General features: G+C 44.4%; 1 protein-coding gene across 1 annotated transcript; it reads right to left on the bottom strand.

Annotated features, from left to right (window-relative positions):
- Window positions 1-49,267: 49,267 nt before the first annotated feature.
- mafba (MAF bZIP transcription factor Ba) lies at window positions 49,268-51,480 on the bottom strand. Its single transcript, XM_058051194.1, has 2 exons — window positions 51,282-51,480; window positions 49,268-51,068 (listed from the first exon to the last, which is right to left on the bottom strand). The coding sequence occupies exon 2, from the start codon at window positions 51,059-51,061 to the stop codon at window positions 49,829-49,831; it is 1,233 nt and encodes a 410-aa protein (XP_057907177.1). The 5' UTR covers window positions 51,062-51,068; window positions 51,282-51,480; the 3' UTR covers window positions 49,268-49,828.
- Between the last annotated feature and the right edge of the window lie 20,609 nt (window positions 51,481-72,089).

Raw genomic sequence — 72,089 nt, 5'->3', positions numbered from 1 at the left:
CCACACAATAAGTTAGATTTGGTAGTGTGGAGGGATTTCTGATTGAGAACAAAATTTGCTTTGTTCAATATTAAAATATTTCTCTCCACCTTGTGTTGTATATTTTTAATATGAGGTTTCCAACTATTTTTTGGGTCTTTTATGATCCCCAGAAATGTATTTTCCCTCCCCCTTTCAATGTCTCCACCGTCTCTTTGTATCTGCTGGTACGTGTCCTTTTTACTGCCACCTAACAGCATGATTTTAGTTTTACTTAGGTCCAAGGACAATCTATTATCAAACCATCTTTTTAATATGACCATTTCTTTTCTGACCTTTTAATGATTTCTTCTGTGCTCCCTCCGGAACAAAAAAGCAGTTGTATCATCCACAAATAATACCAGCTTTAAGTCTTTCGTGACGTCATCGATGTACAAGTTGAACAGTTTTGGTCCCCGTATCAACCCTTAAATAAATACACAAATAAACAAGACAGAACAAGAATAGAGAGCATGTCCTGGAGAAACGGGACATTTGGTCACGATTGCATAAGCAATACAGTAGCACAGTAAAGGTGCATGTTGCCAAATGTTCAGCCTTTTATGTGGAGTACTTCAAGAGTACAAGAGATACACAATGGTGACCTCAATTTTTCCACATAACTGTATGTATTTTAAACTCACATATGCGTAAGCACATTAAGGATGTTAAAAATAATCTGTTGCAAATGACTCGGAAAACCAAGTGTTTAGGTGTTATGTGTTTGTGTACAAAGTGTATTTGCGATCTACTTGCTTGGCTATGCAATTTTTGCAGGACATGTGAATCATCTTGGCAGCATTGTTGACTTTACGCTGACCTTTCTCATTTTATTCAAAATACATATGTGTATGATATTTAAATGAACAAATATTGGTAATTTACCGTGATGTGTGAGCTCTCTTATTCTGTAGAGGTCATGAGGATTTCCCTTTACCGCAGGTGTAATGGAACAAAAACGTGTCCTGCATGTTTGTACATCTTACGTTTCAAGTCAAGGCACTCCACGGTATGAGTCTGGTAAAGTCCCAGTAATTACTCTGTGCTGGAGCCCGAAAATAAGCTGCCTGGCCTAATTACAGTCTGGTCTTCATTATACTGTACAACTTGCAGGACAGACGCTGAAATAGTATCAAAACAATCAGAGAGAGAAGATTTAAAGGGGACCTATTATGCTTTTTCTACTTTTCTGACCTCTAAATGTTTTAGAATGTTGTGTTATTGTGTTAGCGAGACCTATCATGCTCATTTTTGTATTGAGTGGTGGTCTCCTATACAGCAGCTACACAACATAACCAGCACGGAAAGCGTTCTAGTTCTTCCAGTATCTGCACCTATTCAGCTATGTATATTTCCTTGGATTTTGTGGTTCCCGAATAAAAATGGTCTGTTTTAATGTATTCCACCCACAGCCCGCCTCCAGGCACGCCCACTCAGCTGTGGTTGGTGACACTGCCGAGTGCGTAGAAAACCTCTGTTGTGTGCCGCTAACTGCTTAGAAGTTAATAAATGGTATGAGAGTTCATAATGTTTCTTTTCAAAATGTCCGCTTTTAACATACAGCCATATGTGTTGGATCCCGAATCCAATCCTGAAGTGGAGACTGTACAGTCCAAAGTTTCTCAAGATAAGTAGCTTTAGCATTTTAGTGTTTTGCAACTGCACGGGTAATGTCTAATGTGTTTTGTGGGACTACCAGTTGTAAAAAAAAAAAAAACTCAGGTAGAGCCACTAATTGTGGCTCTACCAGGCTATTAGCAACCTGGCTTCCTCTATGCTATAATGCTACACAGACAAGTGCTCTTGCTCTATGACTTCCACGAAATAAAGATAGTTAGGACACTGATAAACTGTTACTTACTGCTGGCCCTTCTGACTCTTCCACACCACCAAGTAACGTTGGAAAAGCGTAGGGCTTCAGCAAGTTTGTGGGCTAGTCCAGCTGCATAGTGGCCCATGTTCACTAAACAGTCCAGTGGGAAATGCCCTTGACAGATGAAAATGTATTTCTTTTGCTGGCAGGGAATAAGGAACTCCAACCACTTGTGTCTGATGGTGGAATTGGAATTCTTTAGGAATTGGAAACAAATGTGGCTTTCCCTTACGGGCAAGTCAACAGAGGAGCAGTGCTTGGGGGAGGGCAGAGAGTTTATATATAAGGAAGTCCTCCCCTCTGTGACATCACAAAGGAACAGTTTTACCACACCTTTTCAAACTAAGCTTTTGAGCCGTCCCAAACTTCTTTCAGGGCTCACTTCCAAATGTGCAAACCTCATGATGTGAAACTTTGGCATGGTTTAACCAGAATACAACATTCTAACTACATTTAAAGGTCATAAAAGTGGAAAAAGCATCCTAGGTCCCCTTTAAACTATGTCAAAGGTTTGCGCATTTGGAAGTGAGCCCTCAAAAAAGTTTGGGATGGTTCAGAATGTTCGGTTTCACTGTGATGCATATTGCTAACACTAGTAGCTTCCAGGAAATATTTGTTCAGGATCGAACTTGCCGATAGAAGCAAATATCAGGCAGAAGTAGTTGAAGTTGCAGATTCCTGACCAGCAAGAGAAAAATATGGGACTGTTTTTTGAACACGGGCAAAGCTGAACTATCCGCCAAACTATTGCTGAAGCCTGATGCCTTTCCAATGTTACTTGTTGAAGAGTCAGAAGGACAAGCTCAATCTTATCAGACATCAAATATTCACATACATCCTATCATCATTAGTGACCACGCCCCAGTCTCTCTCTTTTTCACTAACCAAACCACAAGTACACCTACTAAATGCTGGAGATTTAATACATCATTGCTTAAAGACCCAGACTTTCTAAAAGACTTTGAGAGAGCGTGGACAATGTTTTTAGATCTAAATGACCAACCAGAAACCTCAGCTTGTGTTCCCTGGGAGACAGTAAAAGTAATAATGTGCAGGACCATAATTTCCGATTCATCATATAAAAAAAAGAAAAATGATTATTGGAATTACAATATAAAAAAATCAATCTCCTTGAAACTATTTATGCGGATTCACAAGATGAGAATAACCTGAATAACCTAAGAAGATTGAAATTAGATTTTAAAGAAATTACCGAAGAAAATTCCGTTCCAATTGCAAAGACGACGTTTGGACGTTTGGAAGTTCGAACATGGCAATAAATCTGGAAAATACTTAGCTAACCAATTAAAACGTAATGAAGAAGATGCCCTTCGGCCCTAATGGGGTACGGTCTCTCGCCAGTCTCGGGGGTGTGGCTCTCCTCCGGCCTGCTGGCGCCCTGTTTCTGGTCGTGATTGCCTCTCCATGGCCCTCTTTGGAGGGGTGCTTCGGGGGCAGGATTTGTTGTGGTCGGCCTTGGCTTTGCCTGCACCCGTGGGGCCGGTGGTGCTCTGGCGGTGGGAGCTTGGCATTGCTGCACGGGGCGGGGTTTACTGGGTGGTAGGAGGCAGTCCCTCTCCTTTTGTACATTCTCAGTGACAATTACACATTCACACACACACATTCACACATATGTATATGCACACCAACAGAAATACACATATCCATATGCCCGGGTGGAATAAATTAATACACACCGTTTTGGAAACCCAAGGAAATACAGCTGGAATAGGTGCAGATTCTGGAAGATCTGGTAAACTTTCTGTATGGGTTATCGTATGTAGCTGCTCTATAGAAGTCCACATCCCAATGCAAGGGGCCAGAAATGAGCATAATAGCATAATAATTCCCTTAAGGAATATATTTTTGGGTGACAGAAGTTGATTTAATATTTCATAAGGGGAGTTTCCACGTATCACAGTATCATTTCATCCTCCTCTGCTTCTGTGCCAAACATGTAATCTCTTGTAGTTCATCATGTAGACAAGCAGAAACGTTGCTGTCTTGTGCTCATATTTGAGTAATCACACTTTCCCTCTCAACCCACGGCCCTCTGGTGTGGTCAGGGAGGAGGTTAAGTTGGGTCCATGCCACCGAGGCTTGTTTAGGTAAGCCTCTTCAAAGCCAGGCAGTGAAAGAGTGTACTGTACAGGGAGGGGATGTGTAAATACCAGGCGGGTGTTAACATAACACATGCTCACGCCATACACCTCGTACATGCCAGCTGCACAAAATCTATACATATAAAGGGGAACTACACTTTTGGGGGATTTTGCCCACCATTCCCAATCCTTGTGTGAAAGATGAACACATATTTCTTTCCCTTTTCTGTGTATTATAACATGAAAAAACAAGTTAGTATGACTTAGCTTACAATGTTGTCATTGGGATACACCTATTTCGACTATGAAGCCCTGTAAAAAAACAAAAAAACTGTAATCTCTAACAACATTGCATGGTTTGATATCCATAGTTGCAGTATCTGGACATATTTTGATTATTCATAATATAATACTCCGTGTGGAGTTTGCAGTTTGTTCTCCAGGGACTCTGGTTTCCTTCCCCATTCCAAAAACATGCTAGGTTAATTGGTATGGTAATAGGTATGAATGTGGGTGGGAATGGTTGTTTGTCTATATGTGCCCTGTGATTGGCTGGCCACCAGTCCGGGGTGTACCCCGCCTCTCGCCCCAAGACAGCTGGGATAGGCTCCAGCATCCCCGCACCTCTTGTGAGGATAAGCAGTAGAAAATGAATGAATGAAGAATAATTGTGAACGATGATTCCAATAAAGTGCCATTCCCCTTTAAGATACAACCTGACAAAACAAAGATTTGTGTCGTTTGTGTCGCTAGATGCTAAATGCTGCCATGAGGCTTCATATTCAAGTGTTCTGGTATAGACCTGATACTGTTTGACTTGCTCTCACGATATCCAAAATTAGATTTACCCACTTTTTTCTTGCCTACTGACCACGGCTTGACAGGAAAAGCTCACCAAAAGATTTGGAACTTATTTATTTTTGCATAGCAGATGCATGGGTACATTCTGGTTTCTATGTGTATATGTGGCTTTACAGACATGGTGACAATTCTGATATTATTGCTTGACATGGCTTAAATCATTTTAAAACAAGACAGAACAGGACTGTAACACATCTGACTGGAAATGGACAAAGGAAATAATTGTGAAGGATCAGTGATAAGAGCTATGTCGAGGAGATAAGGAGTGAAAGGTGTCATCGAAGAAAACAGTAGAAAGGGCGGAGAGGCTGAGGTCACTGTGTGCCTGGCACAGCTCAGCCTGCTTGTCCGAGCTACGGCTAAGTCTTCCATCCAGACGCCTGCCGACTCCCTGTGGTGATGCAGTACATGTTCACTTGTCTGTCTTTTCTTTTTCTCCTGCTTCGATGTGTGTCAGTAATTATGGCTCATTAGCTTTATACCTCTGCACATCTCGCTTGTTCTTGAAAATGGCCACCAACACACTTCTCCTCCATTCCTGAGGCATCTTCTCACCACCAAAGATCCTATTGAACAACCCGGTCAGGAAGTCTACTGCTACCTCTCCTAGACACTTCTGTACCTCCACAGGTATACCATCAGGACCAAGGCCCTTCCCACTCTTCATCCTTTTCAATGCTCTTCTCGCTTCCTCTTTACCAATCTTTGCAATGTTCTACTCTTCCTTCTCTCTCCTTTTCCCCATTCATCAACTCTTTAAAGTACTCTTTCCATCTTCCCATCCCACTACTGGCATCTGTCAGTACACTTCCATTCCTATCCTTGACCACCCTAACCTGCTGCACGTCCTTCCCATCGCTGTCTCTCTGCCTTGCCAACCTGTAGAGATTCATCTCTCCCTCCTTACTGTTCAACCTAGCGTACAAGTCATCATAGACCTCTTGTTTGGCCTTTGCCACCTCTACTTTCACCTTACCATTCATCTCTCTGTACTCCAGTCTACTCTCTTCAGTCCTCTCCACGTCCCACTTCTTCTTAGCTAGCCTTTTTGGCTGTATACACTCCTGCACCTCCTCATTCCACCACCAAGTCTCTTTGTCTGCTTTCTTTCCAGATGACACACCAAGTACTCTCCTACCCGTCTTCCTGATCACATTTGCTGTAGTTGTCCAGTCATCTGGAAGCACCTCCTGACCATCCAGAGCCTGTCTCAACTCCTGCCTAAAAGTCCTACAACACTCTTTTTGTTTCAGCTTCCACCATTTGGTCCTGTTCATCTGCAATTCTCTTCATCTTCATCTTCCTGCACCAACATGTCCATTCAAGTCTGCCCCAGTGACAACTCTTTCCCTTCTAGGGATGCTCTGCATCAATTCATCGAGGTCCAGACACAATTTTCCATCCTACTTGTGGGGCATACCCACTAACAACATTGAACAACCCACCTTCAATTTCTAGCTTCAGACTCATCACCCTATCGGACACTCTTTTTACCTCCAGGACATTCTTAACCAAGTCCTCCTCCTCCATTTCTCTTCCATCTACACCATGATAGAAGAAGTTGAACCCTGCTCCTAAACTTCTAGCCTTGCAACCATTCCGCCTGGTCTCCTGGACACACAGTATGTCTACCTTCCTCCTCTGCATCATGTCAACCAACTCTCTACCTTTTCCTACCTTTTCCTCTCTACCTGGTTCCAACATTCAAAGGCCCTACTGTCAGTTCTAGGTTCTTGGCGCTCCTCTTCTCTTTCTTCTTACTGACACATCTTCCTCCTCTCATTCTTTGAATAACAGTAACCCAATTTCTACTCACACCTTGTAGTTGAACAGCACCGATGGTCGTCGTTATTAACCTGGGCCTTGACCGATCGGTATAGAAGTTGTGTTGTTGATTTACATATTTGGTTTGGCAACATTTTTACCTTGGATGCCCTTCCTGACACAACCCTTTGTATTTATCCATGCTTGGGACTGGCACAGCAAGGCACTGGCTTCTACCCCATTGGGGCTACATTGTAGGCCACTGTCTCGAACAAATTAAAAGAGCTGTTTCTGTGTCACTAAATGCATGACGGTCAGACAAGAAAAGTGAGTTCAATTCCAAAATCTGACTTCTCTAAAATACACACCACGTCTTGCAGGTCACACTTTCAGTTGCACACACAACTTTTCATTTAACTGGGATCTGTTCCTGTGTGTGTGTGTGTGTGTGCGTGCGTACTTTCTTATGGGTCTTGTGTGTTGCATGTGTCTGCCTACATTCGTCCCTGGAGGTTACCCTTAACAGGAGGGCGGGCAATTATCGCTGCCAATAAAACAACAAACAATGGTTGTTCTGAGCCTCACCTTGTTGTTCCACACCCGTCCATAAACCCCATGATCACCAGCCACACTGACATAGAAAATGTGCTGTGCTGTGCTTCATAAGCACTCTCTGCAAGTAGTAGTTTTTAAAGTTGACGTCCAACGTGCACGGTCGTACCAGTAAATTATGAATGTACACGCAGGAATATGTATGCGGTACATGCAGTATACAAGCACATATACACCATCATTGTCATTGCAGAATTTTAGACAGGAAGGGGAGATTTGAGATCAGTTGGAAGTCGCTCATGGCGTCAGGGTTGAGACCAGGTTTTTTAAGGATGGGGGTGAAAGCAGACAGTTTGAGGGCATTAGGGACTGAGCAGAACAGAACAGACTGAACAGAAGGAAGAGTTGATGATGTCAAAGATGAGTGGGGAAATGGCTGGGAGGCAGTCCTTAACAAGTATAGAAGGGATGGGGTCCACGGCACAGGTGGAGTATTTCATGTCCACATAAAGAGTTTAGCTAACTGAACTGTGAGAGGGGCTGAGTGGTGATGAAACAGGGGTAGAAGAGGAGGACAGGTGGGGGTAGATAGTGTCAATCTTGCTTTGAATGAATGACAGAAAGACATTTGTCAACTGTGAAGGAGCTGGAGATGTTGTCACTGGGTTTGAGGAGCTTATTTATTGCTGAGAAGAGAGTCTTGGGGGTTGAAGAGCCAGAGTGTATGAGGTTGGAGGAGTAGGAGGACCGAGCTGAGTTGATGGCATCTTTGTATTGGTGAGCGTAGTCACAATATGCTTGGTGGTGGACAGTCAAAGCAGTTTCACGCCATCTCTCCTCCCTCTTTGCCACTTGTGCCACTAGGAAGGATGGAAGCAGTGGGGGCATCACGATCTACTGGACTGAAATTGCCTGCTCTGCGATCATAGAGTACAAAATGTTACACGTAAATAATTTGCAGTTGCTTATGTTGAATTTTCGGTCTAAATCAGCTTCTTAATGAGAGTAAAGGATCTTTATAGCCTAATGTACTCGGCTATAATCCTAATCCTAATAATACTATTATTAATACTATTATTCCTATACACCAAAATTAGCACTTTTTTAACCATAGCGCTATCTGGAGAAAAAAAACAAACTTACGGTGTCACTCGGACACTGTGAACAGTTTGATGAAAGTTGATTTTTTAAATTAATTTAATGTTTGTGTTCAAAAACAATGTACATGAACATAATTCCCATCAACATAGAACATATTTAACCAAATTTGAAAAGTCATATCAGTGAGCCTTTAATCTTTATTACATTATGAAATAAAGAAGGCAATTCTATGAAAGTGACGTTCTTACATTATTTTCAAATGTGTAAAAGAGCCCAAGCTGTAAGGCATGGGTCACCAACCACCAGGTCGAGGGAAACAATGGTTAAAAAGAAAACATTTATAGAAAAAAACTAAAATAATTTGTAAATTCTACATCAACTTTTATGTAAAGGGTTATCAATTTTGGAAATATGGGCCATCAATGTATTCCCACTTTGTTTGACAGTTCCATTGACACACCATTGCTGCACAGATCAGACTACTTTACAGTATTTTTCCACTTTTTCTTTCACTCAATATTTGGCCCCAAATTCTGATAATATGTGGGTATGCATAAACGTAAGATTTGACAGTGACAGCTCGCCTCTAAAACGCTCGCTAGTATGCCAGGTACCAGTGTACAAATGACAATAAAAAAGAACTACCTGCAGCGCACCAGTAACGCTCCCTGGCATTTGAGAGGCGGCATGGTCTGTGACAACTCCACTCACAGTGACAGTAGATACAAATGTCTTTTATTGTAGAGACAGCCATCTGCCAGGGTTTTGAAGCTAAACTTACCATTTCTGCTGAATATTCGTTCCCACTTGTGGGTCCACATGGACTGCCATACCGCTGTGTTTCAAACAGAATGTGTGCACATTAATTGCGAGTTAAAAAGAATAGTTCCGTTAAAATAAATTTCCGTCGATGTAATCGTGCTTGTTTTCGTTGTTTTGTTAAAGTCGTTGCAATTGTTGTTGCTGTTGCTCTTTCCTTTCTCTGTAGTGTCCCCCTCTTGTCCACACACCCCCCCTGTCATGTTTCACTGCCAGGCCCTTTCTGTCATCTGCTTTTCCCTGCCTCCTTGGTGTGTTTGTTTTACTGTGCAGGAGCTCCCTCTCCAGCGTGGGCGGGACCACTTGTGATATATTAATTATTACCATAATTGCAAAATAAATTATGCAATTCACAATTCAACCCAATATGGCAATACAGATCATTACACACAATTCCTCAGCAATTCTGTACATAACCTCAGTAGTATTTAGTGGTAGTAGTTTGCTGTAGTTTGCCTCCTGCCCTCAGCCTCCTCTCAAATTCCCCTTTTTCGGTCACCAGCCATACCGTATATAGAGTTGAAGAAAGCACTCAGTTTGTTTTTTTCTTGCATCTTTCAAAACCAAAATATTCATTTTAAACAATCATTGAAAAAAACTATTCTTGTGCACTTTTCTCATGCAAACGTGTAATAATTACAATATTTTATATGTCGCAGAGACCTCATCTCAATAATTAACGCCAACCTAGAAAAAATGGAATTAAATAAGAAACTACTGATGAATGAACCTGAAGGACGTGTGCCATTCATGCAGATGCTTTGTCTCAACCAACCCTTTACTAAGACTGTGATGTGTGATGAGAACGAGGAGGGTTCAGTGTGAGAGGAGTGTACAGTATATGTATATTCACACACAGTGACTGACACGTAAAAGCTTCTGGCCAATTAAGACAAACACAGCTGCTTTCTTCCAGTTAATCTACAGGTTGACTCTCTGCCCTTCTCATCCCACAGGACATACAAGCACACGCACACTTGAAACTGAAACCAAGTGCCACTGAGCTATAACACTTGGCTCTCCAAAAAGCTGTCAGTATCCTACTTACCCTAAAACCAGCAGGGCTTTGCTTATGGGCTGTGTGTAGGCAGGTCTATACTCTATTTTTCTCTACTGGAACTGAAACACATATCAATACACTGGAACTGCAATTGGTGGTAATCACAAACATCACATGAATAAAAACACCAGTTTTCTTGTGGAGACGTGTTTTTCTATTGTCTGTGCAATTTCCCTGCATTTACTCATACGTACATATTGTCACTTTCCAAAAACATGTTCATTCATTCATTCATTATCTACCGCTTATCCTCACGAGGGTCGCGGGGGTGCTGGAGCCTATCCTAGCTGTCTTCGGACTAAAGGCGGGGTACACCCTGGACTGGTGACCAGCCAATCCCAGGGCACATATAGACAAACAACCATTCCCATCCACATTCATACCTATGGACAATTTGGAGTGGCCAATTAACCTAGCATGTTTTTTGAATGGGGGAGGAAACTGGAGAACCCAGAGAAACCCATGCATGCACGGGGAGAACATGCAAACTCCACACAGAGATGGCCGAGGGCGGTATTGAACTAGGGTCTCCTAGCTCTGAGGCCTGAGTGCTAACCACTCGATCGTCGTGCAGCCCCAAAAACATGTATGTTTGGTTAATTGAAGACTCTACATTAAAAAGTGAAAACTGAAGTGAATGTGAATGGACGTCTGTGTCTGTGTTGGTCTTGGGTTTACACACCCCGCCACTTCTTACTCCAAGTCTGCAGGGATAGAGATCTATAATCTGAGGATGAATATTTCATGGCGCTACATAAACACAAGGGCATATTACAATCAATCAGTCTTAGTGTGATAACTTTGATTTGCTCATTTGTATTCAAAAGAAAGAATATACTTTACTTTAAGCAACCCTCAAATTGTTCCAGTTTGATTATATTTACCAAGGAATCTTCCATCTTCATCACTGCTTCATCACTGAACATAGAACTTCTCTTACTTCCCCCATGCAACTTGAATATTCTCTTCTTGCTTTTTATGTTGCATATGATTTAATATCCCAACATTCAATCCTCGCCAACCCCCCCCCTGTGTTTTCTTTCTCTGCCATCCTCCGTCTGACCACAGGCAGTCCCAGATGAAAATATGAACTCAGAGAGAAAAGTTAATCTCCCATTCAAAGGCGGAGCAGAGGCTGTAACTCAATACAGCCGACTTTGTGGGAGGCTACCTATTCCTCAACACCGAAAATGAAAGGGAATTATCCACTGGTGAGCAATGGAATTAAGAACTATTTAGTTCCTAAAGTGAACACTGGATTGAGCACCGAGGCGAGAGAAAGTGCAACTGTGTTTGTTTGAGTCTTCAAGGATGGTGGGCTTGAGCTTCCCGAGCAGACCTTATTGAAGATGATTGCACTCATAAAACCTCTGCTCTCTAAATTACCACCCCCACCTTTTTGCCTCCTCTGCTGCCTTCCATCTGCAGTCTAAACACACTTAATCAAGCGCAGGTGTGCCTTGATGAATTTACAGATGCCTCGCTGGCGTTCAGCAAAATGCAAGGAGAGGAGGCTATGAAGACATTCAGTGTTTGTCTTCTTGAATGACAGCGCTTTCACGGGGCCGCATCGGCCCATCAAATGAACACCTCTCATGGCCTTTCAATGTGTAGGGCCCACTGGACTCCGCATCAGAGACCACAATGCACATCATCCACTACATAGATCACCATCTGTTCCTGACCGTTACATTAAACACAGCAGCAGGCTAATCCATGCATGGTGCTTGAGGTCCACCTGCATTCCTTCTCTGTTCTCGCCAAATAGGAGAACCTTTGATGGTATATTCTCAGGATCTCCTCCTCATCCTCCTTGAGGAAAAATTGTGATTAAAATATAGCTAAATGTGAACATCCATCTATCTGTTTTCTATTCAGCTTATCCTCTCCGGGTCTCCAGGGTCCTCTCTTCGGGCAAGATGCGGGGTCCACCCTGGACTGGTGGCCAGCCAATCACAGGGCACATATAGACAAACAACTATTCCCACCCACATTCATACCTATGGACAATTTGGAGATGGCAATTTTTGGAATGGGGGAGGAAAGCCATGCATGCACGGGGAGAACATGCAAAGTCCACACAGAGAACTTGTCTTCCCAATCTCCTACATGCGTGGCCAAAATGCTAACCACTTGTCCACCATGCGGCCCCAGATGTTTACAACCAAGGTCATATTAATCTTGGTTTTTATTTGTAATTAATTGTTAGTTGTCTAATTGGTCACTTTCTCTGTTTTCATAAAGTCTTCGCTATCTTGAAACCTACTACCCCAGTGCTGCGTCTTGGTTCCTTTCCATACTAACATGATTGGATGTTTACGGAGGGGAGGGCAGGGAGGGACAATCTGGGCAGTGAAGGAACATGCAGCACGGCCATAGAGATGAGCGAGGAGTGCAGCTGTCCCATGCTTTTTCTGGCAGAGTTTTCACTGCCATTTATTTAAGGGGGCATTGCCCCTGGTTGGCACACTTTCAGCTACCGTCAGGTTGAGTTTTCATTATGTGTGACATCTTTGATCTGACATCTGATGTGATGGGTCATTTCATATAAAAATGTACATGCTGGTTCGAACGGTTACATTAAATAGTGGTTGTTGTGATTGTTTATTGCATTGAAATGTGCTGGCACAGCATGAGCGCATGCGCCATGTTCCGACACCATCGCCACCTTGTGCTGCACCGCGAAAATAGAGCCCATGTTTGTTTTTGTTGGACTGCACAAGTCTTTCCTTCACTGACAATGCAGTCAGTTCAATAGTCTTTTCTCCTCTTCCTGTTTTCTCTCCTGTAAGTCACCTTTCTGATTGTCCTGTGTTGGGCGAGCACTTTTACAGAAATAACAATCTCCTCCTTTGTGGGCAGTGTGTGTGTGTACAATTAGAGTCAGCGGTGACTGCATAAGCCCGTGTGTGTAAACCGTCCACAAGTGAGAGTGTAACAGGGGCTGTGTAATCTGTCAGAGGAGAACAATAGCTTTTAAATGAATCTTGGAGCTCGTAAATCACACAAAGAGAGCAGCCAAACGCGGCACTGATTGCTCGGATGTCAGAGTCTTCGGACGACAGGAAGATGCGAATGAACAAGAGTCCCAGCGAGACACCTTGTTAACGTCAGAACAAAACGCCTCCATTAGGAACCAATGGCCTACTTATGCAAATGAGTCCACATGCGCACACTTTCCCTGTGAAAGTTGTGTCCTTGAGAGGCTACAGCAGTCAGTCAATAAATAAATCAAAAAGAGTTAGCATGTTTGTGGTGAAGCAGCAAGGTTACACATGGCCTTACGACTTGTGCTGGCATTATGTTTCCTAATACAAGATATTCTAAAAGAAGACATGGGGAACTGTTGGATTGGGGGTGCGTTCACTTCAATGCAGATCTACCAACATTTGCAAATTTACAGTACTACACATGCAATTCCACTTTTGTATGTTCTCCATTTTGTTGCACTTTCCTGCTTTCAGTTTCAACGTCAGTCTCTACAGTCCCGATAAATGAATAAATATTAGAATATTGGGAGTTTCGCTAGCATTTCAAATCGGAGGGCTGAAAAATGTTTGTCCCTCAGGGGGACCATGAAATGACTGCGTTAATCCTTTCCATAGAAAAAATGTTAACACAAAACGCTTTGTCACAGTTTTACATTTATAGTTTTACATGGAGAAAACAATTCAATCCATATCAATATACGTATATCAGTTATGAGGGATGAGCAAAGATCAACACGACCTTCATGTTTTGCTGTGAGCCGTGTGTCTCAACTTCTTTATCAAAGTGCTGGCACTTTCTTTGGCTTCATTGTGAGCTACTTTGAGGCCATGATCGATAAGAAAAGCAGATGTTAGCATGCTAACATGCTGCTAGTTATTTTTTGTAATACAAATACAGTATGGACACGGTTTGACTTACGCAGTGCATTCATAACACGACAGGATATGAGCCAAATTGAAACACAACCGAAATAATGTACGTAAACCAAGGCAATTGGTCAATCATAACATACGCTAACTGAGGCGTACGCGAACCGAAGTTCCACTGTACAAGCATAACGTCTTCACTGATGTTTAATTGGCTTAATGCAAATGTCCAAAATGGAAGTATCACTGATAATGTCGGTATAAGTGTTGCAGTATGTCCTCATGCCAAGCAGTTGTCAATCATTAAAGCCAGGCCTCATTATGGTTAGCAAGATTAGTGTTGCTTCAGAGGGAGAAACAAGCGGAAGGCAGTGTGTAATTGCAGGTATGTGCTGTAAAAACATATCATTAGAAATGTAGAAGGGGTGTTTTGCATGCTCCCCTTGCCTCTGAGTTGCAGTGAGGGGCCATCGCAGCACTCCTTTCCCCTGCATGTTGTTTTCCCGGGCTTGTTGTCTATTGCGACTTAACAGCAGCAACTGGCAGTGACCTCAGGGTCAGTGATAGGGTCGACTCATAGGGCCACCCAAAAGAGTGCAGCAGATGATGCAAGGTCACGAATGTGAGGACAAAGGTCATGACCTTTTCTCTCTCACCTGTCTGTCTGCAAAGCAACAACACAAGGAGAGGATAAAAAGAGGGGTGAGAAAGTGAAGACACAGGAGTAAACGTCTCATTTCTCACGCCCCATCTTGAACTTAATGCTCTGCGTTGGGACCACAAAGTTGTATAACGCTCTGGTTGAATGGGCGGAGAGATGTAGAGCTGCCACCCAGACATTGAGGTTAGTCGGTTTGGTTTTTGTGGCCAGAGGGGCTAGAGATGCCCTTCTGTTAGTTAAACCTGGACCACAAGTCACATTCTCACACACGCTTTGTGTTTGGATACCACCTGCTTCAAATAAGAGGCAACACAGAGCGTACCGAAACATGCACTTCTGTCATTTTCAACCTCTTTTTTGGGATGATGGGAAAATGAGGTACATGTTGAGGTGGGACATCCCAGGGATAGCTGGAAAAGGACGTGACAGAGCGTAGTTCAGATGTCCAGTCAACTGACACAGGAATGTGACAGCTGGTCCTTCCTCTCTGACTGTGGAAAACGACGACTGGGTGAGACAGTGTGCCAAGCGATAGTGACCACAACGAGTGCAGAAAAAACGGTGGGCTTTGGCACTTAGGTTTCATGTCACCAGCACATCAACACAGTATGGACAATGCTGCGTCTCTTGTTCAGTTCCTTTGGTTGTGCTAATGTGTTTATTAAAGAGTAGGAGTGATGTTGACTTTGTGGAAGTTTTTTTCCGTTAATGTCTGAAAAACGTTTTGCAGTTGAATGCAAAACTTGTCATGCTCAAATTTGCCGTGGTGGGACAGAACCAGGGAAGTTCAATACTACCAGCCTCATCGACTTAAAAAATAAATGGGTTAGTTTTTCCCATAGTTACTCTTGTTGACTTCAAAAATCTGTTTCAGAAATGTCACTTGATAAAGCCTTTTCTAACATGCCACACTACAATATAAGTCATAAAAGTATGTATGCTTTGTGCTAATGCCTTGATATTAGCGCTATTGGTATGTTATTGATATTTTAAAAGGTTTCATCCTGTTAAACGCCGTACAAGTACGGGTCCCCATGGGGTCTGAGGAAGTTGTGACTGACCCAGAAGAGTCTCAAGAGACGCTTCCTCAGACAGACATCTTTGTAGTTCATAAAAACATACCGCCCATCGCTCATGCTCAACGTCTCTCACTATCACTCTGACTCTCCCTAATTATTTTGAGCATGTGTGTCACGTCAGGAAGAATTTAGGAACATGCTTCCTCACATCTGGTTCCATTATGGTCACCCTCCCAAAGATGTGACCTTTCAAGGAGGAATGGAGTCTTAACGTATCAAGCCTTTCTTATCTTGAGTCTGTGTTTGTAACCTATTATGCTCCTTTTCAGCCCTTTGCATTGAGTTGTGGACTCCTATAGAGCAGCTACACACAACAACCAGCACAGAATGCATTCTGGTTCTTCCAGTATCTGCACCTATTCAGTTGTATTTCGCCGCGAAAACGGCCTGTTTTAATGTATTCCACCCACGCCCTGCCTCTGAGCGTGACCACTCTGCTGTGGTTGTTCACGCTGCCGAGTGCATAGAAAGAGTTCCGGTTTGTGCCGCAAACTGTTGAGGAGTTGAAAACACTATAAGAGTTGATAATAAAGAGCAATGTATCTTTTTAAAATTTTAACATAATTTTAACATACAGCCATTTGTGTTGGATCCGGAATTAGAGACTGGACAGTTTCTCAAAAAAAGATGTTACTGGAAGACGTCTCTCAAAGTACCTTTAGCATTTTAGCGTTAGCGTGTAATGTCTTTTGTGGGACTACCAGTGTGTAAAAATATCAGGTAGAGCCACTAATTGTGGTGGGAAAAGGCTATTAGCAACCTCGCTTCTTCTATGCTAAAATGCAACACAGACGCTTTTGCTCCATGACTTCCACTAATTCCACTAATTAAAGACAGTTAGGACACTGATAAACTGTTACTTTCACCTTTAAGTGTAATTATTACAATTACAATTATTAGGGCCCGAGCACCAAGCGGTGCAAAGGCCCTATTGAAATTGCTATGTTTATTATTATGGGCATAATAATAGTGACAGCTACAAAGCAGCAGTCAATGGGGGATCTGCAATGCAGAGCAGCCCATATTCGTATTCCTTGCAGAAATGTTCAGTTATTATATCTTAATCTGCCCTTTTTCCTCCTGCTCCTAGCCCCTCCATGCACATGACTGTGTGTAGTGATGTGCAATTCCCTTCCTTTCCCTTATATCTGGTACATTTTAAAAGGTGTATCTTTCAAATTAAGCACAGTGACTCCCATCACGTCAAATTACTGCAGTATCGAAATATAAATTTCATAGAATCCGTGATACAGCATGTTGCACCTTGTTATAGTAGCTGTCTGCCTGTCATTACTGCATGGCTAATTGTAAAACCACACATTGACAGACGCGACAGTGCCTTGGCACTTTCACTACTTGATGCTATGTTGCTAGGTGCTAGCATGCTAATTACTAGCATATTAGAATTTTAACCAATTTATTTTGTCTACATGCAAATACGCACACGCCAGGATGTTATAGGGTGCCTTTGGAACTTTTGCTATACCTTTCTAGTTGCTAGCCTACTACTTTTTAACATTTTGACTATTTTACTCATGTCTAAATGCATATAAAACAGCATTGGTACTTCCTGTACTTACTGCTTAGTACTACATGGCACAATGTAGGAATGGTTTAGGACAGTCTTTTGGTGGTAGCGTGCTAAATGTTAGCATATTAAAATTTAGGCTGTTTCACTTTTTTTATAAACACCTATACATACATGGCAGGATTTACGAACGCTTTAGGACAATCTTGGTGGTTTGGCACTTGATGCCGGCATGCTAATTGCTAGCAACTTGGCATTTTAGCTAATTTATTAATGTCAAAAAGCAAATATACACGACGACATGATGTATGGACACTATAGAACTGCCTTGGCACTTTCGGTACTTGAGGCTCTCTTGCTAGGTGCTACCATGATAACTGTTAGCATGCTAGCATTTTAGTTAATTTGCTAATGTCACAAGGCAAATACACACATGGCATGATATATAGACACTATCAAACTGCCTTGGCACTTTTGGTACTTTAGGCTCCCTTGCTAGGTGCTAGCATGATAGTGCTAGCATGATAACTGTTAGGATGCTAGCATTTTAGCTAATTTACTCATGTCTAAAGGCAAATGCACTCATGGCATAATGTAGGGACACTATAGAAGTGTCTTGGCACTTTCAGTACTTGAGGCTCTTTCGATAGGTGCTAGCAGGATAACTGTTAGCATGTTAACATTTAAGCTTATTTACTCATGTCTAAAGGCAAATGCACACATGGCATGATGTGGGGAACCTATAGAACTGCCTTGGCAGTTACTTGGTGCTTTCTTGTTAGGTGCTACCATGCTAACTGTTAACATGTTAGCATTCAGATTTTTTATTTTTATTTTTTTAAAGTCTTTGCTAGCATGCAAACTTTAGCATGTTAAATTTGAGCTAATTTCCTCAGGTCTACAGGCCAATACAAACATGGCATTGATGCAGGGACTTTGTAGGACAGCCTCGGCACTTTTGCTATTTGGTGCCATGTCGCTAGGCACTAGCGTGCTAACTGTTAGTGTGGTAGCATTTTTGCTCAGTTCCTCATGTCTACATGGCATCGCTCTGCGACATGGCACAGCAGACACCTGGCCCGGTTTCTCAAAATTGCCATGGGAATTTTGTAGTTATTATTATCATTTGTTTTCATTCTGTGACTTTCCCCCCAATTTTGAGCGCCATAACATACATGAAAGATTAGCCCTTGCGACCAGTTTCATGGATCATCACAAAACTTAGTGGAGACTACAATCATAACAGGACGCACAAAAAAGTCTCAAAAACCCATATTACAAAACTCACAGGAGGTCGGCCATTTTGGCTGCCGCGGCGATTTGGGCGTGAAAACCAGGGGTTGTATTTCGACAAATTTGTCCGAGGGAATTTGACCAAATGAGCCCAATGGACAATCAATTCACAAGATATTCATCATAATTGGTACATATGATCAAGGCAACAGCCTGAAGCTCTCCATAGGTCACTTCCTAAATTTGTCTCAGCGCCACCTACTGGCAACAGGATAAAATTTGTAATCTACATTAGGGTATTTTTCAGATGGACATTAAGTTCAATACAAAGTATGACCGACAGACTTGAATTTATGGACCACGTGGTCTATAGCACCAAGCACACGCGGTGGGCGTGGCATGGCAGCAGTCTGCACCATTTATTTGACTGCAGATGGTCACATGTGGTTGAAAACTTTCATTCATTCATTCATTTTCTACCGCTTAATCTCACGAGGGTCGCGGGGGGTGCTGGAGCCTTGAAAAAGAAAAAATTCATGCCTGACCAATATGTGCAATATATTATTATCCCAATTCTTTTGACAGTAGGTTTGGGCATCAGACAGGACATGACTACATGGCCACCATGGCACCATAGGTCGCCCCCTCATGGTTGAAAATTATTAATGTCATAACTCCCTTTCACATGATCAGATCACCTTGAAATTTTACGTGGTGGGTAAGGTGACCCTGCAGTCTGTGACTGTATACATTGACCCAATAGCGCCACCAACTGGTAGTTGTGTATAATATAATAATTTTACATATTCCGATTCCGAAATTTGTTATCGTGGTTTGGTGCATCAGACAGGACATTACCACATGGCTATCTTGATATCGGTGTCACCTCCTCCTGTTCAAAAGTATAAGTATCATAACTCCCTTCCATATAGTCAAATAGTTTTATGCTGGGTTAGGTCACCCTCCAGTTGGTGACTGTGCATATACATCGACTAAGATGGCACCCCCTGCTGGATAAATATCATGCATTGTTAAATCTGCTCCATACACCCCCATTTTTTCAAACCAGAGATGCTTGCGCCAAGTACTTCGGCCACGTGCCTGCTGACTAGCGTGGACCCGATTTGCGTAAGGGCCTTAACGTGCACAAAATCTCACCAAATCTTGCAAGCGCATCAGGTCTGGTCCCAAAGATAAGCGCCCAAAATGTGCTCAGTAGCTCCCTCTTAATTTAAAACATTCATTCATTCATTTTCTACTGCTTATCCTCACGAGGGTCACGGGGGTGCTGGAGCCTATCCCAGCTGTCTTCGGGCGAGAGACGGGGTAAACCCTGGACTGGTGGCCAGCCAATTGCCGGGCACATATAGACAAACAACCATTCCCACCCACATTCATACCTATGGACAATTTGCAGTCGCCAATTAACCTAGCATGTTTTTGGAATGGGGGAGGAAACCGGAGTACATGGAGATTTTTTCATTTTTTCCACATTTGTTTATGTCACAGCCTTATTCCAAAATGGATTAAAATCATATTTTTCATAACACCCCATAGTGACAATGTGAAATATTTTTTTTAATTGTTGCAAATTTATTACAAATAAAAATATCAATAATCACATTTACATAAGTATTCACAGCCTTTGCCTTGAAGCTCAAAATGCAATGCAAATGAATGTGAAGCTCAAGTGCATTCTGTTTCCACTGATCACCCTTCAGATGTTTCAGTAGCTTCATTGGAGTCCACCTGTGCCATATTTGGATTCAGCTCCACCCCTTTCCTCCCCCATTCCAAAAGCATGCATGTTAGCTTCATTGGTTGTTTGTCCACATGTTCCCTGCCATTGGCTGGCCACCAGTCCAGGGTGTACCCCGCCTCTCACCCGAAGACACCAGGGATAGGCTCCAGCATACCTGCAACCCTAGTGAGGATAAGTGGCATAGAAAATAGATAGATGGACTCAATATTGTGTAATTGCTCATTCCAAGCAGAAAGGCCAGACAGTTCCAACCAGGTCCGTGACAAGCGGGCGCACTGTTCACCACAGACTTACCCTACATTACCACATAAGTAGCAAAATACCTTCATGACAGGGGACACAGACACACATATGATATACTACTGGTGAAGAAACAGTCGAGAGACCACAATTAATGCTTAGTTTTTGCAACAGTCAAATAATATTTTGATAACTGTTGTGATTTTTTGTGAACTTATCGTGGAAGGATGGAAGGGAGTTTCCCGACGTATCAGCTCATGTGAACAAACGGGACAGATGTCTTCACTGTCTGTCTCGTCTTGTTGTCAATCACTTTTGACAAAGTTTTTGGTTGTCTCATTTTGATCCGCCTTTTCCCCCATTTTTAAAAACATTTCCTGTGAGTCCAGAAAGGTCCCTCAAACGGGCCTGGTCGATGCATGTAATATTCTCTATTCATCTCAGTTCAGCAGGCTATATAAACACACTGTGTGGACTACAGCTGGTGTAGAGGGAGAGTGGAAGGACACAATGTGTGTCTGTGTATGCGTAGGTGTGTGCATATTTATGTGAGTGCATGCAGCCACATGCACAGAAGAATCAGGGGAGACGAGGTGCATTTCAAGCTAGGGAAAAGTGTGATGTGCAGTAGGGGTCAAGGGACATTGGAGGCCGTGGTTGTATTGAATAACTCATTGAGTTTGGCCATATTTGTGAATGTGTGCGCACACTTATGTACAGTAGCCACAGTCAAGACTGCACAGGGATAAGGGAGTCAACCTCAGACCTACCCAATCAAAGTATGCGTTAAATCAAACTTGCAGCTGTTGTGTGTTTGAGGCTCTATGTGTGTCAGGGCTGGCACGCTTCCCTCCGAAGCCCCACAAATTTAGTGTTTGCAGAAGGAAATACCTTGACAGGTTTCTGGAACACTGACCATACTACCCTTTCTCCATCTCCCACTTTTGTCCTGCTCTTTGCTCCATCTCCCCTCTTCCTTTGGGTGTAGTTTTTGGTGTTATTCGACACTCTCACACCCTTCTTTTATGCTAAAGCAACAGTTGCTTTCCAATATGAGTGTTGTGTAACTGCCATTTGGCCATCACTAAACCTTTGGAAGAAATTGCTTTTATTTCTGACTGCTATCATTAATTCAGGGATGTATTATGCTCATTTTCTGCCCTTTGTATCGCGATGTGGACTCCTATAGGGCAGCTACACACGATAACCCGCATAGAAAGCTTTCTAGATATTCCAGAATCTGCACCTATTCCAGCTGTATTTCCTTGGATTTCCGATCCACCCACAGCCTGCCTCCGGGCTGTGATTGGTCACACTACCAAGCGCTACGGGCTACTTCCAGATTAGTGCCGAAACTCGGTAACAGAGTTGATAATGAATGAATGAAAACTTTGGAGAGCAACTTGAAAAGAGTGGTAATGTAGGCACCGCTGGTGCAGTGGAGCTCAGGAAGGCGATTCATCCACCTCGTCTGCCCGAGGAGGAGCATTCATTGTCGGACACACTTTTCCTGAAGCACCGCTGGTGCGGTGGAGCTCAGGAAAACCGGGACATGAGGACACCACAATATCGGTAGTGGAAATGTGGTCATTACACATTTTTTGTGGGACTACCTGTTTTTAAAAACACTAATGTAGATGTTTCACATTCTAACCAATAATTATTTGCCTCCATATGACAATATTTCAAAAACATTTCCTCCCTGGTTCATTCTTCTGCCCCAAGGTGTATTTAAGCACGACAAATCTTTGCCTTGAGACCTTTATTTTTCACAAAGTATCCACATGAGATGAGGCAAGGCACTCTATTCGTTCAAATGTCAAATGCGCCTGTGTCCCTTGTCATTCATTCTTTCATTTTCTACCACTTATCATCACGAGGGTCGCGGGGGTGCTGGAGCCTATCCCAGCTGTCATTATTAGTGAAATTTCACAAGGCTTGTAAAGACAGGAAGTGCCTCTCAAAGAACACAAAAAAGAGGAAGTCAGCTTTTTACATCCCCTTATCTTGACACACTTAGAATTGTACAAGGCATCACGCATTTTGAATTATTCTTCATGTCCATTCCCATTCTTCCATATTTGTTTTTATTATAGGGAATGAAACAGACAATAATGTGAATGTGACGCAAACCACAATATGACCACTCGTCCACTGGAGGACTTCAGACCCTTGCTGGATGAGACCCATGAATCTATAGCAACAAAATAAAAATGTCTGTTTGAAACAGACCTAATGTGTTTGGTCAAATTGACCAAGTAATGATAGCAAAGTAATTATATTGAATACATTGTAGGGGCTGCACGGAGGTCTGGTTAGCGTGCAGACCTCACAGCTCGGAGACAAGGGTTCAACAGATGGAGAGAGAAACTGACTCAATATTAGTGTTGAATGGCAAAGTCATCCAGTGGATTTGAAATGGAAATGAAGTGTTGATTTAACACGGCCCCCATTTGTCTCATAACTCCATTGTGTATGTGTTTTTATTATACAGTAGTGTGAAAAGGCTTGGGCACACCAGGTAATGTTTCAGATGTTCCTTTGTAAATGACTGGTTGTTGGGATCATCCATTCCCGATAAATATATCATATAGCTGTCACACTCTACCTGAACAGTGATTCGGTAGCTCGGGTGGTATTGTCAGGTTCCTTTGGTTGTATTGCTTCTTATTCTGTTGTCCCTTTTAGATTTCACCACGCCCACCTTGGGAGGAGCCACAGGACGTGCCACAGCTGTTTCGCATTCCATTTCCCCCCATTTATACCCACCTGTGGCGACTGGATGGCACTCGGCTATTGTTCTGGTCTACATGCCTTATGCCCTCACGTCCGGACCTTCCTGTTCCATCGACAATCCCGGGTGCCCTCCAGTCGACGTGGATTACTCCTGCTGCACGCCCTGTGGCTCCGCAGGTCACTGTTGGTATTTTGATTTCCTGTTTTTTACCCGCGGCATCTTTCCTTTGATATACCGTTGTCCTTGGTTACCCCCCTCGTTGTCACGAAAGCTTATTAAAGGACTTTAACTGCATCTACCACGGTGTCCTCTGCATCCTGGCAAGCTGGGCGATGTCGGTGTGTGAGGTGAAACCCGAACTGTGCTCCAGCCTACCTCTGTTCATCGCGGAACTCCGGAGCGTGTTTGACCATCCGGTGAGAGAGCGAGAGGCAGGCAGCCGCCTCCTCGTGATTCGGCAGGACGTCGTATCAGTGGCCGACCACTCTATCTCCTTCCGTATCCTGGCGGCAGAGAGCGGCTGGAATGACAAGGTGCTGCAAAGCGCGTATCGGGGGAGCCTCAGCCAACGAGTGCAGGATGATCTGGCCGCTCGGGATGAGACGCAGACGCTGGAGGAGCTAATCTCGCTATCCATTCGCCTTGACAACCGGCTGCGGGAGCGCAGCGCGCAGCGGAGGGCTGAGCCACTCCTACCAACACGTCGACTCCAACCTCCACCTCCCGGGGCTCTCCCGGCTCCGCTCCACCCCCCCTCCTCTAGTGGAGGAGCGCCGTCTGACGACGTCGGGAGTGTCGTCCGCATGCACCTGGGAGCCAGCCGCCTTCCGTCAGCGGAGAGGAGTCGCCGGCTACGCCTGCGGCTGTGCCTGTACTGTGGGAGCCCCACACATATGATTTCCCGCTGCCCAGTGCGCCCAGCGCGCCAGCGCTCTTCCGCCACCGGGGAGATTCCCCAGCTGCTGGCACTCCCCTCGCCTTCCACACCGGCCGCGTCATCCTCCTTGGTGGGTCGACTTCAGGTGGAGGGTATGATACCCTGGGCGGGGGGACCTTCTCCTATCACTGCATTAATTGACTCCGGGGCAGACGAGAACTTTATCGATAGCGGACTGGTCTGTTCTCTCAAAATTCCCACCATCGAGCTTGTCCACCACAAGAATGTCCGCTCGCTTGATGGGCGCCACCTGGCTTGTATTACGCGTCAGACATGCACCTTATCCTTGCTGCTGTGAGGTAACCACCAAAAGGTGACAACATTTTTTCTTATGCCCTCTCGCTCAGCGCCGTTAGTACTTGGGCTCCCCTGGCTTTGCCAGCACGGTCCTAACTTTGATTGGAAGACTTTAACTATTTCCAACTGGAGCGCATATTGTCACAGCCGTTGTCTTCGTGCCGCCTTACCCCCCGCGCTCCCTGTCGACTCAACCACCATTGACCGCCCTGACTTGTCCTTGGTTCCGGGGGAATATCATTCAATTAGTGACGTGTTCCGCAAAGATCGGGCCATGACCCTCCCACCTCACCGTCCCTATGACTGCGCCATTGATTTGCTTCCCGGGTCACCACTCCCCGCGTCACGCTTGTACAATATCTCCCAACCCGAACACCGTGCTCTCGAGGATTACATCTCCACCTCCATCGCTGCCGGCCACATCCGACCATCATCTTCCCCCCTCGCGGCAGGGTTCTTCTTTGTCAAAAAAAAAGACGGCTCCCTACGCCCCTGCATCGACTTTCGTGCTCTTAATAAAATTACGATCAGGAACAAATATCCCCTTCCCCTTCTCAATTCTGCCTTTACTTCCCTGCACGATGCCGCCATTTTTACCAAACTCGCTCTACGTAGCGCCTATCACCTGGTGCGTGTCCGGGAGGGCGACGAGTGGAAAACAGCCTTTAATACGCCACTCGGGCATTTCGAATACCTTGTGATGCCATTTGGCCTTACTAACTCCCCTGCCGTCTTCCAATGCCTGATAAATGATATCTTGCGGGACATGATTGGCCGCTTCGTGTTCGTTTACCTGGACGATATTTTAATTTTTTCCCCCTCCGTTTCGGTACACCGCCAGCATGTCCGACTAGTCCTCCAGAGACTCCTGGAGAACAGACTATTTGTCAAACCCCAGAAGTGTACGTTTCATGCTTCCTCGGTGTCTTTCTTGGGGTTTATAGTGGAGAAAGGCCAACTCAGACCCGACCCTGCCAAGGTCCAGGCAGTGGTTGACTGGCCTACTCCTACATCAAGGAAGCTGTTGCAGAGGTTCTTGGGGTTCGCCAACTTTTACCGTCGTTTTATTCGTAACTTCAGTAAGGTGGCGGAACCCCTGAACAAGCTTACATCGTCCAAGGTACCCTTTTTGTGGTCTCCTGAGGCTACAAAGGCCTTCCAGCGCCTCAAATCCCTGTTTACGTCCGCTCCCATACTGGTACATCCTAACTCCTCTCTCCCTTTTTTTGTCGAGGTTGACGCTTCCGACTCTGGGGTCGGGGCCGTGCTCTCCCAGCGCTCCACCACCGATCAGAAACTGCACCCCTGTGCCTTCCTCTCCCGTCGTCTATCTCTGGCCGAGAGTAATTATGACATTGGGAATCGGGAGCTCCTGGTGGTGGTACTGGCCTTACAAGAATGGAGGCATTGGCTGGAGGGCGCCACTCACCCCTTTACCATCTACACAGACCATCGGAATCTGGCCTACATCCGCTCTGCCCACCGCCTGAACCCCCGGCAAGCAAGGTGGGCCCTCTTCCTTACCAGGTTTGACTTCTGCATCACCTTTCGTCCGGGGTCACTCAACGGGAAGCCTGATGCCCTGTTCAGGATGTTTGTGCCCGCAGTTGAGGACTCCCTCCCAGAGACCATCCTGCCACAGTCCCGAATCATAGGAGCCCTGCGATGGGAGGTAGAGAGGCGCGTAGCAGAGGCGGCCAAGGACTCACCCACCCCAGCCGGATGCCCCCCCAACTGCTTGTTCGTCCCGGCGGCACTCCGTCCCGAAGTGCTGGTGTGGGCTCACGCCTCTAAAATCGCCTGCCACCCCGGGGCTCGACGGACAGCCTTCCTCCTGGGCCATGCGGTTCTGGTGGCCTACCCTTCATGCAGACACCAGGAGCTTTGTCGCAGCCTGTTCCGTCTGCGCTAGGAATAAATCTTCTCATCAGCCCCCTGCTGGATTGCTACGACCCCTTCCTGTCCCTTCCCGGCCCTGGACCCATATCGCTTTGGACTTTGTTACCGGATTACTTGGTTACCGGATTAATTGACACACTTCATCCCCCTCCGCAAGCTCCCCTCCTCAATGGAGACGGCCAAACTCTTGGTCCTGCATGTGGTGCGCCTGCACGGGATCCCACAGGACATAGTGTCTGACAGAGGCCCTCAATTTTCTTCAGCCACTTGGAGGGCTTTCTGTAAGTCCCTGGGGGCCCGACCCAGCCTGTCATCCGGCTACCACCCCCAGTCCAATGGACAATCTGAGCGTGCCAACCAGGACTTGGGGGCAGCCTTGAGATGCGTTTGTCACCAGCGTCCGTCTTCCTGGTCCACCTACCTCCCTTGGGTAGAGTACGCCCACAAAACCCTGGTCTGCTCCGCGACAGGCCTCTCCCCTTTCCATGTTGTTCATGGCTTTTAACCCCCCATCTTTCCCTCCCAGGAATCCGAATGCACAGTACCCTCCTTGGCTGCCTTCCTCCGTCGGGCTCACCGGGTTTGGCGCAACACCAGGGCCGCCCTCTTGCGTACCGCCAGGCATAACCAGAGGCTGGCCAACCGCCACCGCAAACCAGCCCCGGACTACAAACCCGGCCAGAAGGTATGGCTGGCATCCCGCAACATCTCCCTGGCAGGAGAATCTAGGAAACTGTCCCCTAGATTCATTGGGCCATACGAGGTTAAACATATGATCAATCCAGTGGCCGCACACTTATACTTCCAGCATCTATCAAACGCCACCCTGTATTCCACGTGTCCCAACTCAAACCGGTGGCTTCATCTGCCCTGAACCCCCCCCCCCTGCATCACCACCTCCCGCACGGCAGGTTGACGGCCACCCTGCTTTCACAGTAAGATCAATCCTGGACGCAAGACGACGAGGCAAAGGAACGCAGTTTCTGATCGACTGGGAGGGCTACGGTCCCGAGGACCGATCGTGGATCCCGAGATCACTTATTATTGACAAAACCCTCATATCCGATTTCTATCGTAGGTTCCCCAACAAGCCTGGAGGTCCGCCAGGTGGCGTCCATTGATGGAGGGGGGGAATACTGTCACACTCTACCTGAACAGTGATTCGGTAGCTCGGGTGGTATTGTCAGGTTCCTTTGGTTGTATTGCTTCTTATTCTGTTGTCCCTTTTAGATTTCACCACGCCCACCTTGGGAGGAGCCACAGGACGTGCCACAGCTGTTTCGCATTCCATTTCCCCCCATTTATACCCACCTGTGGCGACTGGATGGCACTCGGCTATTGTTCTGGTCTACATGCCTTATGCCCTCACGTCCGGACCTTCCTGTTCCATCGACAATCCCGGGTGCCCTCCAGTCGACGTGGATTACTCCTGCTGCACGCCCTGTGGCTCCGCAGGTCACTGTTGGTATTTTGATTTCCTGTTTTTTACCCGCGGCATCTTTCCTTTGATATACCGTTGTCCTTGGTTACCCCCCTCGTTGTCACGAAAGCTTATTAAAGGACTTTAACTGCATCTACCACGGTGTCCTCTGCATCCTGGGATCCGAACCCGGTTCCTACCGCAACCGCATCACAATAGCAGACCAACACAGGGATAGATGAGAAGTCAAATGAACTTTATAGGATTTACAGAAAGTCTGCAATCATTATTTCCACTATAAGCAGGTGCATACATTTGGGCACCCCAACAAAAATGACATTAATATTGAGTAGATCCTCCTTTATCAGAAATACATGCTTCCTATAGCGTCCAATGAGGGTCTGGATTCTGGTTGAAGGTATTTTGGACCATTCCTCTTGCCAAAACATCTCCAGTTGAGTCAGGTTTGATGGTTTCCAAGCATGGACAGCCCACTTTAAAACACATCTTAAATCCATCTTACATATCAGGGGTGCCCAAACTTTTGCATATGCATTGCATATTTGGGACTTGTGATTGTGTTCAGTGGCTCCATAAATATCATAGATATATTTCCTTAAGTCAGTGCTGTCCAGTTCAATCTTTGAATGTAATGAATGGGCTGCTGCATGTTAATGCCATTGAATCATCAGCGTTGTAGTTCTCGTTGCACTCCCAAAAACCATACACGCCACTGGACAAAGAATCCTTTACTGCGAGGGTTCCTCCAGAATTCTCAATATTTGTGAACCATGTTAGCTCAATTCCTGATAATGCAAAAAAAACTTTGAGTGTATGTGTGTTTGAGTCTGGGGGGGGGTAACCCTTAAGTAACTCTCCTTTGTACACTGAATGATGAACACGCATCATTCAACAGTCTTTGGAGCCCCTCTGATGTATGTGGCGTGCTGTGTAGACTAAAGGCAAGTTTCACTTAAAAAACAAGTGCCTAAAATGTTGTTGCAGAGCATAAATGTATGAAGATGATATATCATAGTTTACCACCTTCGTATGATCTTACACTTATTTTGCAGCAGAGCAGATCCGGACAATGCATTAAAGATTGGACTAATTCTAGGCCTACTGACCAAGGGATTAAACAGGAAGGAGTGGCGTGGCTGCCTGCCAGAAGCCGGCAGGAACACTGGATAGGGATGTGTCCTTCTTTGGCCTCCCCATGGAGGTCAGAGGCCCAACACCAAGACCAACACATTCACCAAGCTCTGCTTTCGTTTCTCCTCCAATAGAAAACAACTTTAATGTGTAAATGGGTATGCGCTACACCCCACTAATCACACACACATTTTCAACCTCAGTCATTCACTCGCTCTGTCTCGCCATAGGTTGGATGAAGAATTTTATGGCCAGTTTGTGTTGTGACAGTGTGAAAGGCACAGGAAGGAAAGGCTGCACTTCCTCTGATGCTCCTGCTGCTGCTGTCGACCCGTAGAGATAAGAGCACACACATGCATGCATGGATGCACACAAAGTACAAACTACACAATCACAACAAACATCCACACTGCCAGCACTAACACCCCCACAGCCCCCTCCAAGCCCCCCTGCAGATCAGATTCCTGTGGCCTTAATAAACCTCCGCCTCACACATTTGGATATGTTTGTGTCTCGAAAATTGGCACTCCCCCGTCCAAGCAAAGTGTTTGAATTGGCAGTTTGTAACAAATACTGCTAGCTTTAAGGGCTAAGAAGGCCAGTCATCACTGCTGAAATGAACACTGAAATGTGCGAGTTAGATACAGAGCAATCATCCCGCCTGCTTTGCCACAATCATTTCTGAATTGTTGAGTTTTTTTCCACTATCGTCTCACTGGTTTCCACCAGGGGTGCTCCGATCAATCGGTCACAGATCAGTATCGGCCGATATCAGTGAAAAAGGACGGTATCGGCATTGGCCCTTACTTCCGATCTCATTCCCCTTACTTCCGATTATTGTCCGATCCCCTCTGCCAATCCCTTCCCCTGGTCAGCTCCGCCCCCTCATGTCTGCCGTGTGTGGGACTTCCTGTCTTTGTGAAAGTGATCAAGGTTTTGCACCCTGATGTCTCACCGGGGTGAAGCTTTAACAAGCTTCAGATTGCTGCGGCATTTGGCAGCATGTGGTGAATTTGAGGCTGGCGGTGTGATCCTCCACCAGGCAGCCGCTAAAGCCCCAGCTCCAACCCGCTGGACTTGCAAGTGTGGGCAAAATTTGGGTATGAGTAGCGTCTCAGTATGGATTTGGGTGCATGCAGACACTATGTGACTTTCAGTGCTGGAGGAACTTCAGTAGTGTGCGGGGCTGCGTCAGACTCCGGATGATGTGTGATGAGCGCTTGAAACGGCCAATGTGCACACTGAAAAGGGAGAGGGGAAGGCAGTGGATACCTGCTTTGCATTCAGGTTTTCGGTTAATGATGACTACAAGCATATCGGCTTTGTTTGGCCTGGCTGGTACAAACACAAGTAGCCCTCGGCCATTTTAATTTGGTAAAAGTAGCTCTCACAAGAAAAAAAAACCTTGGTGACCCCCCCAAAATGGCCAGTAGTACAGTTCAACATTTACACTGCATGCATGTGATCGGTATTGGTAAAATCCTGATGGGACCATCCCGAGCTTGTACAGTATACGGGTGGTCATTTGTGAAGAACTTCCTAGAGAGAGTGCACCAGGATGAGAACGATGGCTCTTTATTTTCTGTGTGTGCGTCTGCTGCTGTAAGCCCCTCTGTCTGATGATGCCCTTCTAATCCTCAAAGTGATGTGTCATGAATATGGAGTATAAGACTGAAATCCCCAGGGATACACAGGCTATAGATAGCTTGCTCCTTACACACACACACTCACACACAGACAATGCTCGTCTTCGCAGTGACCACATAACTGCCGACCCTAGTGACGTTACTGAGCCCACAACACACAGAAGTCACTCTGAGGTGACTCGGATGAAGATATCAGTAGAAATACATGAATTAAAAATGCTGAAGCATAAAACAACCTTATGTGGAACCACAGATGAAATACTCTCATAACGATGCAGTGGAACCTTGATTTTCAAACACCAACTTTCCTTTGAGTTGGATGGTTCTTGTACACAGTCTCCATTACTGTTGAGTAGTGCACGTAATATAGCGTTTGAGCTCACTTCAACTTTGGCAAAGACTTGGACAGCATTGCTTCTTTATTCTGCCATGTTGGGTCACAAAAGCAACAAATGTCATGAGACCTAATTCACAATATACTGTATTTTCTGGACAATAAGTCCAATAAGTATAAGTCGAAAATGCATAATTAGGTAGGAAAAAACATACATAAGTCGCACTGGGGGCTGCACGGCGGACAATTGTTTAGCACGCAGACCTCACAGCTAGGAGACCTGAGTTCAATTCCTGTGTGGCGTTTGCATGTTCTCCCCGTGCATGCGTGGGTTTTCTCCGGCTACTCCGGTTTCCTCCCCCATTCCAAAAACATGCTAGGTTAATTGGCCACTCCAAATTGTCCATAGGTATGAATGTGGGTGGGAATGGTTGTTTGTCTATATGTGCTAATTGGCTGGCCACCAGTCCAGGGTGTACCCCGCCTCTCGCCCTAAGACAGCTGGGATAGGCTCCAGCACCCTCGTGAGGATAAGCGGCAGAAAATGAATGAATGAAAAAGTCGCACTGGAGTATAAGTTGCATTTTTATTTCTATTTTCCAAACTACTTTACCAAAACAGACAATACATCCTCTTGGACAGCAAGTTCTAACAATAAAAGCATAGAGAACATTCTGAATAGGTGTAAGATATGCTAACACAATGGTTATTCAGCTACACAAAAAATAAACATGAGCAGAAAAGGTGTCCAGTGTTTATGTAACATAAACAGTTTTTTCATTTATAAGTCGCTCTGGAGTATAAGTTGCAGGAACAGCCAACCTATGAAAAAAAGTGTGACTTATAGTCCGGAAAATACGGTACTGTGGTATACAGAAAGGCTCATTCAGTTAGAAAAACTCAAATGAGAATGTTACACAAATGTTACCAACATGCTAACCACTCTGTCACTGTGCGGCTACATATAAATTGATAGATATAATTAGTTTGTGTTCACTCCTTTGTGTGCTTTTAAGGATATAAAAACAGAAAAGAGGCAGATAAAAATGGGACAAACCAAACAATTCCGCCTGTAAAGCCTTCTGCAAAAACCTCCAAAAACTGCCATCAACATTCAATGTGGTGTGCATATTAACCAAGCTACAGAGATATGGTTATGATTGTTATTAAGATTGGTACTCCAAAGAACTACGTTACTGGCGTAGTGACATCTCATCACACCACACTGACCAGCCGACTAGCAATTAGCTACACCACACACTCGCTCACAACACTTTATGAAAATGGAATGATTACGGTCAGGTCTGGTACCAGTTAACCACCATTACTCGATATCTGATCTGACAACTATGATGCAGTAAACTTGGGCCATGCATCATTTAAAAACAATAGGGATGCTTCTGTGACATGGGACTACAATCTCCAAATGTTTCACAAACATGGTTGCTGGTAAAATCAAATGTCAAATGTTATTTTTGCTTCCTGCCTTTTCTCCCTCAAGCACATTTCTATAACAATTAAAGATACCACAGTGTGCTCTCGTTTGGTTTTCTTGATTGTTTTGTTAATCTCACCAAAATAAGGCTGTAAACCTGAATTACCCTTCAAATCCAACGCAAGTCTTCCACTTTGTCTCCATACATCATATGATTGTAATTAAGTTGCAGTGTCACATGAGAGAAATTACCATCTTGTGTAAATTTGTGTGTTTATGTGTGTAAACGTGTGGCGCATTTTAGGCGTGAGGGCCAAGTAGTTCTGGAAGCTCTTTAGTTTTAATTGAAAGCAGTAATGTGGAAGTGTGTGTTCCTCTGTTTATTATGGTGTAGAACACACACATACTCCAGGTGGTAAAAGTCATAATGTAAGTGAAATAACAACCTCTGCATTGGCTTCACACACACACACCCACAAAGACAAAAGCGTGCCAGCCCATATGGCTCGGGGATAGTAAACCGAACAGCCAGCAACATGTCTCCTGTGCTCCAGAGCTCCTGTGCTCCAGAGCTCCAGAGCTCCAGAGCTCCAGAGCTCCAGAGCTCCAGAGCCAGGCAAGCCAAAGGAATGCACATCCCACTGGATGGCTTCTCTATCTGTCTTCTTCTCCTTTTTGTTTCCTCTTTATGTCTGTTTGTCATTCGCTGCCTTCTGCGTGGGTCCGCCGGCCCTGAGTGAAAGGCCGTCTGTTGAATGAAGAGGTTGTCTTGGCATCCCCGTGTGTATTTGTGTATTTGTGTATTTGTGTATTTGTGTGCTTGTGGTGTGCCTAAGGAACCAGTTTGATGAGTTTGCCCTTGGGATGAGGGAGGACGAGAAGAAGGTAAAGGAGAAGTAGCTTGGCTTGAGGGGAAAATATGAGGCTGAAAATGGTTCTGAAAAGCCTGAAGATAAAGGCAGAGATGATCCTCCGCATTGGATCATAATCACTGTGTGGCACTTGCTTGTGTCGGCCTCCGTCCTCTTTCCACGTCGCCTGTCTTCTCTCTGAGGCGCAGAGGGGCAGAGGCCCGCAGCAGTGTTTCGCCCGCGTATGGATTTTGAGCACGGCTACGCTCGGTTTGAGTGGGATCCAGGACCCCTTAGGGCCAATGGGGAGGGAGGGGGGGAGGGCGGAGGTGGAAGAGGGGAGAACAGCCATTCAGTCAGAGCAGCACAATTCTGGATCACCTTCAAAGAAGTCCAATCCCAACGGAGGGACTGGATTCCTCTGTGGAGACAGAGGGACAGAAAAAGGGGGGGGGGGGGGTGTATAGAGGGAGAGTGAGCAAAACCTGGGAGACAAGAGACAAAGGGAATGCGTGGAAAGTGATTCAGGTTCTAACTTCTTGCCCACTCCTGTCTTTCTCCATGGCATGCATGCACTTGCCCTACGCGGTGTGCTACACAGAGATGATCTGTGCAGACGTGGCAAAAGCGGCCCTCGCAAGACCATTGTTGTGTTTCTTCTCGCATGTCGTGTGTGTGTATGTACATGTGCGACAAGGATGAGTAGGAGTTTGGGACCCCCTCACCTTCCAGACGTGCATGGGTACACTCATCTAAATGCCCCTCAAATACATTGGGAAATGCACATTTCACTAAAGTCATAAATGCTAAGACTAAATGACAGTTTCTCTCAGCTTTTTGTGAGTTTGGGGGTAAATAGTAAAGTTGAGCCCGTGTCAATGAGTGTGCATCAGGGACAGACTGTCATCCTGAGTGTGGGTCAGCAGTTTGTTTAGCATCAATTAGAGGCTCTGTGTTCCTCAACGCAAGCGTGAAGGGAGAATTAACATGCAGTAGCACATTCCCACCAGCATACTATTTCACACTGCAGCTCATCTCCTTGTCAAGGTGCGTGTGTGACCTCACTGGCGTGTACATACAGCATTGCATCGTCATTTCAATTCTTTTTTACGCCTCCTCTGTCTTTTCTTTCTCTCTCTCTGTCAAGGATATGGCCTGACCACAAGCATTTCCTTCAGACTCTGCTTTGCCGCACAACATACAGCGCATAGTTTCCATGAAACATGATTTTAATAGGAGAGACGATACATAGATTTTGGAGCACTAAAGACAAGACAGGCTCAAGGTGCTCTGTTCTGCTCATAGTCTGAGAAGTTCCCTGGCTTTCCTCTACTCCATGGCATGGATTCACAAAATGGTGAAGCCCATAATTCATAACGTCTGTACATTTTTTTAATCTCAGTTTAAAACAGAGTTGCTCATTATGACAATTGCCAGCTACCAATCCATCACGGCGGTAGTGTGGGTCCATCACTTAAACGTCACTTTGTAGATGTTACATGACATCAGTCAGCTGACATTAAGCGGCCTTCCTGATTCGCTGTTGCTCCCCATCGCACAGATGAAGTGGTGAAGAGAGACACTACACACGGATGCAAATGAAGGAAAAGCTAACTCAGCAGTAAGATGCCTGTGTCTAGAACAAAAGTTATATGTTTTACTTGCAAAGGTGAGTTATGTCGAAACAAAGTCATTGGTTTGACAGCTTTATTTGTGTCCTAAGCTCCCCTTCTGTTTCATTCATTCATTTTCTACCGCTTATCCTCACGAGGGTAGCGGGGGTGCTGGAGCCTATCCCAGCTGTCTTGGGGCGAGAGGCAAGGTACACCCTGGACTGGTGGCCAGCCAATCACAGGGCACATATAGACAAACAACCATTCCCACTCACATTCATACCTATGGACAATTTGGAGTGGCCAATTAACCTAGCATGTTTTTGGAATGGGGGAGGAAACCGGAGTACCCGGAGAAAAACCACGCATGCACGGGGAGAACATGCAAACTCCACACAGAGATGGCCGAGGGTGGAATTGAACTCAGGTTTCCTAGCTGTGAGGCCTGCGCGCCAACCACTCGCCCGCCGTGCAGCCACCTTCTGAAAGCATTTTATTATGTTGCTCGGCTGCATTGTATTTTACAAAATCATTTTCATTTCTTGTATGTCAGTAATGTTGGATAGCAAATGCTAAATGTGCTAATACATGATCGATGTGTATAATTAACACTAGGTTAGTATATTATTATATATTTTGTTATCAAAATATTTTTGCCTGTCTTGTTTTTGTTGTTTCATAGAAGTGAGCAACTGTTAAGAAGTTTGACACACTAAAACATCAAATATGGACGGCAGTCACCGTTCTGCTTGAATTGGCTTCCCTGCAGGAAAAGCTCATTTTCTCAGGTTTTTGGTCCAAATCAAGTGTTGAAACCACCATGTTCTATTTCCCATTAATAAAGACCAAAAAAGGCAAAAGTGCCCCAAAACTCTGGCAGTGTGGAACTCTCTTCTCAGAATATGGCTGCCCGTCAGTGAGTTAAGGAAGAAAAAATATCCCAACCTACATGGCCCCTTGAACCCCCCCGTCTGCCAAAGAATCATATGGTGACATTATATCCTTATGTTATTTGCACGCCTTCAATGTCTGAAGCCAAAATAAGTAGTGGCTCCTAAAATGGTTTGGAGTCATCAACACAACCAGGCATGTCGGTAGAGCTTTTGTTTTTGTCTTTAAAATCAAAAAAACTTCCAAGAATGATGTACCTGTTTTAAGAGTGTTCAAAATGATTGTGTTACAAGTGATTAGAAGATGCCTAACCCGCTTAAGGATTACTGGATTGAATCCATGCCAGGAAATGCTTATCATAATCCCACTGTTTGGCACTTTTTATATGGCCTTTTTATTTTCTACCTGAGCCCATTCAAGTTATTATTCATGCAGTTTTGGACTGAGAACAGGACGCCTACGAGTGAGGTTTCCTGACTTTGCCAAGGTAGGCTCCTCGTCCCCAACCTCATTTAGAACCAGGCTCCATACTTGCTTGTAAATGGTGAGATAAGTGCGGTTTACCCGTTGCCGGGATGTAAGGTGCACTCAGCACCGCCCTGACATGTCTGTGCCAAAGCCCAACAGGGGTGTAATTACCTGAGACTGGGTCAGCACTTTATCCTGGATAAAAATACCTGCCTGCTTGTAGAGGAGTGGACACCGCCTTGCAAAAGGAATCCTGCCGTACGTTCTTCATCTCGGTTGCTAAATGTGCTTTTTGGGACATATTAATGAAGCATTACTCAGCAACCAGTCACTTAGAGTCTGTCAAGTTGAGCCAAGCTCAACTTGTGCTGTCCTCTTGACGTATGCCCGATCCGCTGGCCAAGCGGTATACCCAAATCGTAGAAAGAGGAGCAGCAAGCTCATAACATTTTTTTCCAGCCTTCAAACTAGAAATTACCAGGCCCACTACCAGGCTTATCCTGGTGGAAGTGCCTTGCAACTGATGTCTACACCAGTGTTTTTCAACCTTTTTCGAGCCATGGTACGTTTTTTAGGTTGGAAAAATTTGGGGCACGTCACAAACCAAAAATGTCACAAAATGTCACGTGTTGCCAAACGGACGAATATTACATTGCTCTGTCAGTCTTTATAACACAGACCTCGGCAATTTGCAGAAAAGGATTAATAATGAAGTGATTTTTTTTCAAAAGTGATATTGGATAATGCCTCACGCAGACCTGGCCACGGGACGGTATGGCTTTGTCTTCCTACCTGAAGGTTGTGGGTTCGGTCCTCCCGTGAGCATGTCGAAGTACCCTTGGGCAAGATACTGCTGTGTCAATAGTAGGTAAAGGTTTTAAAGGTGCCTTGGAGGTGGAAAAGCGCAATAAAGTAAAAGACCATGAGGAGAAAAACTTCAACATTTGTGCTTGTTTTACTATTTGGACTAAAGCCCACGTAGGTTTCTCCAATCCAGTGGTGAGTTTGTGTTGATTTCCCAAGATCATTATGGCCCATTTTTGGTAGCTTCTACACGTTGGAAGTGCCAAGTGTTTAGACTTTCTCAAAAGCTCTTTTGGCTCCCATGATGTTACAGGGCCTGACCACAATTTTTGTGGCTGTACTCTCAGTGATGTGAATCATTTGTGCAGTTGTGTGTTTGACATTAAGAGCTCATTATCTTTTTGTACTGTTTTTGTGAACCACCAACCTATTGAAGGTGGAGTCTAGAACGACCGTGTTCTCCTGGGCTGAAAAAAAGCAGCCTTCCAGACTGTCTTCTCGGTCCTCCACTGATGGTGACATTGTGAGGCCTTCTTGGCCTTTTCTTTTTCTGTCATCATACTTGATTTCTCTTAAAAATTATTTTGGTTACCCCTTGTGAGGCCGCCTTGGTGTAGTGGCTGGCGTTCTGGACTTTTGAGCGGACGTCTTGGGTTCGAATCTCCCCTAATAAGCACCATCGGTATTCGTCAGGAAGGGCATCTGGAATATAAAGGGCTCAAGCCAAAAATAAGTATGCGGATCAAAAAGATCCGCTGTGGCGACCCCGTAATCAGAGAAAAAGCAGATCATTCCAGTTCATTCAGTAAAAAGATCCGTTCATTTCGGTCAATTGGTCATTAGTCGAGTCAGTCCATTCACCCCTGCTGACCAACTGCGTCTCCGTCTGGTCTGGGAGCTGCAAGGCCTCGGACTGGACGTTACTGCAGAGAGTGGTGAGGACAGCGGAGAAGATCATCGGGACCCAGCTCCCCCCCATTAAGGACATAGCAAACAGCCGGTGTGTATCTAGAGCCCATCGGATCTGCTCTGACCCCACACACCCCCAGCATGGACTGTTCTCTCCCTTGGCATCGGGGAGAAGGCTCTGCAGCATCCGCTGTAGGACGACCAGGTTCAGAGACAGCTACTTCCCCCTGGCCATCAGACTGCTCAATGCCAAATAAGCCCCTCTACCTTTACTTACATTATTATTATTTATTTAAATTATTTAAATTATTTGGGTAATTTACTGTTCACGCTGCACTTTACATTATGTTGTTCATATTTGGTGTCTATTCTATCTATTTATTCTCCACATTATTATTATTATTATTTATTTATTATTACTTATCTTCTTTTGTGTCTGTTATTATATGGGAGCCAGGCAACGACATCTATCTATCTATCTATCTATCTATCTATCTATCTATCTATCTATCTATCTATCTATCTATCTATCTATCTATCTATCTATCTATCTATCTATCTATCTATCTATCTATCTATCTATCTATCTATCTATCTATCTATCTATCTATCTATCTATCTATCTATCTATCTATCTATCTATCTATCTATCTATCTATCTATCTATCTATCTATCTATCTATCTATCTATCTATCTATCTATCTATCTATCTATCTATCTATCTATCTATCATGTTCATGTTCATTCCGACTCAACAGTGCAATAACCTGTGATGAAGTACCTTGAAAACTGAAGTATTATAACAACCCTCAGATCGAAGTGTCTCAGCTCCCTGGTCCAGCGTTACGACCCCCCGTCCGACGCTGTAACAGAGGAATCAAAAAATATCAGGTTTTTAATGGTTTTTACTATCTTGAGGTGCATTAAAAACAATAATAAAAAGTAGAAAATGTCATCGTATTAAACATTCATCCATCCATCCATCCATTTTATTCCGCTTATCCGGGTCCGGGTCGCAGGGGCAGCAGTCTCAGTAGGGAAGCCCAGACTTCCGGGTCACCTACTCCAGCTCCACCGGGAGGACACCAAGGCGTGCCCAGGCCAGCTGTGAGATATAATCCCTCCAGCGTGTCCTAGGTCTGCCCCGGGGCCTTTTCCTGGCTGGGCATGCCCGGAACACCTCACCAGGGAGGCGTCCGGGAGGCATCCGGACTAGATGCCCGACACACCTGAACTGACTCCTCTCGATGTGAAGGAGAAGCGGCTCTACTCTGAGCCCCTCCCGGATGACTGAGCTCCTCACCCTAATATTAAACATACAAAAAATATTAAAATAAACAATATAAATGTAAAAAGGCCAAACCCTGTAGCCCTAAATATCAAGTATATATTATATTCTATATTAAATGTGCTTTGTGCAATAGAGGTGCGATTATAGGATAAGACAGGCAAGCATGCAGATAGTCCCGCCCTGCAAAAGGAACGGTGAACTGACTCTCCAGCCAATCCAGAAAAAGTATTTGCAAACTGAAAGGACTGAACGGGTATTTTAGGGGCGGTGACCTCATTCATTCCGTTCATGAAAAAGAACTAGTTCTTTTGACCTGTTCGGTCATGACCGACACACCACTATTGTCCAAGTCCTTTGAATTTTCTACAGAACACATTTTTTCAGGATGTCCACAAACGATGCAGGAGCTTTCATTATCATTCATGGCTGACGTTGAGGTTTTTGTAAATGCCGGCTTCCTCTTATGGGAGTTCCATTTGTTGAAGCATACATTCCCGATCTTTCAGAAATTAGAAAGACTTGCTGAACCAACTGGATGCCGAACTTTCCTATTGGATGGAGGTAGGTCATTTTCTTTACACTGACTGTACAGTCAGGAGATATTCCACCATACCGTTTTATCCAGGACTAAACACTTCTCTCCTTTTCCACAGGGCTGACCTAGAAAACTCAACAGGCAGTGTTCTGCGCTCCACCTTCAACTGAAGCCGCCTCCGAGTCCAGTACCTTTCCACACTCCCTTTCCACCCTTTCACACCACATCTGTCTTTCAACCCTCTGAGTTAAAGACAGCGAGGGGCCAAGCAGACAAGCGGAGGACAGTACTGCACCAATCAGGAGACAGAGGCAGCTTGTCTCAATTAAATGGTATGTGCTTATGCCACAAATCACAGACACATGTTTCTCCTCACCCCTCCCACCCTGTGGCTGTTGCCTCGCTTCTGCAGTACCTAAGCAGCGTAATCACCCTCATTACCTAATGAGACCCTACTGTGCACACACAAACCTCGCCATTTCACTTGTCTACTGACATGAGGAAATGGCAGCCACATGCCCCCCCCCCCCCCCCCCCCCACACACACACACACTCCAAAACCGTTTCATGCACAAAACTATCACTGGTGGAGTTCACTGCAACAGCACTCCAATGCCTGTAATGCCACAACAAGTCCATTGTGGTGTGGATTATGAACAGGACAGTGAGCACTGCATTAAGCCAGCAGCTGGGGAGGGGAGAACCCCCTCATTAGCTCCCTTCAATGTATCTACTTCCTCTAATCTCTTACAATAACATAATCTCTTTAAAAGTGCTGCAGCTCAAGTCCAATCTGCCTAAAACCTGACACGTGATTAAGGTCAATCCCAGTAAACCTTCGACTGTGGGGTCCCAAGAACCCCCCCATCTAACAGTGTATAGTATAGTCTTGTGGGGCTTGAACATTTATGTTACTGTGCTGAATATTAGACCTCCTCACCAAAGGCTGCCTTTTTGTGATACAGACATGTATCTACTCGCCATAACAAGCATCACCGCCAAGCTTTTTTAGTCTGAGCCTGCCTGGCTCCTGAGTGGGCCTCTGATCCCAGAGCAGTTTGTATCCTTTTCACAGCCTCCATCCATTGCAAGTCCAGTAGTAGAGCACAGTGCTGCTCTTTTTATTTTTTGATGTTTTTCCATCGTGTCTCTTGCCTCCAAACCGCTTGCAGATGTTGGCAGCAGGGAGCATTGTGGCAACTCCAAACTAGGAAATCTAAATAGAGATCAGGCTGTAAAGTATAAAAGAAGGCCTACAGAAAAAGAAAACACGAGGAGCAGATTTGAAAGAGTGTAGGAGAATGCAGAGCCTGAGCGTTAATGGGGAATTGATGTCGAAAGAAAAGGAAGGGGCGCTTATGTACGGTCCATGTACTTACAGCTGTGACGTCAGGGCAGCACATTTATTTAGCTGCTGAGATGTTTCACAATTCAAGACAAATGAACAGTTTGTAGTTTGAAGAAGCATCTCATTGCGGTAAGGGTTGTGTATCACTATTAGCCCAAAAGGCGCCTGAGTAACCTAAACTACTGCAGCGTTTCAGAAGCTGATAATAGACCCTCTTAAAATTCAATATGCTTCAAAACCACAACTTCATATTCTGCGTTCCGCTGAGTGCTCCCTTGGCAGGGTTTTCTGTGAAATAGCAGACTCTGTCATGTCGGAAAAACAACTGCCAACTGGACTTTAGAGAGGCCTACTGGAAAACTATTTAGTTGTGTGGAAGGCATGAACTCCAAATACCCGAATACACTACCTGCTGAACAGGAAGTGGCTGTGTCCTCATTCATGAGGGAGTAAATGTGTTACAATGGCATAACATGTTACGAAGCTGCACTGCAACTAATACTTATTACGTCCAGAGACACGAGTCAGTGTGAGCGAGGAGAGTGGCGGCGTACTCCATTGTGGTGAATGTTAAAAGATTGACCTGGCTCCCTCCTCTGCCTGTCTGCCCATGCACTTCATTTATTTATGGGTCCGTTCCATTATTTATCTCTCATCCAATGAATGACAGGCCCAACTGCACACAAGCACGCAGCACACACGGGCTAGAAATTTGCAGACCAGACGCAGGCATGGTGCACCTCTCCTGCGCCGTCGCAGCGCACTTTGTAATTGTTGTGAGCAGCACAGTCCGGTACCACGCCTCTGTCCCTCGCATCGACGCAAGTGGCAATGACGGAGGAGAGAAGGCGTGAGAGGGTTTAACACAGCCAAGTGTCATCTTAACCGATCAAATGAACCCCTCTTATTGCCTTTAAATGCGTCATTCACCGCATACGCCACCTGGTGGACACCTTTGATGGTATATTGGCGCTAATCTCCTCCTCTTCCTCCTTGAGAAAAAATGAACAGTCAAAAAATATATCCTACAGCCAGATTTGAATAAGCAACTTTATATTCATCCTTGCTTTTATCCATACATCCGTTTTCTATGCTGCTTATCCTCATTAGGGTCGTGGGGGTATGCTGGATCATAATTATAATAGGCTGGATAATAATTTCATGATTATTAATGATGATTGATGGTTTAGTCACACAATAATTGAAAATGATCTCGATAATGTTATTCCATACATTGCCATGTGCATGCATTTCTCTTTTCCTCGTCTCTCACCTCCAAACAGGCAGGAAGAGGGTTCACGCTGGTTTCAGGACCTCCGCGCATTGTGTAAAGTAATATACATTTTATTCATAGATTGCAATATATTGTCATATATTTGTATATTTTTTCATTATACTTTTCTTAAGTCTAAATCTTCTCTTTTTCCAAGACCCTGTCTTGTGCATCGTCTCGTGAACTGAGTATTTTGTGACACGCTGAGCTGTTTTTGTTCACATTTGAAGCATCTTAGAAGGGGTTTATGAATTTGATTGACGGAAATAAGATTATTCATTCATTCATTTTCTAATTTTCTACCGCTTATCCTCACAAGGGTGGCAGGGGTGCTGGAGCCTATCCCAGCTGTCTTGGGGCAAGAGGCGGGGTACACCCTGGACTGGTGGCCAGCCAATCACAGAGCACATATAGACAAACAACCATTCCCACCCACATTCATACCTATGGACAATTTGGAGTGGCCAATTAACCTAGCATGTTTTTGGAATGGGGGTGAAAATGCACGCATGCACGGGGAGAACATGCAAACTCCACACAGAGATGGCCGAGAGTGGAATCGAACTCGGGTCTCCTAGCTGTGTGGCCTGCGTGCTAACCACTTGACGCTGTGCAGCCACATCTATACATTTTGCCTTAAAATAATTGATGTTAGCCGAGCAAGCGGCTGTGCTTCCCCAAAAGTCGATTAGCACCTCCCAAGGGAGCATGTTTGAGGCAAATGTTATATTTCTAGAAATGGCCTACCATGACTGAACATTCAAGCAAAGAGCGAAGAGCAACAGCAGCATCTAACCTTTCATGTGTCCTCATGCAATGTGGATTCTCCCTCTAAAGACAGAGTGTATTCTTTGCAGTTGAGATGCACGGTTCAAGCGTATCATTGACCAATTGGTGTCTTCTCTTATCTTCTCCTGCTGGCCTCATTCTCGCAATGGCCAGATGACGATCAATCCCACCCAGAATTGGGTTTCACATCCCGGAAGCAGAGGTGTACACATGGGTCACTTTCATCGACTGGCTGCCGTCGTATGTGTCTATCGTAGCGACCGTAGTGCACTTGCGACCCAGAAAAACATCCATCACAAAGAAGAGTTGTCATGCTTCAGATGAGGAGACAGCATCTTCTCGCTTGTCTGCAACCATATGGAATAGCATTTTTGGACAACAGAAGTTATTTATTGTATCAAAGTATGTAATGCATAGATTTCAGAAATACGTAGCACCTCTGATGAGCAGACCAGGTTGGGGGTCCTGGTTTCCTTGGAATAGAATATTTCAATAGTCTTGGAATAGACGTTGTGCTGGAGAGAAGAGTAAGGCCGTTAGTTGAACCTTGGCTAAGTTGTAATGTGGTTTGTGTCCTGATGGCGTAACACTGGACCAGTTCTCTACTCAGTAACTCATTTCAACTTGTAGAGTGGAGCCCTTTGTCGCTTTTTCCCCTCAAAGACTGCAATAGTAAGTGCCTATCGGCACAAATTAGAGAACAGATAAACACAGTAATAATCATGTGTTTCATATCAGCAAAATGCATGGTTAATTTGTTTCATTAAACCATCACGTAAACTTTCAAATTTTCAAATTACGTACGTTAGCACTATCAATTGACGACGGCCAGCAGAGCAGAGGGCAGTAGTCCACGACTGAAAGTTGAAAGGATGAATAGAAGATAAATCCTTCACCTCCAAGCCATCTTGCACAGCTTCACATGCCCACACATTCACATTTGGTTCGATCAAATTGTGATACGGTTTGACACTTTTTCAATAAAAAAAAATACCTTGCCTTTTCAAATTAGAATTTTATTGAAATTGCCAACATTTTCTCACCTTAAAAGTACAGTTCTGTTGCACAGGCCAAAAATAGACCAGAATATAATATACTATACGTGTGTATGTGATGGAGTTCCATGTGGTGCATTTGTAGCAGCAGAGTAAATATTACACATAAATAAATACATATTATGAAGACATTTTTAAGTTCATGAAACAAATGTATTAAATTTCAGTCAATTTGACCAAGATCATAAATTCACGTTTCAGTTGTAAATGCACTTTTTTAAAAATTTGTCCATCATTAGCAATCCTTGTGTGAAACGTGAACACATATATCTTTCAATTTTCTGTGCATTATAACACCAGAAAACAAGTTCATTTCAGCTAGCTTACAATGCTGTCATTGGGATACACCTACTTTGACTAGGAAGCCCTGTAAAAAAACCTCTACCAAGGTTGCATGGTTTGGTATCCATGAGTAAGACCCTCAAACAATGCACAACAATGAGCCAATTCAAGAAACAATACAAGCAGTTGATGTTTGCTAAATACAAGGATGAATAGTCTTGAACCAGTCATGATGTGCTATTCATATCACTATATTGACACTTACTATGGTACCCATTATGTCATTGTATGGCCATATCACCTCGTACTTCGGTTTGTGACAAAAAAAATATAAATAAATAAAGTTTTAAAAAAACTTAAATTATATTAGGAAAGCAGGAAGTGAACAAATGTAACAGTTACTGATTGTAAAAGTACCAGATGGAGGGGTAGGATTTAATAAGCTTTGCTTCTTCCTACTCCTTTTGTACATGTGGAACTGTGAACTGATTATGGGATGCACTCAATTGTAATCTGATGCATGTTCAAATGAAATTAAACCATTACCATTACCATGCTGTGATCATGCATTGACATGTACACTGATGATAACATGTCATAGTTGCAGTATCTTGCCCTATTTGGATGACTGAAAACACTACCCAAACCTCTTTTCTCTGTGCATTGATACACAGTTATGCTAGTCAACAACAACGTCATGTTAGCTAGCTAATATCAATGCGTCGAGGAAAGAAGTTTGGGTAGTGTCTTAAATCATCCAAATAGGGCAAGATCCTGCAACTATGACATGTTATCATCAGTGTACATGTTAATGCATGATCACAGCATGGATATCAAACCATGCAACCTTGGTAGAGGTTTTTTAGAGGGCTTCATGGTCCAGAGGTGTATCCCATTGACAGGTGTAATCTACCTGAAACTTGTTTTCTCGTGTATTATGCACAGAAAAGGGAAAGAAATGTGTGCTCATGTTTCACATAAAAATAGTGAATGATGGGCAAAATTCCCAAAAGAGTGCAGTTCCCATTTTAGGGGAAGTAACATCCCAATGTGTGTAAAAATTGCAAGAGACATGCCCCCCTGTATTTTCAAACTTGCAAACAGCACGCAAGGCCCATAGGAAGATCATTGAGATGCAAATTAGTTTCTGCATGCATGCAGGAAAATCTTGCATGCAGCCAGGTCGCATTGGCAGGGGAGGTTTGTGTGTGCCGCAGGTTTGTCCTCCAGCTGTACACTGAGGCTCTTCCTGCCTCTGTGGACACACGGCGGTATAGGGTATCGAACATACAAGCAGCTCCCTGGCTGTACGCTGTGGTTCTCCCTTGGTGCCATAGGAAGCCAGTTTGGGCACGCCAGGCCAGCCATGGTGATGAGCAGCTGCTATAGCAAAGGAGGAGGAGTGACACGATCACTCGGCCGCACCAAGTTGGCAACCAGAAGTGTGCCTCTGTGTGACATATTGTTTGATGCACATGCACACCCAACCGTGACCCCCGTGGCAAATAGTGCAACATAAATTGTGTAGTTGCACCCCTAGTACGTACATATGCAAAAAATACACCTTCAAAATAAAAGCATTGACATTTGAATCCACGCATTAAGTCAACTTTCATTTTGCAATTTTGATTAACCTTACGAGGGCAGGTGAGGGAGGCAAAGGGTGATGCAGACTTTCTTTGACGGTAAAATATGTCATACCATATTTGTCATGAAGCCATGGTTGACAATGCATATTCATTTCTTTTTCAAAATACATGAGACATCTATTCTATGAGAATTGGCAAGTGTAAATCTATTCACCAAGACAATGTGTCGCTGTTTGACAATCAGAGAAAGAGCTTCTGACATTTTAGTACTTGTTGAAGTTGGGCTGTGTTGTTTGTCCCGGCCCTGCATTCGAGAGAGGCTGGTTTACTCCATTCATTCATTCATTTTCTACCGCTTATCCTCACGAGGGTCGCGGGGCTGCTGGAGCCTATCCCAGCTGTCTTGGGGCGAGAGGCGGGGTACACGCTGGACTGGTGGCCAGCCAATCATGTGGGAGAATTAATCACTTTTGAAGTTGAATGACAATAAAAATGTGCATATTTGACAAAGGTATGTGAGTTCATATTTTTTGGGGTCAGAGGTCAAAGAGAGTGACAACATGACCAAGGCTGACACATTTGGGGAGTTTTACAGTCCTACTGTACAGATGAGCTCACTCTTAGAATAAGACAGTCTGGTCAGCCTCAGGCCGGTCGTCAATGGACCCTCCAGTGCTGCAGCTGCTGAGGCAGGAATCTGGAGGCTGTGAGAGTAAGCATGCAGATAGGATCTCTGTCTGGGGGGGGGGGTGCGACCGGAGACTAAAATCATTACTGTACGCCTGGTCACGGTGTCCTTGGCTCTTCCGCTGAGCTCTGCCTCACGCGCTCCTCTCCAGCACCAACCCCCGGCTCTGCCTCTGTTCCACTTGACACTTCTACCTCCACAAGGTACATACGCTCCTCTGCTGAGGGCCACACTCACAGGCTCGCAAGGAAATTCACTCCTTTGTCCTGACTAGCAGAAAAAGGTCCTGCGTTTATACGCTAATGTTACAAAGGTGCCTTTTTCTCAGTCAGTCAATAAAAATATTGTAGAAACCATTTCTGAATCATCATATGCGTGATTTTAATGCAGAATGAAAAGTTTTTTTTAATGTCTTCTTTGCTAATTTCTTGACATTTATTTGACATGAAGTACATCAAATGACAACCTCCACCTGAGGAGTGGATTCCAGGTTTATAATGATGTGCATTATTGCTGAAAAGGTAGCACCTATGATATGAAATGAAAGACAATAACCCCGAAACCATAAGTGTAAGTTTTCCTTGGTTCACTCCGGCTGCACCCCTGCCCCAGACTGCAGAAGCAGACTAGAGGCACACCAGAGAAAATGTCAACTAGACCACTCTCCTCTCCTTCTCATTGGCTGATGGACTTCCTCCTGTGTTGTCCTTGAGAATGTGCAGACAGGACCAGATAATGTTCTGACACCAGAAACTCCACTAACACTTCTACTCCCCTCTTGTGCTTCTTTTCTGCTTCTGGTCCTCTCATTGTGATGAAAGCCTGATGTCGGTCGTTTCCTCACTCAGCAATGTGCAAACCCAACACGAACTTCTTGCATATGCTGTAACACCTCAGTCGTACATTCCATTAATATTAACAATAAAAATACGACGGGATCAGTTTTAATGCCGCCTCAGCAGGCGATCGGATTTTCCTTCCACGCCACGCAAGTTTGAGCCTTTAAGTATATTCAAAGCCATGCTCGACCCCGAAATTATTATTATTTTTTAATATATGTTTTTTTCCCCGTCTTTTTCGCATGCAAGGTCAATATCTCCTTTACCGAGTGTTTGTGCCGAAGTCGGCGGAGGCCAGCAGAATGCACCACCCGTCCTCGTCCATCCAGTCACGTCACGTCGCGTGGAAAATATTGCGTTCATGTTCTATAAAATGTGTCCTGTGGCCGGGACGTCTTAATGACCCCACCCGCTACGTTCGCTCCGTGTTACTGGAAAAAAAACCTTGATACATATAGCACTAAAATCATCTGTTGGATTAAAAAGTCAGAGGGAAATATTGCCAATTCAATGACTTTAATAAGCAAAATAGGAAACAATTTCTTCCAAAAACAACAAAAATAAGACAAAACAGAAACCAGCCTGAATGGAAGAGTTCCAATGTATCTATTTGTCATATAAACAGGATTGAGAACGGATCCCCATCATGACAAAGTACATGAAAATGATGAAAACAAAACAACAACCCGCTGCTGCAGTTTCAGTTCGATTTCAACACAGTTGAATCAAAAAAAAAACAAAGATAAAATACATGACTTTTCAACAATAGTTTCAAATGCAAGCACCATGCTTATTCGATATGATCTGACAGTCTGTTAATTTAAATCATTCAAATAAAAACTTTGTTGAACCACGCATCTGGCCAGCAGAACCAGAACGACCAAATAATAACAATAGAAAGACAAATAAACAGATAACATAAAAATCGGTTTTCATGTTGAACATTTGCACCACCTGAATCCCCTTTTTTTTTACTGACCTGCAGAAAAAAATCAGGAAACCACGAAGCATATTAATTTCAAACTTTGCGTAAGAGTCAATCATTATTTAACTGGAAATTTGCAGTACTTTCAAAAAAGAATATTTTAATATTTCATATACCCTCAGCCACTACTGAATATCAAAGCGATTATTTGACTTTTTCATTTATGATATCCAACCGTTTTATTGCATTTGGGTGAAGGAAAAATTCACATGAATTTCATATTTAAATGTAGCTTCTCTGTGTTTCATATGATGCGTTCAATGTCGCGACCACTGCTTCATCACCTCCCGCCGAATATTAATTTGGCTTTGCGAGCCTTCCACATCATTTAAGCATCTAGCATGTCTTCCTGGAGAGGGGGGGTTGTGCAAATGCCAACTTGAAAATTCCAACAACGAAAAAAAACACTCCAAAAGTGCACTCGACACACAAAGTTTGTTGTATTTAAATGCAAGTGAAAAACTGGAAATAAGATGCACTGCTCTCTCAGTCAGCCCTGCAAAGGAGCAACGATAATAGAACTTCCAAATATGAGAAACACAACACAAAGACAGAAAGAAGTTCAAACCAGCCTCCTCAATCTTGTGCAGTTTTGCGGTTGCGTAATATTTACAAGTCCAAATAATAACCCCCTCCCACCCTCCCCCGGCATATGACGCTGCACAGGCAGTCCTGCTGTTCTGTCCCCGCTACTTTTCTCCCCCCCACCCAAAAATATGGCGAAGCGCAGATCAACAACATGCTCTTATTATACATGAGATGATGAACGTACAAAATAGAAATTATTACCATACATGTCCAGCATGCAGGATTAATATTTAATGCAGATTTTTTTCCTTTCTCTAAATATTCGAATATAACCAAGCAGGCAATAAATCAACGAGATGTCTCCCCTGTCAAGGGTTAGTTTGCATAAAGTGGAGTCTCGGACAGGAGAGGTCAGGCCTCCTCGCTGCTCCAGACAACCTTCTCAGGTCATAACAATATTATGGCCCCCACCCCCGCACCTAAAAGTTGCTCAAAGGACGGTCAAAGTTCGACGGTCATCAGTCGATGCTTCTCTTTGAGGGGAAAGAACAAGTCTCTTGCCGCCTGGATGGAAATGATTATATGTGGATACTATCTGGTCTTCTAACGTGGTTATAATTGTTACCTATCATCAACAGCACGGGGGGGGGGGTGTCACTATCTCACCGGTCAACGTGTTCAAGGTGGATGGTGTCTCTAGTTTGTTGTCACAAGAAAACAACTCACATGAAAAACTCTGGCGACGAGGGGTTGTCGCTGGTCGAGCCCGCCTCACGGAAGCCCCCGGTGGGCCCCGAGCCCGCCAGTTTCTCGCACTTGAGTTTGTAGGCGTCCCTCTCCCTGGCCAGGCGGCCGATCTCCGCCTTGAGCTGCTCCACCTGGTTCATCAGCTGCGTCTTCTCGTTCTCCAGGACGTGCTTCTGCTGCACCCGCTTAAACCTGCATGACTGCGCGTAGCCACGGTTCTTCAAGGTCCTGCGCTTCTGCTTGAGACGGATCACCTCGTCCTTGGTGAAGCCGCGCAGGTGTCTGTTGAGCTCCCGCACCGACATGGAGACCAGCTGCTCGTCCGAGAAGCGGTCCTCCACGCTGAGCCCCCCCGCCGAGCCGTGGTGCGACGCCGACTGGCCCAGGTGACCGTGAGGGTGATGGTGGTGGTGGTGATGGTGGCGGTGGTGGTGGAGCGTTTGGTGGGCCTCCGGGGACACCGGGGATGGACTGTCGGGGTCCTGGCTGTTGCTGTGGTGGTGGTGCTGGCCGTGTGGGTGGCTGTGTGCTCCCGCGTGAGCTGACAGTTCCTCGGCATGGTGTGCCATGGCCCCGGCGTAGGGATGGTGGTGCTGCTGGCCGTGGCTGTGGTGGCCGTGGTGGTGATGCTGACCCCTGTAGCCCTCGAAGGCGCCTTGCTGCTGCAGCTGCTGGACGTGCGGAGGCGGAGGGTGGCCGTGGGTCGTTGCTCCAATGAGGGCCTCCACTGCGTCCTCGGGAGTCAGGCTGAGGGTCTGCGGGTCCATCTGCTGGTGGTAGCCGCCGCTGGGCAGCCAGTATAACTCCTCCAGGTGGTTCTTTTGCTCAGTGGGGCTGAAGCTGGGCGACGAGGGCACGGAGCTGCAGGGTGTGCTGATCGGCGTGGAGGACACGGAGCCCTGTGGTTGGAGGCGGTTGCACTGACGCACTCCTCCGCGCTCCAGTCCTGCCAAACCCTCCTTCTTGACGTCAAACTTCATCAGGTCAAAGTCGTTGACATATTCCAGAGCCAGAGGGCTGCTGGGTATCTCCGGGCCCATGCTCAGCTCTGCACTCATGCTGCCGTCGCGACTCTTTTGCGGGTACGCAAAGGAGCTTGCGAGCGTCGACAAAACGGACTTGTGGGTCGGCCTCTGTTCCCTCCTTTCTTGTTTCACGCAATAGTTCTTTTGGGTCATCCAGCGCTGCGCACCGACTTGCTGTGGCATGAAACACCTTGAGGGGAAAGCGCAGGAGGAAAAAAAAACTTTCAGACTCAAACTCTGCACACTGTTTACGTCATGTAGACATGTTCTACTGTGGCATGGGCAACCAGACAAGAGAGGTAGAAAGAAGGCAACTGGCCTCAGTGCGCAATAAAGCAGTCCCTTCAGCAGTGTGCATTCACAACAACTTTCAAAAACAGAAATAAGAAGAGTAAACAAATACCAAGTTAGCTTGTAGCGACGGGCACCAGTCCTCGTTCCAACTTGTTGGTAAGTCCTCTTTTTCTCCAGAAAAATAGAGGGAGCGAGTGGCCAGATTAAAGAGGGCGTCTGATTTTCGCTGAGAAGCAGCTTTTTCCAGCTCTGCACCGCAGAGATTGAGCGCCTCCCTCTCTTTCCCCTTCTGTCTCCTCCACCCGGTATCCAACAGACTGCTCGCTTAGTCAGCCTGAGCTTTATCCTTATAGAGCCCTGTGACGTGGCCCAGAGGCGGGATCCAAGGCGGGCCGCCGTCCAATGGGAGCCCGACCTGGCTTGAAGGAGAAGAGCGGAACGGCGAGTGAGAGGAGAGGCGGGAGTGAGTCGTCTTGACGGTCACAGACGGTCAGTTCACCCAGACGCACAATGTGGGACCACACTACCAGGGCTCCTCTTGCTTCCTTCTCTTATCGCATTTGCAGATCTTTAATGCCCCCCCCAACCCCATTACACGTCCTTACGATGCAACAACCTGTGATGACAGCCAGCTTAAAGGGCTGTTTACTACGCCATTTTAATGAGCCAGAAAGTTAGCACAACAGGCCAACATCCAATCATTTACAATATAAAGTAAATGTGTCATTTATTTTATTTTATTATAAACAGCATTGGTCTGTCACTGGAGCTCATTGGTCATTGTAGATGTATTTATCTAGTAAATACCAACAATGGTATTTCTATAACCTGATCAAACGCTGTTTATTCCAGCGCGCCTACTGTCCGCCACTCCGGGCTCCTCTGAGCGCTCACGCTTTGTTCCCACGCAGCCGTTGCCTCTGGAGCCCAAGTCAGGCTCAAGGCCGCCCCTGCGTGGACAACACACGCACCTGTGCCTCTGCGTGGATACACTGTCCACTAGATTGTGTCTTTGCCATTTACCCCTTGTTTTTAAAGTCCGACAATCGTCGACTTATCAAGACTATTTATAATATATATATTTCGTAACAGACACTTTAGTGTCTCTATATATTTTTTAATTAGGAGTCACAGCATTGGAAACGGCATGCAGAGATGCATAAATGGCCCAAATAACTATTATTCGTGATTAAATTAAGATTTCCATATAGTTCTGGGTTACATCAGCTGCGAGTAATCGATATTTATATATTTACTGAAAACAGTCAAAGGCTTGATTACAAATGTATAAAAAACTCCACCAGAGAATATTATGTGTAACTGTATTATGTCAACGTATATGCTATTTTTTACAATTTTTATTTTTAAGTCATGAATGAAGTAAATATGTTTGTCTCCTCTTTCCTACATTGCTTCTTTAAAGTCACGACGTCAATGCGTGTAAATCAGCTCATGACGTTTTACACGCTATTTATTTGAACAGTATACTAATTCATGTTTTGTCTCTAATACAAACAACCAGTGTCACTGTTAATTGTATTATTATCAAATACACGTAAATATATTCTGTGTCTTTTCAACTGATCATTTTAATATTTTAGCAGAAATCTTCAAATGAACTTTCTCATCTCGCTCCTCGCAATGCTCTATTTTTTTCATCCAGGTAATTATAAATTGTCGGCTTTTATTCCCATCACCTGCAGGCATATTAACTCACAAGTTCACAAGTTCCAACATGAAAAACGCCCGGAAGCATCGCACCTCACCGATCAGCCCCGAAACGTCTTCCCCGGCCTGGGCGAGCCGGCGGCGGCCCCGTTTGGTGGTCCCGCTCCCTCCTTTTCGGAGCCCGAGTCCGGCGTCTAATCCAAGTATGCAGGCGAAGCTGGCGGCGGCTCTCCCTCTCCGCTAATAAGCGCCCGTAATAGAGGGACCAGATGTAAAAAAAAAAAAAAAAAAAAAAGAAACAGAAAAGCGTCAGTGTCAGCAGCACATCGGTGGTTAATGATCTATTAAGTGATGTGTGTGCTTATGGGCAGCGGGGAAAAGTGTCGATGCTTGCTTATTCCCCCTAATGAGAGTGCCATCTTACGGATTTTAGGAATGAATAACACCAAATAAAATCAGCCTTATATCTTTCATCGAGCAGTCGAAGCGAGGAGGCTGCATCGGCTGCAGCTCGCATCCAACATAGCACAACATTCCACCATGTTTAACTTCCACCGTACCTGTCAACCTGCAAGAGGCCGGCCACTCTGTCGTCTGGAGGCCCGTGGACGACCACCCGTGACGGACCTCCGGCCGAGGACGCATCCACGCACACCCGCATCACCAAAACATTTTTGGATTCGTGCAGCTGAACGGAAGGATGTACTTTATTTCCCCATTAGATGGTGTCCCGCTGTGAGATTACGGCCAGTTCCCCTGAGTCCCACCCCCGGCCGAGAAACCGAGAGGAAGGCGACTTTTAAGGCGGCATGGTGGGCAGAGTGGAGGATGACGAGCCAGTGCCTGCACCGCTGCGTTTACGCATGTGAGTCGTACTCAGAACATCGGGTGGAAATAATATAGGCCAAACCCGCAGTTTATTTGGCAGCCACCAAGTTTCCCCGGGCGACAATAAAACGGCACAATTTGATACAATTAATATGCGTTAGTGTTGCAGCTATTGCCATTAATTGTTGTGTTACTATTAATTGCATGTCCATGCATGACTTGTTTAATGAGTTGAATGATGCGCACACTGTGGTCCGTTTGCATCATTTTAGCAGGCTATTTACAACCGACAGTTACTCGGGCATTCTTGTTTACTCCAGACTGATCGATTATCTCTGAAAACATGTATTATTAAGACCGTGCCTGTGTCTAGCCGCTGAAGGTAGCCAACAACCACATCAGACATAATTGACACAACACGCTCTTTCAGGGACAACAGGGGTGAGATAAGTGCAAATTCAAACAAACTCATGAATATGGAACAAGTATCGATTTAACACAGGAGATGATGTGTGAGACCCAGTATCTTTAAAGCCACCGTGCTTCCTCCTGTCTCTCGGTGATGATACACCAGCGTCACCTCCAGTGTTTGCATGAACAGCCGAGTTGATTTCATGTGACAGGGCGCCCCCGGCGGCGCCTTTGTTCACTGCTACCGGTTGGTGATTGGCAAGGCCAAGGCTGATTGTGGGCCTTCTGTTACATCACATGTCTCTGATTGGCAGGCTGTAAATACAGTATAAGAGCAACAAAATGCCGTTTATTCTAGTGCACCAGAGCTGCCGTTTCCCAGGTTCCACTGCTTGATTAAATTCATCGCATCTGTTTGCGTTAAATGTTAAATAAGATATAAGATTGGAGAAAAGATGTCATCCACTACATGTACTCATATGAACATCCTATTAAGATAAGTATCAGATCGTTGTCTTTTTTCTGTTCTTCTCTGGTTATCCGATGGCTTGTCGCAGATGTGTGGTGACACTGCGGGGTCATGTGGCTCAGGCGGAAGAGCCACGGGTGTTTTTGGGATGGCTACAAGTTTTGTGTTCTGGGACTCCATCCATTCATTTTCTATGCTGCTTGTCCTCCGGAGGGTGGCTGTCTTGGGGCGAGTCCACCCTGGACTGGTGGCCAGCCAATCACAGGGCACATATAGACAAACAACCATTCCCACCCACATTCATACCTATGGACAATTTGGAGTGGCCAATTAACCTAGCATGTTTTTGGAATGGGGGAGGAAACTGGAGCAGTTCTCTGACTTTTTAATTTTAATTAATTGACATCACCAAATGTACTTTTTTTCCAAATGAAAGTTAAAGGTCAAAGGTCTCTTCTTTTTGAGAAACCTGAAATGAGGTGATGGGTGGGTCAAAGCTCACCTGTTTTCCATTTCAGGAAATGATCTTTGCTTCATTTGATTGTGTCTTGGTCTCCAACCCTGGCTGCATGGGTCACCTCCTTGCCGCTCGACTCTCTCACCCCTCTCCCCTGGCCCTGCCCTGCCCACCCCGGGTCATTTATCATGGACCAGGAGGGTAGCCCCCAGGCCTGCGGGCCTCTGTCAGCCCCTGCAATCGTCTTTTTGTGGCTCCCAGCAAACAAGTGTCGGATCAGCAAAAGTCTATTAAAGCCTGGTGGGCCTTTCTCAGCCAATTGGGTCCGGGTCAGTGAGCCGCTCTCCTCGCTGCTCCGAGAGCTCTTTGTGTCGCCGCTGTTCGCTGACACAGATCCCCACAAGATTAATGATTTTTAGCAGCCACTTGCAGGGTACTTCACCGTTCCTCTTTTTGCCCCCTCTTTGCTCACTTGTTATGCCCCCCTTTCTTCCCCGTCAACTCATTTCTCATACTCTATCTTTTTATTTCTTGTTTTTCTCCTAGCTCCTCCCCTTCCCCACTAACCCAATCAATGCTAACCGTTTGTATCTTCAGTTTCAAAGATCATTATCCCGACAACTGAATGCCTTTCATGCCTAATGAATGTAAAGAATGTTGATAACCAACGTTAAAATCCACATTAGAATCCTGGCAGCCTTCCTCACAGGGAGCCTCAAGAGGCCCTGAGTAATTTGAAATCTTCCAGCCCCTTTTCCCTTTTCACCAGTTCCATGTTGGTCATGTTCTCAATGTTATTTCCAGTAATTACTGCAGGTTAAGTGCACGTCCCGGAGCCCAGTGGAGGCAGCTCTATCCCACACCTGGGACATGACTCAGCACAGCACAGGTCATCCGGCCATTTCCCTGACCACTGGACCACACCCCAGCCTACTCTAAAGCCACAGGAGCAGCTCTCATGTTCACTTACATCATGTAATGCAAAGGTAGCTTTATTTACCCACTGATTGTTTCCTGAAACACAGCCTCAGGCGGTTTAACATATACAAATGCATATGCTGTTTTGATCCTATTTACATCGTTCTACGCAAAGCTCATACAAGTCATTGAATTTGACAAGAATATTATCAAGAAGTAGAAAATCAGTGAAGACAAAACGCTGACTGATAACAAACTTTGACCTTGGTTAAATCCAGTACCTTCCGATGTTTTCTTGCTTTTACATAAACCGTTCAAGGATTATTCTGATTTGATGTTTGCCCTGCAAGCTGGTGTCGCTATCTTATATCGCTGAACATTTGCAGTGTTGTTGGTTCGACACTTGAACAGTAAAGCCTGAAACTCTTGGAAAATCCATCTTCTGCACACAATCTCTACTCTTTTGTTTTTTGACCTATAGTCACTACGCAGGGATTACTTACACCAATTGATACTGAATTCACATGGACATATACTACTATACTGTGTGCTGCCCGGCCACAACATTCGGCAGAATATTTACGAGAGTCTATAAAGGAGCAGTAACAAAATGAACTCTTTATCAATATTCATGCATAGTTCTTTTTTACAATATGAGCGGTTTATCACTTGATTTGTTTTTCACGGTTGTATATTACAGTGGTGTACAGATCCCTGCTGATGTAATGGTACACACTTTAGCCTTTCATGGCAGGGGGGCAGAAAGGGCATTCGGACTAAAGACTGAGGGTGAATCCCACTTAACCCTGATCTTAGCCCTTAGACCTGATAAGTCCCAATTCTCCTGAAATGGAGAGGTAAGTGGTAAGGAGTGTACAGCTCTAGAAAGCAAGTGTCGGGTAGGTAGAATTGACATGAATAGCATGCTCCAGCAGCAAAGTAGAAACCCAAAGAAGCATATAAATGTAAGTAATTAAACATAATAAATGCTAGCGCGGGCAATCTCCATTACTGAACTGTACTATGACATTAGCGTGTTATATTGGCTATATAAATCACATGAGCACCGCACATGGTAGTGAAGTCTGTGCTGTGAAAGGTATGTTCATTGTATTCAGCACACCACTGTTGATGGTCCGGAAGTGAGTTAAATAAAAGATGGCCATAAGTGGACAGCACGCCACACAGCACGCCACATTATGAAAGTTCATTCAACTTTTGGAATCTAACCTTGTCCCATATTTTCTTTTCACCATCACTCTTCCTACACTACTATTCCTATTGTTGTATTTCCAATGAATTCATAGCCAATTAATCATGCATATGTGTCATTCCTGCAGGAGATGCCGAGCCAAGTGGAGTCAGCCCTCTGCTACAACACACAGCACTCCAGAACCATTCAAGGGCTGCAGTGTGGAGTGTATATAAGTAGTAGAAAAGGCAACAAAATGTCATTCTGGACTTTCTTACAGAATCTGAGAGACATCTGACAGCAATCTGACAGCAATCTGACAGCAGGGTCTGAGGCCTGTACTGTATAGCAGCAGGCCTCCTCCCACCACCTGGCCACCCCACGCCTTCAGGTGCCCGGCCTGACTTTCAAAACACACCCCGTTGGGACTTATAAGGCTGCACGGCGATCTAGTGGTTAGCGCGCAGACCTCACAGCTAGGAGACCAGGGTTCAATTCCATCCTCGGCCATCTGTGTGGAATTTGCATGTTCTCCCCGTGCATGTGTGGGTTTTCTCCGGGTACTCCGGTTTCCTCCCACATTCCAAAAACATGCTAGGTTAATTGGCCACTCCAAATTGTCCATAGGTATGAATGTGAGTGTGAATGGTTGTTTGTCAATATGTGCCCTGTGATTGGCTGGCCACTAGTCCAGGGTGTACACCACCTCTCACCCGAAGACCGCTGGGATAGGCTCCAGCACCCCCGAGGAAAAAGCAGCAGAATGACTGTACTGTATATTTGGTACATTTTCTATTTATATCAATTTTACAGTGCTGGTTGTAAGCTATTATTAGTTTATTTTGCAATGAATGTCACAATTTGTAAAAAATGTACTTGAAATTATTTGTGTGTGTTCTAAAAATAAAAATCCCCTTTTGGACATCTCTTTACCATGAGTGTGGATTTTCTCTGAGTATTCTGACTTCCTTCCACACTCTACGCCCCCTCTGCCACTTGCGCCTGTGGGAGGGATGGAGGCGTGGGTGCGTGGCGGAACACGGCGGTGTGCTAGGCTGCTCACAAAATTTGCAAAGTGCACTGGCCACACCCCATTGGTACGTCGTAGGCCTGTGCGTGGTCTACGGAAATTAGAGCCCTGTGTCCCTCAACTTGCCTGGAAACACCTCCGGATCCACCGTGAGGGCTGAACATTTAAAAACATTTCTGTTCACCGAAGTGCTTCACAGTAGTTAAAATACAAATAAAACAAGATAAAACTCAAACAATTAAAAAGATTGGGGATATGTGTAATTTATGGATAGGTCTTCTATGTGTTTGGTGTGTGTGTGTTTCCAATAAACGTGTCAGTAAATGGCAATATTGAATAATATAGTTACACATAACTGTAAGATGTGTCATGTTTGATTTTGTGATGGATTCCTGATAAGGTGCGTTTGCAGCTCTAAGGACTTGAAGGCTGGTTTTTATATTCATACATTTATACGTCTGTAGCAGTATGCATGTGTTGGAGAGGAACATGGGGGGGGGGGGTGTATGTATGGGAGGAGAGTCTGTAAATAAATCTGTTTGGGGATTGGGGGTACTCAGATGAAATATGGTTCTGGGGATATGGAGCAATGTGGAAAAACCCGGCAACACTTGGGAATAACAAATCTCCTGATGTCGTCTGGCTGCAAAATAAATACACTCCCCACACAAGTCATCCATCTGGACTATGAGTGGTAGCAAAGGCGCCCCCGATACATCCCACACACACCCACGTGCACCCATCACAGATGAGGAGTATTTATTTAGTATTTATTAGTATTTACTGTGTTTATTTCTTTGCTTCATGAACTGCAGGGGCAATGGCATGTGAGTTGGCTTTATTCCACTATTTGTTAGTAGAGTAGATCCCCCCACCTTGACAGGGGGGTCTTGAGCTGACACTGACAATCATTTGAAAGTATCGATAGGTTCGATATAAACCAAGGGTTGTGTGTGTGTGTGTGTGTGTCCAATCTCCGCTCGAAATATTTGGGTGGTTTGGTTGTAAATTGGTGATGGATGGTGGCCATATTGGAGACGAATGCTTTTTTATGTGAAATATATCCATTTCCTCTCTTTTATCAATGCGCCAACAAATTCATGTATCACTGCCAGTCACTCCCGTAGCACGACACGTACATTCATACATTCAATGTCACTCTCATCTAACAGACCTCCCCACATCTCTTCTTTCTTTTAGCTTTCTCTCTTTATATCATGTGTTATATAAGTTAGCCCATTTCTCAAAAAGATTTGCATCTCACCACAAACTGTGGAAATTTCACGTAATAAGGATGATTGCTTCAGAAATGTCTGCGTGACTGTCTCTTAATGTTTCAGATGGACGACGTGCAAAGAGCTACAGGCTGCATACTCTGTCACATGATGATGACGGGAAGCCAATTATATCCGCTTGCCATATTGTAAACTACTCGTCATTAGCAGGCCTATCCCAGCTAATGATCGCAATGGAGATGAACAGGGCCGATGTGGAGAAGAATCTTAATCAGGAGGGCTGTTTGACAGTGGAGCCCAGCTGTGTCACACCAGGATACGGGCCGCGTTGAGCTGTAAAGCTGTGCTGCTGCTCGAGCGAAGGCCACAGCCTCAAGCAGCACAGGGCGCCAATGACGCTCTAATGGCTTTTGCGATCCAAAAATGGCCAAAGAGAAATAAGATAAGTGTCAAAAACATGCAGCCACATTAAATTAATATCCAGCACTGAATGTTTCAATCGCAGCCTCCCAGGGACTCTCCGGCTAAAGAGTCAATAAGATGAGGGAAGAGAGACGATATGCCCTCACTCCTTCTGTTTACGTACTCACATTTCTGCTCCTCGCTTCATAAGCGAATGCAGCAATTATGCAAACATTTACACACTTTTTCACCCAAACACAATCAGCTTGCGATGAATTCATGTTATTATTATCCTAACATTATCCAACATTTTAGAAACAGTTGTGCAGTTGTGACTGCTTCAGTGCCGAAATTGTGTCATACAAGTCAAATAATTAAAATGTACATTTTCTCTGCCGACCTTTGGCCAGAGACAGCTAGCAGCCTTTTAAGGGGCGACCAGCGTATTTTGTACTTGGGCCTTAAGTGAGGACTGCACTGGTCAGATTTTTTCTCAGCAGGCAATGTAAGGGCCTCAGTTAGCGTTTGCCCTGGTTAGCATGTTTTTTGGTTAACATGAAAAATTCAAGCCAAAATGCTGCCTTTTGAGAATGCATACATTCTCCGGTTAGCGGCCAATATGGCGTGTGCCTTGTCTTGTTGTTAATGCATTTCGTGAGTCCAACGATGTTCTTAATGTATTCTTATCACAAAACATCCATCCATTTTTTAGGGTAGGGGTATGCTGGAGCCTATCCCAGCTGTCTTGGGGCGAGAGGCGGTGTATACCCTGGACTGGTGGCCAGCCAATCACAGGGCACATATAGACAAAAAACCATTCCCACCCACATTCATACCTATGGCCAATTTGGAGTGGCCAATTAACCTAGCATGTTTTTGGAATGGGGGAGGAGGACCCGGAGTACTCGGAGAGTACCCGGAGAAAACCCACGCATGTACATGGAGAACATGCAAACTCTATCACAAAACATCCGAGCAAGATGTTAGCTTCCTACTGCATGGAATGCCATCAACGGTTGACTCCAAAATGTTATCATAAAACATGTTTTTATTGTTTTTCCAGGCATAAAACAATTTTAAATATATATAAATGACATATGCAAGGGATTAATGAACATTAACATTTTTTTGTTACATGCATTTTTGAAAATGACATTTATTTGGATGCCCACATGGTGAAGTAGGGAGGTTACTTAGTTAGTGTTGATGTGTTGTGTTGTTTGGATGGCATTTTTTGTACGTTTTTTGTCTAACTACTTTGGTGACTCAAGTGCGCCACAATAGCACTGCAAGTTTTAATGTTAAAAGTTTAAAAAAGGAATATGGAAATGGGTGGGTCGACTTAGGATGCTTGACAGGCCTGATGCAGAACGCGGACCGCAGTCTGCTTGCGCCTGTATTAAATAGTGGTTAAATGTGACTGCAGAAATAAAAATAGCATAAAAATGCTGTATACAATCACACTCCAATAAATATGTTAGTTCATTTGAATACAACACCAACATGGCCAACATTTACTTTGTTTCTCACTTCAACTTCCCCAGCCTCCCTTCACGGTTGTCATGGTGAGCATCTAGTGTCTCTCTCATCCTGTCTCCGAGTCAGCGGTCTCTTGTCCCCCAGATGGACGGGCCTGAGTTGTTCAGACAGGCCGCAGCTTTCCTCGCGAATGCTTGAACAATTGGAGTTAAATACGTTTGAGACAGCCCATTTGTTTTGGGCTGGCGGTGATGCATGCTTTTGCAGCGGGCAGCACATTTTTACCACACCGCCAAAGCAGCTTTGAGTAATGGACTGCTCGGGCCTGTCCACTCATACTGCTATTTTTATTATTGTCTCCTTTATCGTTTTCATTTTTCACATCTGGGAGAGAAAGCGTGCAGAGTGTTCCCTTCAAGTATGTTCTTTAAAACCCTTCTTCCTCATCTTCCATCAATCGCCCCTTGCTTCTCCGTCCCCCTATGACAGATTTTGTCTTAATGCCTTAACACAGAAGACAAATAAGTCGAATATCAACAGACCAATAATTCAGGCTGGACAGCTTGGTAATACTTTTTCATCCATCCATCATTTTGTCTTCGTTTTTTTGATCCAAGTTGCAAACTCAAAATAAGATGAACCTCGTTCTGGAATTTGTATACAGTCTCTAACCTCAACGGTACCTTGACGATGATTCACTAAGTAGCTAAAATTATCTGCCGCTGCTGGCCCCAGGGAAGAAGCTGATATTTTTGCATGGAGGCACTTGTACGGGCACTTCTAATGGGGGTCTCTTAATTCCACTGACAGCTTTACAGGACCTGAATTATGGCGCCACAGTGGTGCTGCTCGTTAGGCCCCCACCAGGCTTCACACTGTGCTACAATAATATGCCTCCTCCCCTCTTCCCTGCCCTTTCCCCTGGCATACAAAGATATTCACAAATGCATACTGGGCCAAATAAATCCGGCACACACCTTTGTCCTATGATCCAAATAAACTAGATGGACAAAAGTCTGGCTCGCTACTTCAATACATGTCGTGAGAATAAATGAAACATTGAAATGCTGTATAGTCCAGCTATATTAGCTTCCACTCCTCTCTGAAGCATAGTGGAATGTGTCTGAGGGAGTAGTCCATTCATCCCGAAGAGCGTTTGTTAGGTCGGAGGTTGCTTGGGGCTGGCTCGCAATATTTCTTATTCCCAAAGAGGTAAAGGCTCCCAACTTCTTGGAAACTGTACACCGTCATCACGCCGCAAGGACTATGGTGCCACTGTGATGCACAGATGTGTTTTACTAAAGCTGGTCCCACTGAACTCTAGCATAGATGTGTCCAATGTCTTAGCGAGATTACAGTTCAGAGTCTGGTTCCATTTCCAGTCTTAATGGGTGTCATTAGTCGTGCATTGTAGCAAAAAGATAGAACTCTCTGTAAAGTAGATGCATGGTATGTTTACTTATCACGTTATGTAGGAGCTTGACTTTTTAACAAATATGGGAGGAATGCATATGGTCATCACCTCAAATATCAGCTGTGGCTTTCCATTGCAGCCAAGCCCCGACTGATGGATGAAACGATTAACCGGTCTCACGATGACGTTTGTTGTCCGCATGGAATTCAGCAGATGCTCATTTCTTGAATTGCTTCTTTCATTTCTTGGTATGCTTGTTCCCCTCACATCTTGTCACATCGTACCGGGCCAGCAGTCTTGCACAGTCCTCTCTTCTCCTCACACCATACCTCACCCCTCCCCCGCTCCAGGACAAACAGTAGCAGGGTCCTGCTGAGTGATCCATCTATGTCAGCCCACTAAAATGATAATGCCAATTAAAGCAGAAAAGTAATTGCCCTCCGCTGTCTCTGATCCCTGGCAGACCATCAACAGGAGCCACGGCCCCTCGAGGCCCCCGTCTGGGCGAGTGTAAGGACAAGCAAGGGGTGGGCGGGGAGGCTAGTTGGAGGATGGGGATGTGAGTCGGAGTGCAGGATGGGGGAGGAGGAGTGATTTGTAACTTTTAACCTCCACTGATCACCGATGGCCTTGACAAGAAAGGCACATGGATGAACACACACATGTTCAAGGTCGATGTCGGCGGACTTATGGCTCTCACCACCAGCAGCCTCGGTGTGAAGAGGCTAATGGGACGGGAACGGAGTGTGACACCACTGATCAGAGGTGACATTGGCACACTCTGAGGTCAGTGAGGTTAACCTTTATTACAAATTCACTTTCCAATGATAACTTTCCCAATGCATGGCTTTGTTCGGATAGGCGTGGTGTGCCTTTTGTCATTTTACGAAGCCCATACCGTTGCTGCTGCTTCATATGCTAGGGCGCTGTGAATTCCTTTGACTTATTGTTTGAATGCTGAAAGCACATACTGTTATTGTCGTCATCCATTGTCTTCTATTTATTCCTTCTCCTCTTCCTCTTCCCACTTCCCCCTACAGTTTTTCTTGATTGTTTACACACAATTTGTGATGCCTGAGACCCAATGACCACAACATATAACCAATGCACCAACTCCATGAACCAAGTCTGCTAAACTATAAGCCCAATTCCTGCTTTACACTCAGACTGCAGATCTACAACACACTTTTTTCAAAACACTACACACAATTCTCTGAGTTTTGGCACAATTTTCATGAAGTAAACTTCTTGTTTTCACAAAGAACACAATGCCACTCAAAACAGTAAAATTAATATTCCTATTATTCACACTGACTCATCACATGGGTAAACACCTGTCACACATTTTTACAATTAGCGGTCTAACAATGAGGGAGGCTGGGCAAAGGGTCAGAAATCCACAAACACACAATCCCCTAAACTATGGAAGATGCATGTAGAGAGATTCCAGTGGATGCTTTCCATGGCTGGATTCGCCATGCTAGGCGATATTTCCCCCGCTGCTTGGCCAGAGAAAACCTTGCATGTGATGTAGATGAGGTGCTGTGGCCTGACCCAAACAGAAGTCGTGATGCAGGATAGTCTTTTGTTTTGTTATTGATTGATTTTTTGTTTATTATTTCTTTAACTGAAGCTGTATACATTTAGATGCAGACCACTGTATGTGGAACTTTGTGTTGGCTGTGATGAACACTTCGTACATTGTTTTTCTGTGAAAAAAAAAAATATTCCTGTGTAATTTTGTGTTCTGAGTCAAAAAAATACAAAAAACCCAAACAACAATTCTAAAATATTTTGCAAGAAGTGTCACACTGAACACAAAAAGGCCCAAGTCATGATGAATATGATGTAATCCCAGTGTTTTACACTGAGCACATCAGTGTTCAACTGGTTCATATAAATGTTTGTTCATATAGTGGTTTGTGTTCGTCATTTGGAGACAAAACACCATTTTGAGAAGAATGTTTTGGATGTAAAGTTTCATTTTGCATGAGAATTGAGGGGTTTTCAGAAATGTGTGTGTGATTTTTGGATTTGTGTGTAGAGTTCTGAGAATATGAGGCATCCTTTCAGAAAATGTGTTTAAACAATCGAGAAAAACTGTATTCCGCCTCATTTTTTCTCTGCTAACCACTCCATTTCTTAACCACTTCAAACAAAGCCAACATCAAAGTCACTCAGTACATGTTTGCTACCTATTCAGAATTTTCAAAATATTCCCATATTTCGGTTCTGTGAACATTCTACTTAGTCTTCTTGAAGCTGTATAGCTCAGCTTGTAGACTTGTAGACTGAGCAGTGGCTTGAATGATGCGGTTCGACTGCCGCCCACCCCGCAGGTTCTGAAAAAATATATATATGAATATAAAATTATACATTGCCACAAAAGCCTACTTAAATAGTAAGCGTAAAACTTTAAGTGTAAGCCTAAAATACAACACAAATAGAAGCGGATAAGAGGAAAATCAAAATGTTATTTTCGAAATATTCCCACATGTTGTGGAATTGAAATTTGGAATTCAAATTTTGACAGCTGAAAGCTGAAACAAGAAGAGTGTTGTAGGACTTTTAGGCAGGAGTTGAGACAGGCTCTGGATGGTCAGGAGGTGCTTCCAGATGACTGGACAACTACAGCAAATGTGATCAGGAAGATGGGTAGGAGAGTACTTGTGTGTACTTGTGTGTGTCATCTGGAAAGAAAGACAAAGAGACTTGGTGGTGGAATGAGGAGGTGCAGGAGTGTATACAGCCAAAAAGGCTAGCTAAGAAGAAGTGGGACGTGGAGAGGACTGAAGAGAGTAGACTGGAGTACAGAGAGATGAATGGTAAGGTGAAAGTAGAGGTGGCAAAGGCCAAACAAGAGGTCTATGATGACTTGTACGCTAGGTTGAACAGTAAGGAGGGAGAGATGAATCTCTACAGGTTGGCAAGGCAGAGAGACAGCGATGGGAAGGACGTGCAGCAGGTTAGGGTGGTCAAGGATAGGAATGGAAGTGTACTGACAGATGCCAGTAGTGGGATGGGAAGATGTAAAGATTACTTTAAAGAGTTGATGTATGGGGAAAAGGAGAGAGAAGGAAGAGTAGAAGAGGTGTCCTCTGTGGACCAGGAAGTAGCAATGATTGGTAAAGAGCAATCAGCTACCAATACTCCATGGAATGAGAAAACACTAATTATATAGGCTTAACATTAAACACATAGTGTAATAACTATTTAAAGAGTAATGCAGCAATGCATTATGGGAATCAAGTCAGGTCAAGAGTCAATCAAGTCAAGTCAAGTGTATTTATATCGCTCTTAATCACAAAAGGCCTCAAAGGGCTTTACAAGCCAGCAACAGTAGACAACGGTAGATGATAGACGACTTCCCCTGATCTGAACCCCCATTCGGGCAAAGAAAAACTCAAAACCCATTTGGGAAAAAAGAAACCTTGAGAAGGGAGCGCAGCTGGGGGGAATCCCCCTTCCAGGATGACCAGGCTGCAATGGATGTGGAGAAGGTAACATGTGACACAATTAGTATATACACCGTACATTCAAATAGTCTAGTAGTCCAGTTCCTAGATGTAGTACCATCAGGAGAGTTGGTCAGCCATGAGTCTTGGGATGATCACCGGCCAAAGCGGGGCCCTCAGTTTCAGCGTCTCCAAGAGGTGGATCACCTCAGATGTTGTCCAGTTCTGTCAGGGAAATTACCAAACAGCGACAACCTCTGCCGGCTCCCCTCTCCAACAAAAGGGGGGCGGGAGAGAAAAGGAGTAGCAGTCAAACAGGCCAGGAATACTATAAACAAAACACTAAAGTGTAAAAATAAGTCGTGAGTCAGGACTTGGAAAATTTCTACTGAGGTAGCAGCTCTAATATTAACAGGTAGGATATTCCACCGTGTTGGAGCCCTAATAGAAAAGGCTCTAGAGCCCGCATACTTCTTTCTGGCTCTCGGGATTGTCAAAAGACCAGCATGTAGTGAGTGTAGGTTTCTGGATGGAGCATCGGGTACACCTAAGTCATCCAGATAGGAAGGTGCCAACCCATGTCATATTTTGTAGACAAATAACAGAACCTTAAAGTGGGATCTTAGATGAACTGGGAGCCAGTGCAAGTTGGCTAGTGCTTAGTAAAAGTCGTATAGCGCACCTGAAGAAGTAGGGGACACCACTGATCAGTATCGGCCGTCATCAGTGAAAAATGCAAATATCGATATTGGCCCATATTTGCTTCAAAACGGTGATCCCCTGCTCCAATCAGCACCGCCGCTGCTGCAGCATCCAGAACAAGCACGTCTGCCATGTGTGGGACTTCCTGTCTTTATTTTGCACCCTGAAAGACGTGCCTCAAAAATGTTCCACCAGTGTGGCGCTTTGAAAACCTTTAGATGAGAGCGGCTTTTGGGGCTGACACTTGGCAAGTTGTGATGAGTTTGAGGCTCACGATGCGATCCTCCGTCAGCCAGCTGTCCCAAGCCGCTGTACTTGCAAGCGTGGGTAAGGATTAGGGATAGCCTCAGTAAGGATTTGCGAGCGTGTAGACACTATTATGTAGCATTGTTAGTGCAGGAGGAACTTTTGTTGTCTGCTTGTTGGACTTGTTATGAGTGAGTGTTTGCACCGTGCTTGAAACGGGCGTTGTGCAAACTGATATCACACTGATATTATATCTCCTCTCCGGGGACAGAAGAGGAAGTCAGCTGCATCTGCACTTCAGAAGGCAGTGGATGTGGTTGGAAGGACCCAGCAGTAAACCTGCTGTTCATTCAGGTTCTCATTTCAACGTTTTCACTGCATGTTTGTGATGGTATTGATCGACGTGTTTCGACATGTTTCACTCGGGATTATCGTATTGGTTGCATAAAATCCTGATCCTTCAGCTTCCAAACGGCTCCTGTGTTCATTCTCTATATATCGATTTTTGTTCCTTTTCAAAGCGTTTCATTTTGGCTTCAGCTTTTCAGAATTCACACACAATGTCTGCTGACATTGCATCATTTGTTACAATTATTAGGGACGTTGGCTTTTTTGCTGATAACTGATATCCCGATATTGCCCAACTCTCAATTTCCAATTCTGATATCAAACGATCCCGATATGTGTATCATAACACATCTTTTTCTGGAGTAAAATTGTTGCAAATTAACAATTCCCTTAAATGAGAACGGTGGTTTTGTTCGCTACCCCACCCATCTCCAAGTAGATCATTAATGTACTTGATATAATCATGTATTTCTATTCTTTTAACAGACCAAGATAGTTCTTTTCCATTCCTGACACTTCTTCCTGTCAATGAAGGCAGGGCCACAGCGCCATCCACAGTCCGGCTTTCTGAGGACCGCATCCCAGGTGTGAGAGAGTACACAACAAAGCCTGCTCGTCCCGGTTTATGGTCCTATGGGCACGCTTCCGAATCTCAATTGCCTCTTTGATCCATCGATGGTATTTGTTGTCCCGGTGATGTTTGCTCCATTCCAATCCTGAATGCGGTTTCCTCTTTTGCAATGATGTGAAATGGCCGACTTGTTCCTGTTCTGCTTTGTGTTTTGTTGCGTTTGTGCACACCTTCACTGTTTCCTTCTCACATTCTGTTCTATGTTCCTTTTTTCTTGTGTTAAATTCCCTCCCTCTCTCCCCAATATATGTTTTATTGCAAGACATGCAGGGTATTTCATATATGACGGTACATTTTTGTTCTACTCTATTTTATCCTTTGTGTGTACTAGTACTACTCCTGTATGGCCTGAGCTTCTTGTGTGGTTTCATCAATGTGTTGCCTTTGTGTCTTTTCATTGTCGTCCCTATTTTTTCTGTGTTCCCCCTCACGTTTGGTCGTGTAACTCTAGCTGCGCTTTTTTTTCCGTTGTTCTCTTATTTGGCTTCTTTTGGTTTTCTTTTCCTCTGGCCTACTGTTTACCTTTTTGTTTTGCCCAATTTGGGTACTATCTTAGTTTGTTAAAAAGAATTGTTTAAAAATATAAAAATGTTAGACCAAATGAATCTCATTGAAATAAAACATATATGTGTCTTGTGCCTTGATTTATGTTATTTTTGGAAAATATATTATATAATATAATACTATAATTTATATAGCACCTTACAACATCCTAATGGTGCTTCACAAGAGTAAAAACAAGTTACAGAAAAATAAGACCAAGATAAGATGAAATAAGATAAAATACTAAACCAAAATAAAATAAAAATACAAACACAGAATCCCATCTAGAAAACCTAAATCAACCTATCATCACGTGTCAAAGGCCAGCCTAAATAAATGACTTTAACATTTAGATTTAAAAACCGACACTCAGTGATAGACCTTAAAGAGGGTGGGAGGGAGTTCCAAAGCTTGGGGCAAACGCAGCAAAAGTGCGATCCCCCATCTTTTTTTATTTCGTCCTCAGGACTTCCAGTGTTGTGTGTTGAGAGGAGCCTAAGGCTGTGGAGGTTTGACGGACAGTTAAAAGCTCAACCTGGTATGCTGGAGCCAGGTCATTGATGGCCTAAAACATAAATAAAGGACTTTAAAATGGATTCTATGTTGGACCAGAAGCCAATGGAGAGAACACAGGATTGGAGTGATATGGGCGTGTTTTGAAGAATCAGTAAGAGGCCACATTTTGAACCAACTGGAGCCTGTGGAGGAGGGACTGATGGACACCGATGGAGAGGGTATTGCAGTAATCAACCCTGGAGCTGATGAAGGCATGAATTGCTTTTCAAGGTCTGCTTTGGTTAAAAGGGCTTCACCTTTGCCAGGAGCCTAAGGTGGAAAAAATCATCTCTGACCACAGAACTAACCTGTTTATCAAATGTAAGACAAATAACACCAAAATTTTTAGGACAGGAGCAAAGGGAGGGGATGGAGTGCTAAAATCGGGTTGGCTGTGCGGTGCATCGGGGGTTAAAAACAATGTACTGGGAGCAGTTTTTGGAAGAAAAGTTTTTCAGTCACCACTGAAAAACTGAAGTGATATGACCAGAACTATTTGAGTACAACGTGTGCAAGTACAAGTACAAGTACAAGTATAATGTGAATTATTTGTATAGGCTCAATAATGTTCCTATCTTACCTTCATGAAGTTAAGCACCACTAACGATGCATTTGTTCTTCTCAGATGACACTTGTACACACAATCACCGCCGCCTTGCCACATCCAACATGGTGGGGATGGTCACGTACACAAGCTAATGTGGGCACATAATGTGGGCATTGCATATGTGGTTTTTACAACAGCGTTTGCTGTTTCCCAGAGTGCTTTGCTATACTGTTGTAAATGGCTACAAAGTTACATGTTTGGATCTCTCTAACTGTAGTTCTTGTTTATTCTGTATTATTCATTGGTAGTTTCACTCTGATGTTTTAGAACTTTCTTGAAGACACCGTGAGTAAGAATGTGATTAAAAGGTTAGTTCTTTCTCCAAAAATGTATGAATAGTGTTATATTGCAATTTCGGCCAAATTTAAATTGTGCGACGTTGGTGACGTTTGTACTACATGCTCTACATCGGCTTTCATTAAAGGGAAGATCTCAATACCGATATCAGCCGATATCACATTTTTATGCTGATTACAGGCCATCCCTAATATTGTATGTAATAAAAAATTTCATAAAAAATATTCTGCGTTTACTTTGGGAGGGGGCAGTGTAGTGTTTGCAAGGAGATTCCACTGGGAAATGTTCCTTTTCTTCACGTCAAAAGCATTTTATTCACATTATCTCAATTTCCCTGAGATTCGTGTTAATCAATAGATTCAATATTAATATTATATTATAATGATATTATATATAAAGATATTTATTCTGTGGTATTAATATTGTATTTAAAATTTAGTGATATTTGTAATTTGTTTGTACATTTTGTTTGTAAATTGTGCGACACATTATCTTACAAATTAAAGCCATCAGTAAAAACAATGGCTTTCTTTTTTTGTAGCTATGTATGAATAAAATCCATTTTGGGTGGAGCCGGCTCAACACCTGTGGCCCGGATGGGAGGTCGGGCATACAGAATGTTGTAAAATTATGTTATCATGACCTTTATTATTTGGGATTAAAGTCATAGTGACTTTTGTTGGTAGTTACATTAACTTAATGTTATGATTCATGTTAAATGGATTTTCTGCATAGATTAGCTCAAACAAATGTAAAGTTGAAGTAAACTTGTTGAATTTGAATACAAAATTGTGACATGTATATGGTAGCATGTGTTCCCCATCATATCTTGTGTTTAATCAAATGCTTGTCTTTAATCTCTTGGCAAATTGTTCTAACAATTATTTTTGTCAGACTCAGTTTTTGGACTAAAAGTTAAATAACTGCTTAGAATGCCTTGTGTGTTGAATTGTAATTGTGCTTTACGTCTCACTAGTATAAATGTTTTCTTTAGATGTCCTCCGAGTGCAGCAGTCAACGTTGGACTGTGAACCACATTTGTGGTTAATTTGCTCCTATTTAATCACACCATCAGTCGAGTGCTATTGTAGTGAGCTGTGGTATAAAACCTTTATGTGGGATTTCAACTTGCTACAATATCGTTGAACCGATCAAATAAACAGGAAAACTGATGGTGAAATATTGAAATATTAAGGGCTAGCAAATTAAAATATAGATATAATGTAAGCTTATATTCCACTACTTTCTTGGTTGAACATCATTTTAAGCGATGTTGTCATTACTTAAATATTGAATGCAAACAGTGGTTGTTGAGCCAGTGTCCTGTATAACTTATTGGAGTGTCATATCTGCATATGGCACTGAAATTATGAAGCAGAAAGTTACTGCTTCAAGTAGCTGTATGTCTATGTTGGTTTCCTTTGGTCTTGAAACTGTCAAGGATGCTGGTTCTTTATCCAATCAAATTTCAGTTTTGTCTCACAGAGACCGGAAAGTGAAGCCTCTCCATTGAACAGACTCGTGCTTCACACTCACTAGCAACCCTGCGGCAACGACAGCCAGTGAATCACGACATCATTGCGAGAGGTCTGCATTGTTGTTGGTTGAATGGACATCACCATAGCACAGAAATAAGGGTTGTGTGGGTGGGGGGCTGAATACCCGAGAGTCTGCGTAGGTTGTGGTTAACACAGCCATCATCCGCCATCATGACTGGACGCTGACCCGTGGCAGCACAGACCAGCATGGAACCCGATGTGAAGTGTCTGACCCCAATTTGGAAAGTTACAAACACAGCAGTAAGCGCTTTGTTAGCTCAGATGAATCTGCGCTTAATTAACACGTGTCAGCCATGTGACCCATGCCATTGGAGCATCTGTTGCGTGCTGGGTGCCGATGTGACAGGAGGGAGGACATCAGGCAAGGAGCACCACTTCAGAGACTTGCTGAGCTCCATCACAAGAGTAATGACGGGCACAGCCTCAACGTGACAATAATCACCTCTAACTTCATCATCCCAATTTCCAGCA

This window comes from Doryrhamphus excisus, chromosome 16 (genome assembly GCF_030265055.1).
Source record: "Doryrhamphus excisus isolate RoL2022-K1 chromosome 16, RoL_Dexc_1.0, whole genome shotgun sequence".
NCBI lineage: Eukaryota > Metazoa > Chordata > Actinopteri > Syngnathiformes > Syngnathidae > Doryrhamphus > Doryrhamphus excisus.
This window is presented reverse-complemented; position numbering and strand designations above follow the sequence as displayed.

Bases quoted from the DNA above. Each gene is read 5' to 3' on its own strand.
- mafba (XM_058051194.1), bottom strand. From the start codon at position 51,061: ATGCCACAGCAAGTCGGTGCGCAGCGCTGGATGACCCAAAAGAACTAT.